Consider the following 72089-nt stretch of genomic DNA (forward strand, 5'->3'; position numbering starts at 1 on the left):
TCTGCTGCGTGGAACAAATGCAGAAAGATTAATCAAATTTAGCCGAAATGGGCGCTCAAATCGAAGTTGCCCTCTGCTACGGCGCCTGGCCATGTCCTACTATGAGACCTCTTGATAGCTTACCTGCTACAGTATTGCATATTTGACTTATGTTTTTTCACCTGTTTTTACCTTTTTTCACCTGTTAGTGTAGTTTTATCTCTTGACTTTTCCTACAGAAATTATACATTGTTTTATTAAAATGTAGTGTGTGGACATTCTCTCATTTGATTTTTGTAAAAGAAAATGGTGTACTGTTCTTGGTAACCACCCTTCTCCCACCCCCTGAGAGTTAACCCTGAGCTGCACTGCCATGTTAATCTTTACCGAGCTTGATGAAGAAGACATACCTAAAGATTCTGCCCTAAAGAAAATATCCCTAACACAATGTATGGATCTAAATACAATGCTGGTTCCCACCTTCGGGGTGCCGTTATTGCTTCTGCTATGATTCAAATTGTAACCATACAGAAAGACAGCAGTCCCCACCCTTCAAGTTATCTGTTTTCTTTCTCTCGTTGTGTTACTGTGAGCAATGGCTGGAGCGCCCCTAGCAAACGGGGAGCAGGCTATATATGGGAAATAGAGAGGGCAGGGTACAGGATATCAGCAAAAACTGGCCAACCCACATGGAACTCTGCTAAGAACATCCACTGCTCCAAGGGGCTTTCTTCCTGCTCATCCCCCGAATTAACAGTGTGAAAAACATGCACTGCCACGCATTTAATGAAACTCAAACATGCATTTTAAAGGCCTGAGTTTCAGTTAGGCAAGTACTTTTTCAAAATCTCGTGATCTCCCGTAGCATTACAAAATATGTTATCCCTGCCAATATTATGACATTACAAAATAGAGATCATTCTACGTCTGAACTCGCCCTTCTGTGTTGCTGAAGTGCAGTCCTATTTTTGGGTTTGCAAACAATGTCAAATTAAAGGCCTACCTTTATGTTGGCAGGTAGACAAAGTTTGTGATTTTTAAAATCTGACCATCCTCCATATATAGTCCTAGCTCCACCTCTCTGCACCACCATCCTAAAGTTGGCACAGCCGCTAACTCTGCATCACAGGACAAATGACTACTAAAACATAGGGATGATGTCCACACCACAGGTACAGCCCCGCCCCACTCCCACACTAAGCGCCTACTTATATCCTTATTCAAGGACACCGTCGGGAGGAATGTAGGGAGTGGTTCAGTGTGGCTCTGGCACTAAAACGGGTAAAACAGAGTCAGTGGAAGAGGAAGCAGAGAATGGGGGGCTCTGGGTGGAGAGAGACAGAGAGAGAGACAGAGAGAGAGAAAGAGAGAGAGAGAGAGAGAGAGAGAGAGAGAGAGAAAGAGAGAGAGAGAGAGAGAGAGAGAGAGAGAGACTGCTAGATGGTTGCATGATATTGGAATTCAGAAGTGGCCATGTGACTTGCTGGGCAGGCCCTAAATTGGGTCTTCAGCAGTTTTGTAGGATGACCAGGTGTGAGTGGCTGCTACTTCAGCATGCTTGCTGGCTGAGTGGAGATACCACTAAAGAAGCACATGGTAGCATGACAGATGTGAGGTACAGAGTTGACACCTGAATGCAGTGTGACAATCAGGTTGCAGATCAAAGCAAGCCAAAATTGAAGAATGGGGTTCATGCCTGCAGATTGGCACGTATGATGGATGGGACATACACCTCAATGAATGCAGCATAAGTAATTGGGTGAGGATGAAATAATGCTCTGCTACAGGTGAGCACACATCTTTATCATGGTGAGATAACCCATACAAAACTGACTTACAAGTTTCCTTTAAGTAGCTTATAAGTTCCTCTGAGAAACTGGTGGTATTTTTGGAACAACAATAAGAACTTTACCAAATCTTATATGACACTGAAATACTTATTGATTTCTTAGAAAATCTTACAAGTTTGAAATGGGTTTCATATAAGATCTTATACAATACTGATAAGATTCTCAAGAAAAGTAATAAGACAATGTTTTATGGGGCGGCTGAGTCAGAGGATCCTTTAAACATCAACTCCAAAAGGAGGATGGATGGCCAAAACGTGAGAGGATAATATGGGTACTCACTTTGCTAACTTGGTGGTTACCCTCCTTATGAGATAGCATGGAACCAACGGTTTTGTAAGTTGTCCATCTTTGAGGCCTGGCCAGAGCACTCCTTCAGTGCTGTGATCTGATTGAATGGTGCCATGTTCAACAGGTTGTATTCAGATTCCTTTGTTGCAAGTGCAGTGAACAGATGCTGCACTACAACAGACAGCTCAGATATATGCTCTTATCTACCCACAAGATGACAGGCCCTATTGAAAAGTTTCACGTCACATAGGTGTGCATACTCAGCAGCATGTGAACGCAATGGCCAGAATCTCAAAACCTGTTTTGGACTCAAGGGAGGAGATGTGCTAGGGTGTTAAAGTGCATCCGAATGAGCGCGTCTAAGAGACAGTCATTCGGATGCCCTTCCCCACCTTTGCTTTTTTGCACAAATAAGTTGGTGTTTCTGTGTATTTAAGTGTGCATCCCAAATTCACAAATAGGATGCACATTTAAATGCCCTGAAATTAGGGTCTCTCCCCCCCCACGAATTTTGAAACAGGCTCAGGGGGATGTGCTCAAACTATTGCATTCAAATACTGATTCATAGGTACATGGGGATAAGGGCTTATGAGGAGGGGCACACATGAATAACATTTTAGGAGGGACACACAGTGTATTAGGTATTGTCTGAATATTGTTCCCTCCTATTCCCTGCCCCTATCCATGCTAATGCCTAAGTCTAATCCCACCCCTTCCTGCCCATTGAGCTCTGAGCTCTTTCATGAAGGCAGCCATCTTGGATGACTCTCTCTAGGGAAGTTTTTTGGGAATAAGCCAAAACTAGCAGCCATCTTTGAATGAGAAAGATACCATGCATCTTCCAAATAAAATGATACAGTTAAGCATGTGATTGTAATCATTTGTAAAATAGCTAATGCACAATTATTTTGTTTTTCATGGTTTTATATTTCTGTTTTATTACTGGATAGGATGCATAACAGTTGCATAATCTAGATGTGTATATTGAAATCGTTTACATTGCATTAGTGACTGTTTCCAAATGTAATAACTGGATTATGATTTTGAATAATAACTAACCACGGCTTGTGTCTCAGACAAGCCAATGATAACAGCAGCATGCCTTGAAATCACAACGCATTCTTCCAAGGCTGCAGCGTCTTGTCTGGGGACAGCTTCTGCAACTAATTTGTGCAAAATGCCACGATCTGTTCTGCTGCATGGACCCTGTCCAGTCTGTGTGTGAGCTGCATCACTTATCAGAAATCTTATATGTCACTGCTGCACCCCGCCCCTCCCTGCTCTGTGTCCTGCCATTTGTAATTAAAGTCCTACCATGACACATTGGCATGCATGGATTGATTGATTGATATTTTATTTCTATTGCGCTCGTACACAAGTGTTTCAGAGTGCGACAAGGCAAGGGAGGGGAAAAGGGGAGAACAAAACAGCGATCTTACTAGGCCCAGTGACACTGAGAACACGCAAGTGCATGGGAGAGGGGGGAGGGGAAAAGTGCATGGAAGGGGGAGAGGTGGAAAGTGCGAAACAGAGGAGAAACAGATAAATAACAATGCATAAATAATAAAGGCAACAAACAGTGGTAATGCAGCCAGCAATTTTTAAGTGCTAGGTTTAAGGCAGCAGACAGGGTAGGTCCGATAAGTGCAGGAAGAAAAAGGGGGGGCTGTATGGGTACAGATACGGACCCCAGTGCAAGGGGTGGCCCGGAGGCAGTGCGGGAGGGTGACAGGATGAGCAGGTAACTGGGCCCAAAAGACAGAGGGTGGCCAGGTGCACGGTGCCAAGAGAGAACAGATCAGCAGGGGAGAGGGGGAGCGAAGGCAGAAGAAAAGGGGAAGGTCTTGAGGTGCTTTCGGAACCGGAGATGGTTCTCCTCAAGTTTTAGAGTGGCAGGGAGGCTGTTCCAGATGAAGGACCCAGCCGAAGACAGAGATCCACCCTCAGCTCGTTTCTTAGAAAAACGACTGACCCTGAGTGAGTTGGAGGTAGAGGAGCGAAGTGCTCGAGAGGGGAGGTATTTGCGGAGGGATAGCTGAAGGTATTTTGGACCCAGGCCCCAGAAAGCCTTGTGGACAATGCAGAGGGTTTTGAATTTAATCCTTGCATCCACTGGGAGCCAGTGAAGAGATTTCAGAGCTGGAGAGATAAGATCCCAGGGCTTGAAGCCAAGGACAAGTCTCGCAGTCCTGTTCTGGATTAGTTGCAGAAGGCGGAGAGTAGAGCCAGGTAAATTTAGAAAGAGGCTGTTACAATAGTCCAAGCTAGAGAGAACCAGAGCTTGAGATACCATGAGCTTCTGGGGGAAGGAGAGGAAAGGCAGAGTACCTCTGAGTTGGTGCAGTCGGAAATTTGACTTTTTAAAGACCTCAGAGATGTGGTCGGAGAAGGAAAGGGTGGATTCAAAGATGACCCCGAGGTTCTTAGCCTCGAAGGTGGGGGTAGGAGGAGGGCCAAGGGAAGCCAGCCAGACAGTGAGGGGAAAGGATGGTGAAGGTGTACCGATGAGGAGGATCTCCGTCTTGCTGGCATTCAGACAAAGATCATTGGCGGCACACCAAACTTGAATGGCAGTTAGGCAATCAGAGATGAGAGAGGGAGAGGAGGTGGCAGAGGGCAGACTGAAAAGGAGTTGAGACCAGAGTCGTTTTCTACAGCTTTCCACTGAAGGATTCATGGTGGGCTGGGAAACAAGATGTCTTATTGGGTCCGTCTGCATCAGTCGCAATGGCCTGCTGACATTTCTGGACATTCTATTTGTTTATTTGGTGTTCTGTACAGCATAGGCACGCTGCGAAAAACACCTTGAGGAACTAACCATTTGCGAAAATAAGGGAGGCTGTCAGCTGTAAATATGTCGATTCTAGCACAGTAAAAGGCACTATTTTTCATGTAGAGTGACATTCGGAGTAAGCCCTTTCTCTACATTACAAACATGGGCAGGTAACAGAACTGCGACCAGGGACGGAATCAGGTCATTTCAACTTTGTCTGGGGCACAAGGAGATGAAGCGATTGAACCCTATTACACACGTGTGTAAGTGGGGGAAAGCCTGAGATTAAAACTCAAGTCTTCCGGTCTTGCCTTTTTGTTCCACAAAGCATAAGGTCACACATATTGCAAGCAGTGTGTGCATTGCGGAAATAAGGCTGAGCTTTTGTCGTCCATGGAGGTAGGGTGGTAGACGTGTTGGCCTCTCCTTTAGCATACACAAGTAATAGAAGACTTTTGCTAAAGTCTCAAAGCTCCTGGTGGCCATACATCTAGTAAGGGGTGAAGAGATTTTCTTTAGAGATTATACGGTGTGAACTGTTTCCTTTAAGTGCCCATGGGCAAAGAGCAGCACGTTTCTTTTTTGGGCTTGCATTTGCCAGTCCTGCAGCAATCGCATGTGGAGTTGTGTGTGATAAAGACACTGCGAGAGATCCGCACAAGAGCATGTGCAAACAAGCTGATGCAGTCTCCCTCATTAATACTGATGATTAGTGAAGACAGGTTATGGAAAATCCGCACATCTATTTCCAGTTGCTGCCGAGGTCCTTTGAGGTAAAATTCTGTCTTACACAAAAGATCACCCTTTTTAGTTTGGGCTGCAAGCGACTCCCATTAGCTGAAACTATTACATGGGAGTACAGATAGGGAGGAATGGCATATGAGGAGGGAAACGTCCTACAGAAAAGCCCAAACTGTTGGCATTGCCAATACTTGTTTTTGAAGTGTTGCAGCAGTGTTTTAAACCACAGTTTTTACACTTGGTTTCCATCCCCAATTGAGAGATGGAAATGCTTTTTTTGACTGTTATTTGCCAAGACCGGCCCTTTAACGGCCCAACTTGGTGAAATGCTCTTCAAGCAATCACGTGGTTCCTGAGAGCCTGTCATACATTAGTGTCGTGATCCCCATCCCGGCACTATTCTATGCAAAGCGGATGGGTAGCACATATGTGTGCTATTATCCAGACACTCGTTGTGAAAAGGTGACGTGAGAATTTCAGCAAGGGGCGCAAATGAAATGAGCTCATTCTCTGCACTACTTTCATTTGTGTTCATTTGTCTGAATCTGGCAAAATATCATCGAGACAAATATGTGAAGTTTTCAACTGGTAAATGTTAGACCAACACATTACCACAATGCAACAAAAAATGAATATGCATGGGGTGGGTTGGTCAGAATTAGTTCGACTTTTAAATGCAAATGAGTTCTGTAACAAAGGCGCAAGACTGTTGTAACCTTGTCCCGTCGACACTCCGCTCCAATAGAGTGGAAGATTAGCGCACGCGCATGAAAGATCTCCTTAACTTCCGCCTGGGATTTGTTTCCTCTCTTTGCTCTTTTCATTGCGCCTAATTCCAGGACATCTCACTTATGAGTTGGAATAAATGCAGATCCCTGGCAGCTACTCAGTTCTGGAAATGACATGGCCTTCGATTTGCCCATTACTTTAAGTAGATTAGCGAAATGTGAAAAAGCAGCAAATTCATCGTTAGATTGATTGATGTTGTTTAACTCCCTGTTTACACATTAACCTGTCACATTTCATTGATTCCTAAAACCCACAAAGTGCACCGTGGCAGCAGCCTCTTACTTACTTCCAAAGGTCTGCATTACTCTTCCAATGTAGTGACAGAGGATCCTTCCGTGCTGCTGCATATAGCAAGCACCCACTGCAGAACTGCAAGGACAAGCACCCACTGACATTTCTGTGACAAGAAATGGCAAATTGTACTTCTGATCAAAGGTCTGTCGTTAATGAATGGACCAGTCAACGTGCTAGGGGACACTGCAGCAGACAATGGGGCGTGCAATGATGATATAATACTCACAAATACCTGTGAGAAATACCTACTTATGGGGTCACAATTAATCACTGCAATTTCTTCATAGGTTTTACCCTGATTTGGGTCAAAGGGTCCGGTGCTGACGGAACAACGGAAAATACACATTTTTACCTAAGCCTTTATTGATTAAGGGTGGGATAAACTACGGCTGGTGGAGCAAATTTGGCAAGATTCACCTCATATTTCAATGCCACCTTTATCCCAGTATTATGTGGATTCCGTAGGCCAAACCCACACCGCTGAAAAACAAAACAACCATGCAGGCTTTGTGAAGCCACATGAAAACCTCGCAAATCTTGGTATTTTGCTGGCTTTAGGTGGTGGCATTCTCTGAGACTTTCGCATGTATGGTGGGAATTCGGACCAAAAATATCCTGAAGAAGCGGAGGCTGCAAGGTGGATTTATTGCCAATTATCCCACCTGCTGTTCTTGGACTATTTCGCCCAATGTTAGCTAGCACACAATGAAGTACGTGCAGCTTTTGGGACAAGCCTTCATGTCCTGGTAGATGCTTTGCCATCCCCTCACGGGCCCTAGAGCGAACCACACTTGGAGCTCTATGCTTTCAAATCACCACAGCAAGCATGTGTCTCTGGGCCCCAGTGATCCCTGTGTAGCCCCTGTTTCCTGGCCCTGGTCTGTTGTACTCTTCCCTTCCCTAGAGCAGAGACAGTTTCCATGGACCACCACACCAATTCCCCAACCCGGTGGATAGGGAGGGGTGCTGCACCTGCTAAATAAAACTGCTTTTCACAGGAGATGGTCTATGCCATGAGTTCTTAGATGAGTACTTGACACAGACACCAGAGTGAATGTTTTATGGGGCTGCCAAAGGGGACCCCTCTTTAGTAAATAAAACACCAACTCCTTTTGTAGTTCCCCTAGGATTCCCCTGTTGTGAGTTCCACACTAAGCTGGGACTGGCAACATCAGCTCACCCTTCCTCGGAGGGGTTTCAGGGACCCCTAGGATGAGCCTGCTGCAACAATTCCCTTACTAACCTCAAACACAACCCACATGGGTGATCCCACATGGGTGATCCCATCTTTCTAGGCAGCCTCAGGCTTTTCTGCCTAGCCCCTTTTCAAAACCATGACCATCTTTAAAAACCTATCCCTCCTTACCGTTACCCTACTTAGCTTTGTTTAATTACATACACACACACACACACACACACACACACACACACACACACATATAACTACACATACATATATACATGGACTCACAACATCAAACGCTATATCACAATGGGGTGACTGCTGCAGACAGTCATCCCTGCACAGTACATTTTGGTCTATCCTTGTGGCATTGATTCTAGGTGAAGATGCAAGGCTGGAACGGGCTGGTTGCAGTCTGGGGCACCTGTCGTCGATGTTCCTGGATGACTGAATGGGACTTGCTTGGCACAGCAGATGATGCCTGGAGCCTGGCCCCTCTTTTTCTTTCAGGGTGGCCCGGTCCACCACGTGGAGCCACCACATTCACTGTGCAGCCCACGTTTCTCAAACAGCCCTGGGTTCCCTTGTACAAGTAGGGGTCCACCCACACTAAACCATTGCACCCGCAGTAATTGTATTGTTGGGCTACATACCTGCCCTCTGAGGGAACACACACAACAAAGAAAGACACTGACACCATTCTTCTCCTTTAGCACTGGCACACCCTGCACTGCCTCCCACCTTCATAATCACCCAACCCATGAAAAAAGTGTCAGTGGCTGCCTTTGCCTCCACCTACTCTCCTACTCCTACTGTTGCAGCTGACTCCAAACCCTGACACAGCCCTCTCTAACTTTCACCTTTCCATCTCCGATACTCTTGACATCCTTGCCCCTGTCATGAGGGTCTGACTGAAGCCAGCAAAAAGTGCAACTCTTGGTACGACTCCTACTTGACTGACCTTAAACACAAGTGCAGGGCAGTAGAACAGAAGTGGGAATCTTCACGTGCACCAACTGAGAAGCTGGCCTGCCGCTTTCTAGAAAGGCAATATAGACTCTGCATCCGGTCCAAGAAAAGAGTCCACATTCAAGCCTGCATCTCTGCGGCATTCAACAACATGGAAAAACTATTCAAAGTCTTCAAGGAACTGGCCAATCCTACAGCAGCCTCATCCTCTATTGCACCCACCAAGGCCCTTTGTGAGGCCCTGGCTGCACATGCCACTGCCAAAACACAGGACATCCTGTCCTCACTCTCCTCTGCACCCACTCTTGCACCATCATCTCTTGGTCCCCCCTTGGCCGTCTCCACCACACCCCCTCTTCTCTCCTCCCTCTCCCCTGTCATAACTGAGGAGGTTTCCAGACAAGTCTGGTCTATGAAAGCCTCTTCCAAACAGGTCGACCCTTACCCCTCCAAAACCATCAAGGACAACATTGACTCTCTTGCTCCAGCCTTGGCAGACCACTCGAGTTTTCCCCACTTCTCTCAAACATTCCCTTGTACACCCTATGTTAAAAAAACACTGCCGACCCTTATATTCCGGCACCTTATTGCCCAATCTCTATCATCCTTTTCTTGGGCAAACTCCTGGAAAACTTGGCTATCTCTCAGCTTACCCTCCACACTGAATCAGCCGTCTCTTTGGGTTGTTCAACTACCTCCGGTTGATGATTTAGTTTTCTGCTCAAAATATTCCTTTCATCAGTACCACAGTATGGGTTGTTATTCTTTTGATGCGTAAGAATTGGCTGTACGTTAAACTTTTCATCATTTGTCTCAGATGGAAGCTTGCATAATGTAAAACATTGTTGACATCGGTAGGTTTGTGGTAAACATTGGCCTCTAACCGAGCGTCAGATGTTCCATGTCCAAGAAATGTAAATGTGGTTCTCGTATCTCTAAGGTGATTTTAATCCTGAGGATGAATTTAATTTAGTTACTCATGGAATCTCATTAATTGTGATCTGGTGCCTCACCATATTCCCCAAATATTGTCTATGTATCTTCTCCACACTACAAGGTGTGCCTTCCAGTGTTTGTTGAGTAGGGGAGGGGGATGGGGGAAGAGGGGATAAGGGAGAGGGAAAGTTTGTAAGTATTGTTGAAACTGTTTTACCTACAACTGTAAGACTGCTCCTGTACGTCCAAGCAGTCACTTTGTGCCTACAGGGCCTGACATTTTGTTGTAAAAAAAGGGTGGGAAAAAATATATACAATTTAATAAAGTTTATATATATATATTCACATAGGCTGCAGCTATTACGGAACCAATGGCAGTGCCCGAGATATGAGCGTAGTACTTATTGTTGTACCTGAAATAGCTGTTATGTAAAATAATGTACAGTGTTATTTTTAAATTATTATTACAGTAATTCAATTATGAATTGCTTGTTACCTCTTACTGTGTCATCTCTCAATGGAAGCCATTCTACTGCTTCTAAACCATCCTGTTGAGTTATGGGTGCATGCAGACTCCCTACATCAAGTCTAAATAGTAAGTCATTTGTGGAGATAGTTTCTAAATTTTCCAGATGGTTCAGGAAATCAGTCGTGTCCCGCAAGTATGTGTAAGTAGTTTGTGCGAGGGTTGTAGTACTTTATCAACATAGATAGCCAGAGGATCAAATACACTTTCAGTGCATGCGCTATCGGTCTAAAGGATGGTACGGTCACATGTGTGTGTATTTTCAGAAGGGCGTAGAAAACTGGAGTTATAGAAAACTGATAAGTGAGGCAATCCTTTGTTTTAGAAGAGATCCACCCATTCTCTTCAGCATTATCTAATGTAGTAGTGTTGATTAGGTCTTTGATCTCTGTGATAGGGTCCCTTTCAAGTCTCATGTACACATTCTCATCAGCTAAAAAGGTTAAGACAGGTTGTATGATAAAACTCAAAATCCATATCTTCAATAGCTCCTCCCTTGTCTGTTAATGATCAAATTTCGTCTTTGGCTAGATTCTCTATAAGCCTATGGGGATGTGTTTCGATTTATAGTACTCAACTAGTGTGGATGCATGGAGCTTCTGGGAGATCTCTTATCTAATTAGTCTCTCTAATTTGTTTATTAATTTGTTAGTATCACCCGATTTATCTGTTGTATATTCAATTTGGGTAATTAATGATACGATTGTATTGGCCTCTTCAGTAGAAAAGGCTAAGGTTGTTGTGTGTTTATCAGTGAATCCCTTAATTCTTGAAAAGGACATATCTAATGTCAATCTCGTGTGTGGGTGCACTAAACTTTCTTTCATGTCACACCTACTAAGAGGGCCAAAAAAACAAGTGTCCAAATCGTATAAATGCATACCTTGACGGTTTAATAATGTTAAGTTATGGCTATATATAAAGTGTTAAGGGAAACTTGGATGCAGAGAAGGTAACACAACCCTGACACAGAATTGAAAAAAACAATAGCAAAACAGATGATGTCCAAAGGATATCTAACACTCCCGTCCCCTGCACACCTTGCTGCTGAATATCAGCCAAACCTTTGACAAAAATTAGTAGACAATTTGTAATGAAAATGTAATAGTTGTAACATTCAAGGGGCCGGTAACAAGACGGCAGCAACTCTGTGCTTAAACGCCAGAAGAAGTTCTGTTAAAGGCTCAATCCCCAGACGTTTCTCCAGCTGTTGAGGAGAGAATATCAGAAGGCCAGCTAGAAGCCACTGAAGATGTCACAATATATTATGCAGCCCAAAGTAGTCAGGGATCTCTTTTCCCTTGCAAATGAATGAGGCGCACTAAATAACTGCTTTTTATTCTTTCAATCCCAATTTCTTTTTTAAGGAGGCCTCCAACCCATCTAGCACCCCACCTCCACAAGCACCCTTTGTCACAATAGACCAGGAAACAGGACGGTGTGTTGTCAATTAATATTTTATTAAATTATGATTTTAATGGAAGATTTAATAAACAGTTACAATGGCCACCAGGGGGCGGCAACACAAACTTCAGGGTATTCTTTGTCAAGTGGCACACTAGGACAACTCAAACATGGATGGCACATGGATTTACTTTACTGATTCCACCCCTACAACCAACAGTTCAAAACACCATGAAAATGAATACAACCCACAGGAAAGTGCATTCGCACACAAAAGATTCTTGAGTCCCAGCAAACCTCACTCCCCCTAGACCTCCACTAGGCTTGTCAGATTGGGATGAAAGGCAGTGGCAAAGGCTGGAAACCCCAGGTTCAAATCAGATTTTAAATAGGGTTTTCAGAAACACTATGATGCCAGCAATGAATGGAACAATGTGTTTTTCTTGCACCCGGTAAAATGGGTTTGTATTTTATTAAGATAACTGATGTGGGACAGCACACAAGGGCACTTCGTGCTGCTTGCTTTTAGGAGAAAATAGGGCTTCAGAACAGACTAGCTAGCACACAATAGGAAACTCGATTTTCATACATGCAACACATGAAAAAATAAAAAGGGAATGACATTTTAAATCCGTTATCAGAATATAGTAGGGGAAGAGGGATAAACTAGGAAAACAGTTTTACACAGGTTAAGGGAAAGTTCTAGGAAAATGAAAAATGCAAATGACACTCGTTTTTACTAAGGCTGCAAATGACAGACAATGTCATATCTCTCAGAAGGTGCTGGTCCCTCTGGCATCGTTGGTATTGGAGGGGCATTTTGTCTGCCTTTTCTCCCAAGATGGCAGATTGCTCAGCTTGCAGCATTCTAGTCTGTCAGGCGTTGGAGGGACGTTAGGTTCTGCCCCCTTTCCAGAGCACTGCATTTCAGGCTTCCTTCCCAATGCACGGACACATTGCTACTCTCTCTACACAACGCTACATAAGTGTGATTATAGGCTTACCTCCTTGCTATCAACTTCACTTAAATATCTCTTCTAATCTACCTTCTGTTTCATTACATCAGATTGTTGCTGCTGTTCGATTACTTTTCTGGGAAACAATTCGAGTCACACCGGAAACAATCTCCCTCCTATCACAGACACACAATGTTTCCCAAGCTCCATGTCGTGATCATTCCACTCTTGCAAACTCGACTCTTTAGTACGTAATATAGGTTCAGCCCCCTTTTGTCTCTGATTCTATTTACAACTAGCTAATCTTGTCCGTTTGTTTATTCAACAAGTGCTGAGACTTTCCGGTTTCCGGCGGTCTTCGGATCCCGTTTTGCGACTCTTTCAGCGGTTTCAATCTCAGTCAGGCATTTCTAATTTCACTATCAGGTATACTTACAACCTGCCTAACATTTCATTGTTCCTTCCTTCCTTCTTTGTCTAATCTACGATTCCGTTAACAGTTACTGATTCAAGTCTCAGCTTCCCGGCAATTTAGCACCGTAACTTCTGCAGTCCTCAGAAAGGGTAAACCTCTGATGTGATAGTATTCTTTAATTCTACTGTATTCTGATATAACTTTTTTCCTACAATATCTTCACTTTATTTGCCTTACTTTTTCTGTATAGACATTGGGAGATACGTCAAGACCGAGCTCCTGCACATATTCCATCCGAAGTAACAGTCAACCAGAAGACACAGGGTTTTATTCCCCAGAGGATTTCCCTGGTTTCCATCTCTTTGCCTGGCTTATTTGACCTTAAGGGGAGAGAGAGAGAACTCAGGGGGATGTCTATTATCACATCAATCTGCTTTATCACAGAACAGAACATTCACAAGAAAAGCTACCTATTGGTGAGTCCTTTCCTGATGTGGAATGGCATGTTTTACTAGTATAAACAATCTAGTTTTTCATAGCATCACAGACACGCTTTGAGCAATGGGGAACTCACATAGGAAAATCGTTTTTCAGTTAGAATGACAGAGACACATAACGGGTATGCTCTGTGCAAAGGGATTACTCACAATAGGAAAAACGGTTTGGGTTCAAAATGACAGATACACATAGAACTTTGTTTTGTAAAACACATTTTAAACACATGGACTCATTCGTTTTTTATCTTGCAATGGATTTGATTCTTTGGGCAACACGTTATACTTCTAATGGCTCACAAGACACTAAGAAGAGAGAGTTATTTTTGAATTCTAACTCTCTCTCGATCCTGTGAACTAATGTGGGAATTAATTGATTTACTGTCAAAATATACTAGGGATCTACACAAGCAACTGGAGAGTCTTTCAATGGAAAAAGACAGAAATCCACAGGCAAACAGCGGATTTGCAATGGAAGCAATTACTACAATGCACAGACAAGTGAAATATTTTTAAATGGGAAAATGACTGAATTAAACAAACACAAAAGATTTTCACTGGGAACAATGACCACAACAGACAGACAATTGAAATCCCTTTCAATGGGAAAATGACTGAATTACACAAACAAAGGTGATTGTTTTTTTTTTTCCCATGGGGGAATCTCTTTGGCAACACTGAATAATCTAGGGCATATTCAATCTATTGATGGGGATATCTATACTTAGAAGAGAGGTTTGAATGGATGGTGCACCAAGGAGCATCAGGGCTGCACTGCTGGGACAGCCATGGGCTAGTCAAGGATTCTCTCTGTCCCAGGTCAGCTAATCCAGCTCCTGTCTTCACTCTAAGATGTAGGCCCAACTCTGCAAGGATGTTTCCAAATTTGGTCAGCTGCACACTTCAAGATATGGTAGGGAGAGTCCTGATTTAAGGCGGAGTGGCTTATATATAAGGTGAATAACATCACATATTTGTCATAGTTCTCGCAGAATTGATAGGCCAGTGGTAAAGGGTACACTCCCATCTGTGGGACGATAGGTCCAGAGAATCTGGGCGTGTTTTGGGCAGCCAAAGGAGGATACCCTATCCACCATCTAATTTAGACAAGGGGCTGGATCTGGTTTTTGCATATGAAAATCTCACTGTATTACAAATGCCCGTTCTCATCTTTTTATGACACATATGTCAGCATTATTGAATAATCAATTTTTCAGGAAATTGCATGAACCTTGTTTGATGTCTATGCGATCTATTGATGCAAAGCTACAGTATTTTCTAATTTTCTCCCATACTATATTAATGAAGAATCTGGCACTCCGTGGGCAGAATATGGACCCATTTAACATAATTCCGACAATTGTTATGGTTCTCACATTTACACAGAGATCACAATCAAGTTTTTCCTCATAACGTGGGCTATGTTGGTATCCTCAGAAGCAGCTCACAAATAGCTTTTCAGAAATCTGAACATGAATAGTGTATGATTAATATTTCCAGCATTATCCCTAAACAACATATCTCTTATTCTGTGCAATGGGTGTGAAACTACTCCGGCCTCTGCCATCACCCTTGGAAGAGATCTGGTTTTAGCTCTGACATCAAGAGGGAGGCTGTTGTTTAAATTAGCCCGTAGCTTCAAAGGCTGATGGCCAGTTTTTATGATGGCCTAATTGGTTTTAGTCATACATCTTTGGGAGCAGGAGAATTCCTCAACTCGTCCCCTTGACAACGGCGCTTGGAATCTAGTTTCACTCTTGGGGGATTCACAGCAAGGAAAGGTATCTAGGATTGTGGCCTAGCTTGGTTGCAAGCATTTTCCATTTAAATCAACTCTCAGAATTGCACACTTTCACATGTAAAACCCTCACACAGTGGTTACCTGCAAAACAGTGATTACTGAAGGGCAACATAATGTATAGACTTTAGCTATACATGTGAAAGTTCAAAATATCCCTTTAAGGCAAAACTGAAATGTCCTTTGTCCCTTTCAGCCGTGAATGGCTTCCACTCTGCTGAAACTCAAAATCTCCATGTAAATTCTGCAAATGAATGTGTCTTCTGGTGATGGGCTCATGATGGACACAACTTACAATTCCTTTATTACACTTCTGAACACATTTTGAAGAGCATGTTTTTTATATAAAGGGAAAACCACATGTTTTCATGCAAGAATGTATGCCTTAGTAAAGACCTCCATTCTGCTGTGCAGGATTGCACACAATCTGGTCATTTTTATTTACATGCTGGATGCTGCTGTTTCTGACAACAGGACTTCTGCCTGCTCAAACATTTTGCAAATGTTTTCTCATGACTTTCCCATTGGTAGGGCCATGAACATTGCTAGGCATCTCTCACGTTTGATGCTTAAATTCGCTCCTTTTCACTTTGAAATCACAAGGCCTTATTTCCATGTTATTTCACAACAGGTCTTTCATTTTGGGGACCACCCATACTGACTCCCGCCTTTACTTATGGTGTTCAGGGCTATCTCTCCCCTCAAAGATACAGAGGGTGATTAGTTTGGCATCTACCCAGACCAGAGGTTAGATCAGACACTCCTGTGGGTCCCTACACCCACAGACCAAGATCCCACTCCTAGTAAACCTGAACCCAATTCTGAGAGTATTCCTTCAGAGCTCATTCCTGATCTGGTTCCAATCGCCCCTACTATGCTGGGTGTGGTAGAAAAACCCTCAGCCGTTCCTCCACTAGAAGATAGAGTCCCCGGCTTAGTGCAATGTGCTCTGCCCAGTCTGGGAGAAAACCTAGATGAGGCCATGACCGCTCTCCGTCATACAACCAGGGAGAGCAGACCTGTTATGAAATTAGCATATGTGAGATTCGCAATGCATATTCTTTTCAGTCCTCTGTTCCTCCTTTTCTAGAGTAGGTTCAAGGGAGCTCAGGTGTACTCTGGAAGATGCCTTAGATTCAGTCTATTGGGTGGCAACCGGTGGCCTGCCCTAAATCATGGCTGGATACATATATTGACCAGGCAAACACTATTCTCGGGGCCCAGTATTGTTCAAAGGGGTTGAGCATGTAACCTGTTGGGTATTTTGTGGAGATTTGGGGCCTGACGGTATTTTATTACCGCCGAAAAATAACTTAGCAATAATCACTCTTTGTATTCAGATTTGGCCATGTGCAACAATAATACAATGGACATGCATTATTTCAGCACCCAGACCTGCATATTTGGTATACGTGGTTGGTGGTATTTTGGTGAGCATAATTCCCTTGTTTTATTTGTGGCCCCAATGTCCAGAATCCCTTATCTTCGCTTAGATTTTTCGTGTGATCACTAGAGAGACCTCAGACCTGCATTCTAGAGATACCACATTTTCCAGTGATAGTGTTGGTGCGCCACCATGGGCAAACTCACTGACTTATTTACGACAGAGAGCTATATGTGGTAGTCTTGTGGTAATTTCCACTACCTTATATACGGTAGGGAGCTATGTTCAGAGAGTCTCTCTTCCCGTTGGCTCATGTACCTCCAACAAGTTATACTACAGTCACTCACAATTATTCATACTGATTCTGACATACACACATCTGTCTTAAAATGACCATTGCACTGTTTAAAAATCTCCCCACATCATTGGCATTGTAATGGTAAATAGAAAATAAACCACCCGTCTGTTTTCAAATATTTTCTGTATTATAAAAGTTGTATTTAACACGATCTCATTCTTTACAGCAATAAAATGGAACAATCAAAGCATTTTCTATGACACACTGCAATTATAGTGGCGGAGAACAGAACTTAAATTGCAACATTAGCACTTGATTAAGACACGCACGGGACTTTCATTTTTCTACACTGACTGCATATTTCCGTGCACACACACAGCTCCCCCAGTTAGGTAATTACCTTATCTGTTCAGAGGCTTCTCTCTGTGAATGTGGCTCTCTTGGATTAACTCCAGCAAAAAGGAACGCTTGCCTTCTCAAGCCGGGGTCATTGCCTGGAATTCTCAGCTTTTTCAGATAGGACTGCCTCAGCCAGTGGACAGGTTTTTCTTTCAGCTCTCCCCAATGTCGACTGCAGCAGGACACCGGAATTTGCATTCAGTCAGGACCCCACAGCCAGGTCTTCTCCCCAGTAGTGCAGAAAGATGTCTGCCTGTCTTTTTCCCTGCTACTGCCCACTAAAACTTTCCTCTCAGCCCTCTTTATGACGTGTCCCAATGAAATCCATCATCTCTCATCCTCCTACTCTTCAACAATAGCTTCGCTTATACATTTGCAATTGTTGCAAATCTGACTTCCTCCTTCCTGCCGTTACTGTGCACAACAACACGGATAATCAGGCAGAGAAGAGAAGAAAAAAAATCTGCACACTCATTCAAATGGTTTTCAGAGTATGTCTAATTCTGCAGTAGAGAACACATTTTATTAGTGGGTTATATTAAAATAAGGTTTTATTAGTCAGGTTAATGGTTAATAGGTTAGCTGTTAATTTTCAAATGTGTCTCTAGCAATATAGGCATTTCAGGTGAAAAATAGTGTGCATTTTTAAATGAACACGTGTGCTTTTAACTGTAAAAATAGCTTTGCATCTTATATGTTAAAATCGTTTTTGACTGAATAGCCTGTCTTTCCTTGTTAATCTGCTAACCCATATAGCAATGCACCGCACCATTGTGGTGGTGGTGCTGCAAAAAAAATTGTGCTACTTGTGCAGTATTGCTGTACTGTGTACTGTAACACGCCAAATATCCTTACATATACCCTCCTTTTTTTTTAGAACTTGGCTATAATCCAAGCCAATTCCTAAAAACAACTTGTTCTTTCTTTTTCTCTTAAAATGCATGTGTATTGGGATATCTTTCTCTTCCTGACGTAGTCAGTAAAATCAGTAACATTTTCATTTTTACTGATAGCACAATCAACCATCCACCCATGATTAGCACCAGGATAGCCAAACCCACTATTGAGCGTTCCCCCCAGGTTCCCCAATTAAATCTTTCCACTTCTATTATGCCCAGATTACTAATTGTAATATTGTTTTTTCGCAAATTCATTTTCATAACATGTCTTTCTTTGTGATTCAATAAATATTCCACATCTGGATCTATTGGAAAAGTATCCCTTTGAAAAAAATCGATATTTTCCACTTGGCTTTCCCAAACATCATTTGTTACATGGAACAATGTTAATCCCCCAATTGACACAATTGCATCCTTTGGAACCTGTAAATAAAAAACATTATATTTTACCTGTTTAACCATGTATGTTCCATGGTTTAAATGTACTACCGTCATGTTCTTTAAACAGGTGCTGACCAACCATTTACCTCTGACCATCTTAGCCTGTGCCATTTCTTCACTCCCCATATTACTAATAATCACTTCACATCCCTCTGATATACTTGGGTCAGATTTCAATCCACAAATAGCATCTGTGGCATCAGGAACAAACGGTTTACCTGGACACATATAATTTTGTTCTTTAAATGTTACACATGTTTCCAGGTTTGGTATTAAATAAACTTCAGGTTCCCATGACTGAAATGCCACCACTTCTGGAGTCTTAATCTTAATGAATTTGTCCTCTTGCCAAAATCCCACGTTGTGTACCCACTTCGTTTGATAAATAAGTTCAGGGGCTACAAATGGGATGCATAGCAAAAATCCGATCTCTAGTCTTTCCAAGTCCACATATAACGGCATTGCATTCCCCATTTCGAATGCAATTTTTATCTGTATAAGGTCAATTTCCCTCCTGGTCAATCTTTCTATCATTTGACGAATGATATCCTGCGAAACAAAATACAAGGGAATATGTCCTTGAATCAATTGTGAAACTGCAGTTTGAACTTCTCTCATATAATTCGTTAATAGTCTATCAACAGGACTCATTATGTTCAATATTTCATTTAAAGTTCTGTCATGCTTAAGTATTATTTTAGTCGCCCGTTGCATCACATCCGCTTGTTCATTTAGAATGATTGCAGTTTCATTTATGAATCTTACTTGTTCATCCAGTCCCCCTCTAATTCCATCTAATGTCTTTTGTATTATTTCTAGGTCAATACTCAGTTGTTGTGCTTTAGTACTCAGTGTTCCTACCGAAATAGAATTGGCTGTTGATATTGTAGTACCTATTATTGCTCCAATTATAGACATTACCATTGATATCGCGAGCATCACCGCACCTCTCTTTCCTCTCTTCTTCTTAATGTCTGCTGAATTCACGAATGTTTTTTCCAATTGCATTAATATATCTCTTATTGACTGCTTAGTGTCCTCTTTTCTTATTTCCAGCCACTCTTTAGTCTGTTCAATCTTAATTCCGGTATTGTTCAAGTGTTTTTCAATCAAAATCTCAGGATTTAATGGAATGTATATATTTTGGAAAATCATCCTTCTATCACTCATGATGAATCCTGGTGCCTCTTCCACCGCGATACCAGATGCTGGTCCAGGTTCAATGACAACCTGTGCTTCTGAATTCTTGAAGATCCCTCCAAATATCATCATCGTTAAACATGTCATCGGTATCATCTTCAATGCTGATCGCTTTGTAGCCTTGGTCTTCACCCCTCTTTGGGGCTTTCCCGGAATCCGTCCTCGCGGGCTCCAGGACTCCATCGTCTCCCGTGGCCTCTGGTCCCAGAACCTCCGACCAAATAATGTTAATTGTCTAAATCAAAATAGAAAATAAACAGATTAAGTACATAGCACAATACTAACTTCATCCTTTTGCCAAAAATAAAACATGCTTGGTAAAAATACTTTGTTTTTTTTTTTTTTTTTTTTTTTTTTTGAAATTAAACACAAGTTAAAAGAAAACAAACACATATAAAACAGCATTCAATATTTAATACACTTTCTCTCTGCACACCAACCACGAGCTTCCGTTATATGTGCATTTATTTATTTATTTATTTATTTATTTATTTATTTATATATTTTCACATATATTACAGTGTTTATGTGCCATCATAACAATCAACTTTTTTTTTTAACTTCTTTGTCACTGCCTCCTGATCACACCCATTTATTTTCTCAAGGGACTCTATCCGTTTCCACATGCTCAAGCTGCCTGATCTCATGTCTGGGATGGCATGGTTTGATTTGATTTACATGGACAAACTGCTCTATTGCTGTTTCACCTTCATTTTTCAAAATTTTATACACTACAGGAGAGACTTTATCTATAATTCGAAATGGCCCCTGCCAGGCTGCCAGAAATTTAGAATTTTTCTGTTTACTTTTTCCAAAATGAAACTTGTACACCTGATCCCCTACATTGTATTCCTTTACTGATGTCTTTTTGTCATAATATGACTTAGCACTGTCAGCAGCTCTTTCCAGATTTCTCTGCACAAAAGCAAATGCATGTTGCAAATGCCTCCTCAGTTCATCAATATATTCATGAACTGTGGATGCACTCACTAGAGTTTGCTCATGTGTTCTGTATAGTAGGTGTTGTGGTAACACCATTTTCCTACCTGTTAAGACCTCATGGGGGCTAACACCTGTTGCTTTGGCAGGAGTCGACCTGATTGCCATCAAAACCAATGGTAAACGCAAATCCCAGCTGGAACCTGCTTCTGCCACAAATTTCTTTAAAATGTCCACAACAGACCTATTGCTTCTTTCAACTGTACCTGAAGACGCCGCCCGATATGCGATATGTAGTTTCCTTTTCACACCTAGTATTTGCCATACCTTACTCATTAGAGTACTTGTGAAATGACTTCCTCTGTCTGACTCAATTCTTTGTGGCAACCCAAACCTTGAGAACACATGGTTCACCAGCAATGTGGCTGCTGTTTGCGCACTACAATCTGGTGCGGGAATGCACTCAATCCACTTTGACATCAAACATACCACACTCAAAATATAGCGGTGTCCCCTGCTCGACCTTTTTAAAGGACCTACATAGTCTATTTGCAAATCTGACCATGGGAGAGTTAGGCCTCTTTTCATCAATGGTGCTCTATGCATTGGTGAAGCAGGTTTAAATTGGGCGCATACTAGACATCCTCTAGTATATAATTCCACATCTTGGGACATATGTGGCCAGTAAGCATAATCTTTTAGTATTTCTAATGTCTTTTGTGAACCTCTATGGCCTGCAGTTATGGCATCGTGTGCATGGTGTAGCATTAGTCCTCTGAATGAAAGGGGTACTACCCACTGTATTTGCCCTGTTATGGACTCTCTAATCATGAGTCCATCCTGTAATCTAATTCGTGTTTTGTTCTTTAATAACACCCTCAACTCTTCTTTTCCCATACAATCATTTTCTGTTAAAGGATTTTGTTCAGGATCTATCAAATGATTATAATAGATTCCTAAAATTTGATCATTCTTTTGTGCCTCAATCAAATCTTGGTCTGGCGTGTCATGACTCCACTGCACCACCGGTTGATCTACCTCCTTTGGTGCTTTAGAACGTGTGACTGCATCAATTTGTATTTCACCCATTAAATAATCAATAGGTAGCAATTCTCCCATCACAGCCCCAATCTTAGCCAGATGGTCTGCCTTATCATTTCCCTCCTTATCCTCTCCTGGTGTTTTTAAATGCCCACGAATTTTTCTCCAGTATATTGTTAAATTATTTTCTGACACCAATTTGTCTATGGCTTGTATCATTTTTCCATGTTTAAGTGGCTTTTTGTTGTATGTAACCATGCCTCTTGCTTTCCAACCAGGCAAATACTCCACAAAGCTATTCCGTGCATAGTCAGAATCAGTCACCAGGACAATTTCACTGAACTTTTTATCAACTGCAGTAGCAATTGCTTTATAGATGGCTGCCAATTCCGCCACCTGACTGCTCCTATCTCCAATCCTCATCCCTATACTAGGAACGCCTTCACATTTCAACCAGACATTTCCTATTCCTGCCACTAATTGTTTATTACTGTCATTTTCAATGTGAAAAGCACAACCATCCACATATACAGTTGGCAAATCCTTGCATGTTTTTTCATCAAAAGCTTTGTGTGGTGATTGTTCAAATTCCTGTAAACTAGCTTCCACATCCATTTCATTTGTTATTTGTTCAGCTGCACAGTCATGTAAGTCAGCTAACCCTTGAGCAATTGGGCTCTTTTTATTTTGTCCATATCTTACTTCTACGGGAAAACCTTGTAATGCCAGTGTCCATGAAGTGATTCTGGATTGCGCTAGATTGCCTGATCTAATTCTTTTACTCTCTAAAAATTGCAAAGGTTGATGATTTGTTTCAATAATCACCTTTTCTCCCTGAACAATGGGGCGGAAATGTTGTAGCGCCCACACAGTGGTTAATAGGGCCTTTTCGCATTCATTAAATTTCATTTCAACTTGGGAAAATGCCTTACTTGCATATGCAATGGTTTTGTGATTCAAATCGTGTTTTTGTGATAACACTGCTGACATACAATGTTCAGAAAAGCCTATTTCTATAAAGAAATCCCTGTCCTTTATGGGGTATGCTAAACATGGTGCCTTTACAAGACATTCCTTCAATCTAGCCACTGCATCAGACTGCTCTCTTTCCCATCTCCAGGGAGTATTTAGTTTAAGCAGTTTAGTCAATGGTTGAGTGATTTCTGCATAATTCTCAATGAACTTTCTGTTATAGCCTGTCATCCCTAATAAACTTTTTACTCCTTTCACATTTTTAGGATCTTTTAATCTTTGTATGGCCTCTATTTTCTTCCTTTGTGGATTTAGCCCATGTTCAGTCACTTCATGCCCTAGAAAGTTCACTTTTTTCTTGCACCATTGTGCTTTTTGCAAAGATACTTTGGCGCCTGCTTTCTGCAATAAAAAAAATCTGCACACTCATTCAAATGGTTTTCAGAGTATGTCTAATTCTGCAGTAGAGAACACATTTTATTAGTGGGTTATATTAAAATAAGGTTTTATTAGTCAGGTTAATGGTTAATAGGTTAGCTGTTAATTTTCAAATGTGTCTCTAGCAATATAGGCATTTCAGGTGAAAAATAGTGTGCATTTTTAAATGAACACGTGTGCTTTTAACTGTAAAAATAGCTTTGCATCTTATATGTTAAAATCGTTTTTGACTGAATAGCCTGTCTTTCCTTGTTAATCTGCTAACCCATATAGCAATGCACCGCACCATTGTGGTGGTGGTGCTGCAAAAAAAATTGTGCTACTTGTGCAGTATTGCTGTACTGTGTACTGTAACACGCCAAATATCCTTACAAACCCCTGTGTCGGGGGATTTAAAAAATGATCCCGAGCATGTGGAGCCATGCCTTGGATCCCAAAATAAAAAATAAAAAAAAATGGATACTAGGAAATAAAAAAGGCTAGAGTAAGGATCCTCACGCAAGGGTCCCTTTACTCTGAAATGAGACAAAAATGTTTTTTTCCAGCGCCGGACACAAAAGTTTCACCTTTCAAGAGGGTTGCAGGTGCTCCACTCCATGCCCTGTCACCGCCACTGCCTTGGCCCTGTAAGCACTCCCCTGACAGGCATGGGAGCACCATAGGCATTGCCACCCCCCTCGTGGCCATCAACAATCCCCACCAGCTCTGAGCACATCTAATTACAGGCACTCACCATACCTGGGGAATGCTCAAAGTTTTTAGTCCTCCTGGGGCTGAATTTGAATAAAGGGGCCACCTCCACCTTAACAGGTGGCCCACTGAGACCCGGGCCACACCTGCAGGCGTGATCCAGGTGTGAAAAACATCTGTGCCCTCCCCCATGTTGCATCTAATTGTTGAGCTGCATCTTGTCAAGCAGCCAAGCTCATGTAAAGAGTGGGGCCTCTACTCATGCTGCTGTTGCCTGCTGCTATTGTCTGTGACATGAACCACCACCTGATTGCGCAGAATAAACATTGAGGGAGAACAGCAGCCAAGACCTTGAGACAGCCATGGCCAGGTTGTCTTGCAAGTAGGTTGTTTTGCAAGTAAGGTTCTTACATGCAGCATTGCAATGTATAGACTCTTTTGCATATGTTTAATATTTAAAAGACTATTTTTATATGTATTTGTTAGATTCACAGCTGCTATAGTAATTTAATTTGTATATCGTTTATTGTGTTTGCCCCCTTTTGTACAGAAAACTCACAAAACCCTGCTGGTGTACTGGGAGAGGAAAAGTAGGATTATAACAATTAAAAGAACCATACACCAGCACTTGTTTGTCCAACTTTCCTTTAGTTTGACAATTACTCTAGCCTTGTGTTTTTCCCTCAGGGGTATTTGGGGATCCTGCTCTGCCCTGATTATTCCTACTCTTATCACTGTCCCAATGGGGATCCCCAGGGTGATTTCTCGAACACAGGAGACCGGGGTTTGGAGACAGGTCAGAGGCGGGTCAGGTTAAAAGTTAAGACATAAGCTATATGCTGCGTGACCACCTACACCTGTCTCCCAGTAAGGTGCGTTACATGAACATCCTGCTACACCTGTGCTCATAGATGGCAATTATGGACACACTGCACCAGCATTGCCATTATTGGGTTGAAGTGAGGAGCCTGAGTCATTTGTTTTTTAGCAGGGTGTGGAATAAGGTGACAAAGTTCAGTGGTGCCAAAGCATTGATGAGGTGATGCTTGAGGTGGGCTGAGCCTTGGCTCCATTGAGAGTTAAATATAGCATTGATTTGTGGGCAACGCAAACTGCTGGTGAAGACCAAGGATAGTGTCACCAACCTAGTAAAACAAGAGCCAACACATAGCACGCAGAATGAGGCAAAATTGACAACATTCTTTGAGAAAGCGCTTTGCAAAGCTCTGGTGAAGAGGTGGAAGCATATGGCAGCTCAGGGCAAGTGCGTTGAAAAAAATATAGGGCAAAATGAAGTGGCAGAAGATGGCATGTTAGGGTCAGCTCTACCTTAAAACCTCAGAGTTTTTTTTTAAATGACATCAAAAAGCTACACATTAGAAGACAGCATTCTGGTGAAAGCACAACTCCCTTTAAAGGACTGGAGTAGTGCCATCATTCTCTATCGCCAACAACGCTGTGACATCAGTTTCTGCCGAAATCCTCAACTCGGTGCCATCCCTCCAGTATTAGATTCCTGTAAACCGTGAACAAATGTCACCGAAAGGGCAGCCCACTGGAGAAATACTGTAGCACCCAAAGTGGCAGGAGCTGGTATTGCAGTGCTGGCTCTCTGGTGAACTCTCAGAGCCCTGTAAACGGCCAGTAAATAACATTGTGTATTCAGATTTCGGGTGAAGCCACGGATCCATATAATCCCCTGTAATAACAGATGCTTCTCAGTAGCATCTGATTTCGCTGAAATCTTACATCCACGTAAAAAGACAGGGGGTGGGGTCTTGTCTCGGTGCACCTGTCGCATTTTGGAAGAAGTACTCAAGTGGAGAAAAGACAATTAGCTTCCTTAAGTGGTCGAATTGAATATGCAGTGGAGTGTGAGGCCGAATTTCAATCAGCTCTTTTACCCAGGATGAAATGGCATGTATTAGACGTGTAGGTGGCTTGTCAGCGCCCTGAATAATGCACAGAAGTGTGCTGGAATAATGAGGCACTTACGCCAGCAGTGAGCGGCATAATGTGCCTTGAAGAAACACATTTATCCCATAGGAGCAGGCGGATTCAGAAGCAGGGTTGGGTTCAAGATAGTGTTGCTGCTTCAACTCGTGGAGGTCGCAAATTTAATTAGGAAATGGAAATATCCAGTTAATGAATATAACCACTGACATTTAGTGGACATGGAGTTTGTATTCATTTTAGCAACTATTAATGGGTTGTGTGATTTGCGAATACCCCAAACAGAAATGTGAATATATGTTTTTATGTATCCATGGATTTAGTTAATGGAATATCCCGTGTGTGAGCTATACAGCTATCCACATATATTCAATAAGTGAGTAAACCATCTGTCATTTCACTGCCGGAACAACGGTGATTTCTTTAGGTCATTAGGACATAACACACACAATACCTAAGTGTAGTAAAAACGGCTACATTATGTGCCAAATGCTCTTTTGACTGCTACCATGTTGTAAAATAGCACCCCTAGCCTTGCCACGGCCCTTTGCCAATATCACATTCTCCACTCTGCCCATGGCAGGAAATGGGCAGGAAGAGAGTTCTGTTGTGTCCTGGGGCCCAGAATATCCACAGATATATCCAAAAGGCGAGCTCCCAAGCACCCATATCAAAAGATTCAGTGGAAGAGACTAAATGCAGAAACAGCCAAAGTCTCACTTACTCCTTTGTAGCTGTTCAAATTGGTATATATGGCATGCACCCTGCTCCCCCTCAACCTCCTCCAGCCTACTTCTGCAGGAGTCTGTCCTGATACATTCTGGTTTCACCAGCACCGTCTTGTGGCCAATGCTGGATTTGACTTTTATGGACTTCATTCATTCATGGTGCGTCACTCTTTCTCTACTCTCATGCTGGACTTTCTTTGCATCTTGTATTAATATTGGCCCTGAATCAAGCTGTTCCCATCCTCAACTTGTATCCTGGCTTGCAACATTATGTGTTACTACTGACTTCTGCAATTATATTCGCTCTCCACTCTTGCTTCTCCACTCTTTTTGACTGCTTACTCTCTGTTCTCTCCTCCTTTCCTTTCCCTTCTCCCTTTTCCTATCTCCTCCCCTTACTTTCTTCTATGCACTTACTCTGTCAGAATTGCCCCTGGCCTAGTATGATAGCAACCTCATCTATCTCCTCCCTCCTCCCCTTAATTGTCCCCCTAGCCCCTCCAGCACTATCTGACATGTCATCAGGCCTAGTACGATAGTCGCTTGTTTTGTTCCTCCCCTCCCTTTCTGCACCCCTCTCCCTCACCTTTCGTTTTCTCCGGCTCTACCAGAAATGTCGTCAGGCCTAGTAGTTGCCTGTCTGTTTCCATTTCCTTCCCACTCTCACCCTCCCTTCCTTATCTATGTCTTAGCTCTTGCACTATCTGAAATGTCGACAGGCCAAGCGCGATAGCTAATTTTGCATCCTTACTGTTCATGGCCTGTAAGAATGTTATTGTATTTTCCCTTGTTCCCTCCCTTGCCTTGAAGCGCTTTGAAACACATTGTGGATAGGTGCTATGTAAATATATAATGCTCTTTGGGATTATGCAAATGACCAGGCTTGGGTTCTATGAAGAAATACTGTGTAGTGTGATTTGGCCTGGGGTCACGCCCCTTGCCTCCCTGGCTGTGCCCTCCCAAGGAGGAGTGGGTTCCCCCAGTAAATGGTTTCCATTTCCAGCACTGAATCTGCCCATGAAACAATCCCTTACCAAGAAACGTGGAGCCCTACCTCCCGCCAGAGCTAGTCTGAAACATGAGAAATTAGTGCACGGAAGCCACCGTGGGTGTGCATAGACCACATTACAAAAGTGCTAAATAAATGAATACATTACACAAATAAGAGCAATCAGGACTTTTTTCAGTGAACATTATGAGGTATATCAGGTGTGCTTACATGAGAACGGTGTTTCCTATTCAAGAGTTTTCTTAAACTGATTCAGTAAATGTGTCTGGTGGCAGAGTCAGCAATTGCTAAATGTTAGAGGGTAAGATAGATGGACTGTATTAGTACTGAATTTCAATGATATTGATGTGTTATTTATATAGCGCTTTAGCAAAAGCGCTCTACATAGATCATATTTACATATAATTATCACCCAACAGAAGTTGGTACTTGTTTTTCAAACTGGGAATGTTCAGGTGCTGGGGTGGCGTTTCTGGAATTTGAACCTGTGAACTTCAGACAGACACAGATCCGTAGCAGCGAGAGCTCAACCCGCTGAGCTCGCTTGCATGCTGTGTGCTGGGCGTGTCCCTTCAGCATGCCAATGCATGACTTGGAAGAAAGAAGGAAAAAAAAACTACATTCAACACAGATGCTGTGACGGCCATTCTCCCCAAGGAAGTGAGGGCGCAGAGTGTGCACGTGCAGCACAAAGAGTGAAGGTGTGCTGCAGCTGTGAAGGTGATGATCTCACATCTACCTACAGATCCAAATTGCCAGCACAATGATGGCAGAACCTGTGCACATGATGGCTACAGATGGCTAAAGCACAATGTCCAGCACATTATCATGTTCAAAAGCCACCACTAATGTTTTCCCTGTGCTGACCTTTGATCTGTGGTGTTTGGAACACCAATGCGGCACAAAGGACTTTGAAACCATGCGGTTTATGAGATCATGCTCCAGCTGTTCTGGAGAAACACTCGCGCAGGTAATGCAAGGAATCCAAAGCAACCCTGAACATAACTTTTAATAGTATGTTGTTCGTTTCTGTTTTGAACGGGATGCACCGTGACCTATAGTTAAGGTACATCTTACTTGAGGTTTTTAATGAAGTGCTTTGATGTACTTGTTACCGGCTTACAAATTCCTCAGTTTATGTATATAAGGAGAACACACACGTCTTGGAAAGACTCCCTGACAATTTGGAAAACATATATCACTTCAGCTAGGGCATGGCTCAGCAAACTTCGGCTCTCCAGATGTGCTGTACTGTTTCAGCCATCGATCCTAGCCAACAAAGACAATGTTGGTGGATCATGGAAGTCGTAGTCCCAAAAAGTCTGAAGAGCTGCAAGTTGCGGACACCTGAATTATGAGACCATGAAGTGTGCGTATCCAAGCCGGGTCACAATAATAAATGCTACTGCCACAAAGAGAAGGGGGAAGTTTGGCAATTTGTGTCGAAGTTTGGCAAATAAGTTAATATGACGAGGATTCCAAATAAGAATAATCCGATTGGGAACTTGACACAGCATCAATCACCAAAAGTTTTATGTCATGCTAGGTGAAATTAATACAGCCTTCCCAACAACCAGATTTAGTGGCGGTGAGTTTGTAATTTTGCTTCAAAAAGGGGCCTATTGCAACACGAATCTGTGCATTTCGAGGCATTCATGCTTTATGAAACAAGCATTGAAAAAGCCAATAGTTGTGGCTGTTATATTGTAAGAAAAGCATTTGCTGAGTTCATGCACACACAGAAAAGAAAGGGGGTGGGCCATCTACAGAGGCCAAAGCGAGTCAGAGAGTGGAGATAGGGCACAGGAGGTGTGGATGAATGAATATGATTTTGAAGGTGGGTGGATATTGAGGGTGAGGCTGGATGTGTGAGTGAATAATTATAAGTATAGGTGAATGTGTACGGCTATGGTGCTTGACGGATGAATGGAAGATTTTGAAGATGGATGATCAATTAACGTTTATGTGCATATGATGGTGTGAGGATTTGTGGATGGATAAATGCATGTTTCTGATATGGTTGAATTAATTATTGAATATTAGTGTTTGGATTGATTAATGAATGTGAGGATGGGCAAATCAATGAGACTATAAAGACAGGTGCATGAGTCAGTGTAAGGTAAGCAGTGTGATGGCCATGTCAGAGCTATGTACTGATTACTTTGCAGTGGTCAGGAAGGATGAGCATAGACAACTCTGTGTGCAATGGTTTGGGAGAGATGGTGTGTTTTCTATCTTACTAAAAAACTGCAATGATATTTGTGAAGTTCTTTCAGCAGCAGTCCCCCATCTCGTTGTGCTCTAGTACCTTGAAGCGTCTTTTGTGCTAGATGGAGTTACAAATAATGATGTCAGACCAAATAATCGGACATACTGTAGGAATATGGCAAAACACAAATGTATTCTTATTTAATAAAGCAAGGAGAACAGTCAGGCATCGGACAGATGCATGCACACCATTAAAGCAGCAAGGTTACACGGAGGTATTGTAAGTGAGAGACCCCCAAAAATAAAGTTAAATCTCCCAATGGAGTCAATAAAAATACATCCCAGGAGGGAATGAGACCAAGACCAAGTGCTGGTAGTATTAAAGTCTTTTGGGCCTCATTATGACCCAGGCGCTAAGTGTTTAACGGCGCCGTAAAAGGCTGCAGCGCCGATAAACACTTAGCGCCTAATTACGCGGTCCTTAGCGCCTAATTACGAGGTCCCTTTGCGGGAACCGACCTTAACGGCTGGTTTTACCAGCCGTTAAAGTAGGGTGCTGCAAAGGGACCTTGGTGCTAAGTACGGTGCCGAAATTTGCCGCATCGTACTTAGCGCCTTCCCCATTCCCATTGAGCCCTAGGGGGCAAAAATGGGAATGGGAAGGGCCCATGGTGAATGGGGAATTACCGCCCCGCCAACCTTGGAATGGGGCAGTAATTCCGCCATTCACTTTGGAGGACCCCAGCATGGACCACGGTGCTAATAGCACCATGGTTTAGCGCCAGGGTCGTAATGAGGCCCTTTATCTAAAATAGGGAAGGTAGAATCTACTCATCATCATCAGGCTGTGGGAAGGCCTAAGGGGCACATGAATAGTTGGGATTGGTCATTAAGAGTGGGCACCTATAGGTGCCATAGGGTCAGAGGCACTTGGTTGGCTTGAGGGCATGTGGTGAGATGACATCATGTCATGGGTCAATCGGTCAGCTGGGCTCATCAAATTGGTATGTAGAATCGACACTTGTAATGTTTCTTCTGTTACACTAACCATTTGACCACACACTCCCATTCATTCACTACCATAATCTGTTTGTCCGGTAAGCTCAAAGACTTTTATCTTACACTTATGAAAACATGGTTCAAAGGCAGGTTATTTATTACTCGCCATAGATTAAACTTCATCCATTAGATATTGCGCTTGACCCGTTTAGACAATTCAGGATATACTGACTATGGGGTAGAGCTCATGGGGTCATTGTATGGTCTGGGATGTCCATCTGATAACAACAAAGAGGATTCTAAATATATGGCTGAAACAACTGGGTCACAAGGGGCACATACCATCATGGGCATATTTCATTGTGGGGGGGGGGGGGTTAGTGATCAGATATCCAAACATCATTAAATCTCTGCTAATCTATTTTGACACCATGAAGGGTAGAGGAGAATTGAAACCTCTTTGCGGTATAGTTCCTCATTGCACAATGAAAACAGGGCCTTCAAACACAATTTTACATGCAGGCTTTTACACGTGGCATACTATGTTGCATTCAGGTCATACCTGTTTAAAGTATACTATATTTTCTGTCTGGCTAAACACTCTCATCATAAGAAAGAAAACAAAGAATTCATCAAAAAATGAAAAAGTGTGCTTGAATCAATATTCATCTTTCATTAAAATCAGTTCATAGCTCGGGGTCTGTGTGTGCAGCCTTAGCAGGGATTGTAGCTTGTCGAGAGTGATTATCTGTTGTATTATGTTTGCACGATATTGTACATATATTTACATTTGAATTTATGAAAATGAAGTAGCTTATTGCTGGCGTGTACAGTATTGTACTGGTTATGCATTATGCTGCTGCAATCTATTTCTATGAGCATTCTTGCGTCATATGTTAATATACATCATACTTTCATTGTTAAGGTTTAACATGAGAACTTCTAGTTACACATATATGTTATATTGTTCAATCGTATACACATTGCCCCATCATTAGGTTTATATGATCTCGAATGCAAAAGGCACGTTGGGTCTGTCCACATTAGAGCGTGAATGATCAAACAGACTCAAGGGTCCCTTTTAACTGTTGACTCTGTCCTGAGGGTTATGGGGATGATGTGTTCTTTATGGCCAGGGTCTTTGGGGTGTGGGGCAGGATTATAGAGACAGATAGCTTTTGCTCTGGCCCCTGCTCAGGGCTGTATCTGGGTCAATGAAATGAGACGGATGACAAAAGATACAGTGTGGATTTTGTTGCATTCTTGCAGCCAGTCTTCTCATGAGAACCAAACAACTGCAGGGACGGCAAAGGGGAGGAGGTGGGGGAGGAACTTGCTTGCTGTACACGCCTGGCTAGGAGAGCTGCAGGCCTGAGTTGAAACTTCACGGCTGTTTTATCATTATAAAATGGAGTCAGTGACTTACAAAATGGAGTCTTAATCTCCTCTGGTCTTACACTGTTATTAGGGTGTTACAAAGGGGGTCACAGTTCCTACGGGTATTCCCGCACAAGTGCTCTGGGGCTGGGGCCCTGAACCCAAAGCAGCCGTGACTGGGTCTACCCAGGAAGTGTAGAAATAGGGGAGTGGGGGTTCAGAATGACCCCTCCTTCCACTCATTCCCCCCTTTTGTTACTTAAGTAATGAATATTGTAACTGCCACTATCTCTTACATTCTTCCTCCTCTGCCACGGCTTCATTCCATGCAGGTGTCCCCTTCATTGGCATCCGTGCCCAGCATACCACTCGGAGGCTCTCCCCGTCCTTGCATATTCATCTGGGGTGCAGGTCATATAAATACACCCTCCCTCACCCTCCAGGTCCACCCATACTTCCTTGTACCATTGTAACTCTCTAGGTTCCTTTATAGTTGTGTGATATAAATTATCCACCCTGTGCCCTGTGTTATATATGACAGTCATCCTCTAGTTGGGCTCTGAACTGTCTCCTGTTTTCACTTCCGCCTCATGTCTAATTTGTGCCACTCCATTTGCACAACCCACCTGTCATCAACTGGCAGTCTGGGCTCTCTGTGGCTGGGATCAATGTATCTGTTGTGTTTTTCTGTGTGAATGGTGGTGCTATTTGTTTGGCTATGGCTTGTGCCGCTCTTGTTAAGTTCCTAAAATACTCATGAAATTCTTCTCCTAAGACTGCGGCACTTTGATGTGCGTCCGATTGCCTGTGCAAGGGTGAGTGGGCTGTGTGCATCCTCCTACCTGTCACAATTTCATGGGCTGACAGGTGTTGATCCTTGCTAAATTGGTTTCTCATTTCAAAAAGCACCAGGGGTAAACAATACACCCAGTTCTTCTTGAGTGTATGACACAGTTTCAACAGTCTACTCTTGTGCAATTTGTTAATTTTCTCCACAATCCCGTTCGATTGCAGATGATAAATCGTACAGAGCTTGTGGGTATGTCTAGCATTGCCGTGATATGCTTAAACTTGTCATTCACAAAGTGTGTTCCGTTGTCGGAACGTATGACATCACAGATGTCCCAGTGGGGAAACACCTCTCTCACTAACAATTTAGCGGTGGACTGTGCATCTGGGTGAGCACAGAGGCCCACTTTCACCCACCGGGAGAAGGGGCATACCACAACAATCAAGTATCGAGCCTCGTCACAACGCTCTCCCACGTCTGCATAATCTATATGCATTTCTCTGAAGGGCCCTTCAGGTTTTGGCAATGTTCCTCTGAGGGTTCTTAATGTCATGCCGGAGATGTACGTTTGGCAGGTGATGCATTCTATTATCAGCTTTGTCACGTGTTCCTGTACTCCGGGGGCAAACCAATTTTCCTGTATGTCTGCAATAATGTGCTGCTTTGCATTGTGAGCTGGGAAGTGCAATTGTTTAAATGCAACCTCTAAAAATGTTGCCGGAATCACTACCTTGCAAGTGTTATTCTGTCTCCATAGTAGATCAGTGGACGACTGGCTGCACCCCTTTTTTACCCACGTCGCCTTCTTCTCGCTGGGTGCATCTTGTTGAAGCTTAATTATTTGAGAGACTGGTAATGAATTAAAGCCTTCTGGTTGTCTTTCCTCCACTATCTTCTGTAGTATGTACTCACCTGTTGGGGATTTTGGTAAATAGGAGGCTTCTTTTGCGGCAGCGTCCGCTGCCGCATTTCCCAATGAGATGACATCATCACCTTGCGTATTGCCTTGGCATTTCATGACTGCTACAAGCGTAGTTTCTTTTATTGCATCACTTAATTCCGCTAGTAGTACTGCATGCTGAACTGGGGACCCATCTGCCCTTCGGAACTGTAACGCTCACCTGATTCCCACGGAGGCGCTGATCCCGGCTGGGCTGCTATCGTTTCTTAAATTGAGAAGCGTAGAGCTCGGACAACTCTCAGGACTGGGCTTCCTCTTATCGAATGTCTGACGTGCAGGGTAAGTTTTCTGCAGGTGGAAGAAAAAGGGTTAATCACCGTTTGATGGGATTCCTTCTCCCACCAATCGGCAGTTTCTCCCACAGCCTAGCTTTCTACTTGTCTCGGCGAGCTCTCACCTTAGGCGTATAAATGCTGAGCTCTCCATCCTGCGTCTGGTGCAGGGGTGCGTGGATTCCAGTTACGTCACTGGATGAGTTCAGTGTTGAGGCTCAAGTCTTTTGCGGCCTTAGTTGTGGCACTGGTGCTGGGATGCCGAAGAGCGATGCCGCCGTTACTGCACGAGCAGATGCCTGTAAGTATACTGTAGTCTTTAGGCTTTAAAAGATGGGCACCTCAATAATGTCCCTTTTCCTTTGTTTCAGGCCTCGGGATGCTGTGGGCGTAGTTTTCCGTTGCCGCTGCACGTGCCGATGCACGTAAGTATAATGTTTGTTGGCCGCTTTTAATGGCACCTCTAATAATGTCCTTTTTCTAGTTTTCAGGTGCTGGGATGCTGCGGGCTTTATATCCGTTGCCACTGCACGTGCCGATGCACGTAAGTATAATGATCGTTGGCCGCTTTTAATGGCACCTCAAATAATGTCTTTTTCCTGTTTTTCAGGTGCCGGGATGCTGAGGTTGATGCGGCCGCTACTGCGCGTGCAAAAACTGGTAAGTTAAGATGAATGCGACTGCCTTCACCCGAACCCCTTTTTAATTATGTCCTTTGCCTTTCAGGTGCAGAGAAGCTGCCGAAGAGAAGGCCGCGGTTAGCTCTGTTGCAATCACGGATGGATCAGGTAAGCGGGCGCGGCTGCGAGCGAGTTGCACTTTTCTAACCTTATGTTTATTCTTTGCAGGTTTTGCCGGTGACTGGATTCCGGGATCTGGTAAGTATTGTTCTGTGTCTTTCTTCATCCACAGGTTGCTGCACGGAATCTGAAATTGACTCTGGACCTGGAATGCAGGAGCCGACTCGGTGAGCGTCCTGCTGCTGCTGCAGAATAACGTGAAGCACGTGTTTTCCATCGGGCGTGGTTTAAATAGCAGAGAAGTGCTTCCAGTGTGTGTTCTCCCACCGGTTCCACCCAGGTAAGAAAAGAGTTCCTGAATGGAGGGAATAGTTCCTCCCAGCCCTGATGGCTGGGGACTTCAACCAGACTGGTTTGTTCTGGGTAAATATGCAGCATGGTCTGCCTCAGGTAAGTCCACCCAAGCATTATTACACTGTTTATCAATATGAGCCCGGCGCCTATGGCGCCGGGACTGAAACCCTTCATGAGCCTACGGTCCAAAGGGCCCCTGTAGGGGTCTGCTGGGTCCCGAGTAGTGGAAGACGGGTCTGCTTCCGAGGGCGCTGGGCCAGTCCTGGCCCCTCGGGAGTAGCGCCCATGACAGCACCCCCCTCAAGGCCCCTCCTAAACTTGTCCTCCCCGGGGGTTTTGATTTATCGGGAAAGGTTTGGTGAAATTTCTGGACTAGACGAGGAGCATGGACGTGGTCATAGGGTTCCCATGACCTTTCCTGAGGTCCGTAGCCTTTCCAGTCGATTAGGTAGAATAGCTTCGATCTGATGATTTTAGAGTCCAAAATGTCTTTTACTTCAAATTCGGGCTCCCCATTCACTTGAATGGGCTCTGGAGGATTGGTCAATCTGGTTCCAGGTTGCATGGGTTTCAAAAGAGAAACGTGAAATACAGGATGTATTCTCATATGGGTAGGCAATTCTAATTTAACGGCCACTGGATTAATTATGGCCGTAATTGGATATGGTCCCAGGTATTTGGGGTTGAAGGTGCGAGGCCCTTTAAGCGATAAATGTTTGGTGGACAGCCAGACTTGATCCCCAACCTGGTATTGAGGGGCATTGCTTCGGTGTTGATCTGCTCCTTTTTTGTACCTCTCTTTAGCTTGTTGTAGATGTGCAGTCGCTTCCTTAAAAGCTTGGGTAATAACTGTGTGCAATTGATCCACGGCGGGTGTTCCAAGATCTTGAGGTGGATCAAGGTTGGAGGTTCGAGGATGAATCCCATACAAGATGTAGAAGGGACTCTTCCCGGTACCCGAATGAACTGAATTGTTGTAAGCATATTCAGCTATCCAAAGGATGTCCTTCCAGTTACTCTCCGACTGTTGTAGCATGCATCGTAAATATTGCTCGAGAGTCTGGTTTGTTCTCTCTGTTTGCCCGTCGGTCTGGGGATGATGGCTGGTCGAAAGTCTTACATCGATTTGAGCTAATCGACAACAGCTACGCCAAAAGTGGGAAATAAATTGGCTCCCCCTATCTGAGATTAGTACTGACAAGAAGCCGTGTAGCCGGACGATGTTTTCAAGAAATACTTTGGCTAGGACTGATGCTGAAGGTAAGCCTTTTAGCGGAATGAAGTGGGCCATTTTAGAAAACAGGTCCACAATAACAAGAATGGTGTTGTACCCGGAACAGGAGGGTAAGTCTGTGATGAAGTCCAAGGAAAGGGTATGCCAGGGACACGGTGGGATGTCTAATGGTTGCAGAAGACCAGCCGGCCTCTTCTTCTGACCCTTGTTTTGAGCGCACACACCGCAGGACATCACAAATTCCTTTATGTCTTTTCTCCACGAAGGCCACCAGAAGTGTCTCTTCACCTTTTCTGCGGTTTTGGCAATGCCAGGGTGACCCTCAATTAAAGAATCATGATAGCAGGAGATTACCTGTCTTTGTAAATCGGCGTGTGGTAGGAACAATCGGCCTTGGAAATAAGGCAAGTCATTGCTTACGGTGAAATCTTTTCCTTTTTGTAACCAGTTCAGTAAGTCTGGTGAGGTTACAAGTTGTTTAGTTTTTTCTTCAATATCCTCAATGGATTGTGAAGAAATCAGACCCACGATCCTTTGTTCAGGAATTATTGGTATAGGTTCTGGATTGGCAATGTTATCTCCCATTCCAATTCGGGAAAGAGCATCCGCTTTGCCGTTCTTGTTGCCGGGGCGATAAGTGATCACGAAGTCAAATTCAGCAAAGAATAGAGCCCAGCGAAGCTGTCTGGAGGATTGAGCCTTGGCGGTTTTCAGATACTGCAGATTTCGATGATCGGTGATCACTGTGACGGTGTGTCTGGCCCCGAGGAGATAAAGCCGCCATGCCTTAAAGGCTGATTTAATCGCTAGAAGCTCTTTGTCTGTGATGGTGTAGTTGATCTCAGGCGCCGAGAACTTCCGAGACCAGAATGCCACAGGATGCAGTTGGTTAGTCTCTGGATCTCTTTGTGATAGGACTGCTCCCATTGCTAAGCTGGAGGCGTCGGTTTCAACGATGTAAGGGAGGTCCGGGCGTGGGTGTTTCAGTATTGGCGCCGAGGTGAATTTAGCCTTTAGCTCTTGGAAGGCTTGTTCTGCTTCTGCGGACCATTCAAAGCGTTTATTTTTTCTTAAGAGGGCAGTGATGGGTTGTACCACTCGTGAAAACTCTGGAATAAATCTACGGTAAAAATTGGCAAAGCCTAGCATGCTTTGAACGCCTTTCACGGAAGTAGGAGACGGCCATTTGAGGATAGCGTCTACTTTTCTCGAGTCCATGTGGACTCCTTTGGGTGTCAGAATAAATCCCAACAATTCGACCTCAGTGACATGAAAAACACATTTTTCGAGCCTGGCAAAAAGTTTATGTTGGCGAAGTTTTTCAAGGACCGCCCTAACATGATTTCGATGGTCAGCTTCTGAAGATGAGTACACAAGAATGTCATCTATGTAGACAACAACGCATACATCAATGAGCTCTCTGAGGACATCATTCATAAAATATTGGAAGGCGGCCGGTGCATTGCATAGTCCAAAGGGCATCACTTGGTATTCAAATAGCCCATACTTAGTGCGAAAGGCCGTCTTCCATTCATCTTCTTCCTTGACCCGTACCAAGTGATAAGCTCCCCGGAGATCAAGCTTAGTATAAATACAGGCGTTTTTTACCTGGTCAAGGAGTTCCGGGATCAGAGGTAAGGGGTACCAGTTTTTTACTGTTATCTGGTTCAGAGTACGATAATCTATACAGGTTCTGAGGTCACCTACTTTTTTGGTACGAAGAACAGAGCCGAGGATGCAGGGGACTTCGGCGGACGGATAAAGCCATTGGCCAGGTACTGGTCTAAATACTGTCGCAGATGAAGGTTCTCAGGCTTGGTAAGGGCGTAAATCCTACTGCAAGGGGGAGTTGCACTGGGTAGCAAATCTATCTGACAATCGTATGATCTGTGGGGTGGCAAGGTGTTAGCCTGTTCCTTTTGAAAAACATCTTGGAACTCTCGATACTCTAGAGGTAATTGTGGACCGTCAGCCGTTACTGACGCTAGGCCAATGTTGGGTCGTGGATAACAAGTTGGTGTGCACTCTGGGAACTTTATCGTCTTTGCTCGCCAATCAATCTGAGGATTGTGTTTCTCCAACCAAGGAATCCCTAGAATTACTTGGAATTGAGGAACCTTGATCACGTCGAACACAATTACCTCCTGATGCCGGTCTTGGCCTAGTATCGTCACTTCAGTAGTGGTATGGGTCACTGGTCCGGAGGCGATTTCCGTCCCATCCACCGTGGTAATGACGTCTTTAACCACCTTTGGACAAAGAGGTAAGTTCATCCTGGAAGCCAATTCGCGGTCCACATAATTTCCAACTGCTCCGCTATCAATGTATGCCTTAATTGCATGCAAACGATCCGGTTGCTCTGGGTTTACGAGGACCATTGGCATTATGAAGTGCGAGGTCAAAGAACTGGTTTTTACGCTCGGCAAGCGGACCTCTACACTTGTATGGCGAGGTCGTTTCCCGGCTCAGGCTTTTCAGAACTCTTATCAGAAGCTCCCACTGTCTTCTTAGGTGGTTTCACCGGGCAATCTCGAAGAAAATGTCCTGAATTTCCACAATAGAGACATAGTTGCATTTGTCGTCTCCTGTCGCGTTCTTTCTGGGTTAGGGGACTCTTTACAACCCCAATTTGCATGGGTTTGACGGCTTCAACTCCTTTGGTGTGACTTCGAGGCTTAGGGAACACTCGTGTTTCAAACCTGGATCGATCCGCCTTTCTGTTTTGTAGTCTGTGATCCAATTGGACCACCAAATCAATGTACTCTGAACAATCCTGAGGAGGATTCACTACATGGGCAAGGACGTCTTTGAGTTCGCCACGCAAACCCCGGTGAAAAAGCGTGATTCTTTTGTCCTCAGGCCATCTGGTTTCCGCGATTAGCCTATTGAATGATGCAATGTAGGCCAAAAGATCTTGATTGCCCTGTCGTAGGGAAAGGAGTTTGTTGTCCAGGGCCTGCCCCTGGGAATGCCTTGCAAAAAGTCTTTCCATATTTGCCTGGAAGGTCGGGAAATCACGAAGGATCGGGTCATCCTGTGTAACCAGAGGGATCGACCAATCAGCGGCACTGCCTCTAAGATACGAAAGCACAAAGGCTACCTTAGTCTGGTCAGTCGGAAAGGCTGCAGGTCTACAAAGAAAGTGCAATCGGCATTGATTTATTAACACCGCAAACCTTTTAGGGTCACCAGAGAAGCGTTCAGGCGGTGTCAATGGCACATTTCCGGGTAGGTTGATTTGAACAGGATTGGCTGAAGCCGCTGGGATATAGCTCCCTCCTGAATTAGGTAGCGGGGTTTGCCCCGCTTGTGTCTGTAATAACTGTCTGGCGAGATCATCAGTTCGTTCTTTTGATATTATCAATTCCCTCCTAAGGGCATTCGTTTCCTGGCGGGCAGCATGAACTTCAGCTCTTAATTCCCCTAATAACTGGGCCAGTTGGTCTGTGTCTGAAGTTTCCATAGCGCCTGGGTAGGAGGTTATTGGTGGGCTTTGCGTTCTGTAACGCTCACCTGATTCCCACGGAGGCGCTGATCCCGGCTGGGCTGCTATCGTTTCTTCAATTGAGAAGCGTAGAGCTCGGACGACTCTCAGGACTGGGCTTCCTCTTATCGAATGTCTGACGTGCAGGGTAAGTTTTCTGCAGGTGGAAGAAAAAGGGTTAATCACCGTTTGATGGGATTCCTTCTCCCACCAATCGCCAGTTTCTCCCACAGCCTAGCTTTCTACTTGTCTCGGCGAGCTCTCACCTTAGGCGTATAAATGCTGAGCTCTCCATCCTGCGTCTGGTGCAGGGGTGCGTGGATTCCAGTTACGTCACTGGATGAGTTCAGTGTTGAGGCTCAAGTCTTTTGCGGCCTTAGTTGTGGCACTGGTGCTGGGATGCCGAAGAGCGATGCCGCCGTTACTGCACGAGCGGATGCCTGTAAGTATACTGTAGTCTTTAGGCTTTAAAAGATGAGCACCTCAATAATGTCCCTTTTCCTTTGTTTCAGGCCTCGGGATGCTGTGGGCGTAGTTTTCCGTTGCCGCTGCACGTGCCGTTGCACGTAAGTATAATGTTCGTTGGCCGCTTTTAATGGCACCTCTAATAATGTCCTTTTTCTAGTTTTCAGGTGCCGGGATGCTGCAGGCTTTATATCCGTTGCCACTGCACGTGCCGATGCACGTAAGTATAATGATCGTTGGCCGCTTTTAATGGCACCTCAAATAATGTCTTTTTCTTGTTTTTCAGGTGCCGGGATGCTGAGGTTGATGCGGCCGCTACTGCGCGTGCAAAAACTGGTAAGTTAAGATGAATGCGACTGCCTTCACCCGAACCCCTTTTTAATTATGTCCTTTGCCTTTCAGGTGCAGAGAAGCTGCCGAAGAGAAGGGCGCGGTTAGCTCTGTTGCAATCACGGATGGATCAGGTAAGCGGGCGCGGCTGCGAGCGAGTTGCACTTTTCTAACCTTATGTTTATTCTTTGCAGGTTTTGCCGGTGACTGGATTCCGGCATCTGGTAAGTATTGTTCTGTGTCTTTCTTCATCCACAGGTTGCTGCGCGGAAGCTGAAGATGACTCTGGACCTGGAATGCCGGAGTCGACTCGGTGAGCGTCCTGCTGCTGCTGCAGAATAACGCGAAGCACGTGTTTTCCATCGGGCGTGGTTTAAATAGCAGAGAAGTGCTTCCAGTGTGTGTTCTTCCACTGGTTCCACCCAGGTAAGTAAAGAGTTCCTGAATGGAGGGAATAGTTCCTCCCAGCCCTGATGGCTGGGGACTTCAACCAGACTGGTTTGTTCTGGGTAAATATGCAGCATGGTCTGCCTCAGGTAAGTCCACCCAAGCATTATTACACTGTTTATCAATATGAGCCCGGCGCCTATGGCGCCGGGACTGAAACCCTTCATGAGCCTACGGTCCAAAGGGCCCCTGTAGGGGTCTGCTGGGTCCCGAGTAGTGGAAGACGGGTCTGCTTCCGAGGGCGCTGGGCCAGTCCTGGCCCCTCGGGAGTAGCGCCCATGACAGGAACCCTCTCCTCCCACTTCTTGCTAACCCGCCATGTACTGTTGTTGCCATATAGGCAGAATCTTTATAGATGGTGACTATGCATAGCTTCTATGAACGCTACCAGTTCTGCTGCTTGGGCTGAGAAATGCAGTGGTAATCTTTTATGCACAACTACTTCAAATTCCCCATCCTCCACCCGAACTACTGCTGCTCCTACGTGCTTTTCTCCAGTTTCATAATCTATGGAGGCAGACCCATCTACAAAGTAGATTTCCCCTTCTGACAGTGCATTTTCACGTTCTTTGGGCGTGTCATCATCATCTCCTGTGTATGTGGCACAGTCGTGCTGTTGCATGTCTTCTACTGTGCACGCTTCTGTGATAAATGTGGCTGGGTTTATGCTCTTACACCGCAACCATCTGCTAGGAGTATGTCAGTCAGGGTTCAGACCGCAACATGGAACGGAAACTGCACTGATTGACCTTAAAGTACAAATAGACACCTTGAGAGACAATGGCAACACAGCACTATTTCTGTTGCTTGACCTCCCAGCAGCGTTTGATTTGATTGACCACAGAACTCTCTGCCACCACCTAGACTCGGCCACCCACTTTTCACAAGAAGCCATAGGCTGGATCCAATCCTTCTTAGATAATAGAACTATGCGGGTCTTCGCACCTTCAGCAGCCGCAGACCCTATTCCCATCACCTGTGGTGTGCCTCAGGGCTCATGTGTTTCACCCACTTTGTACAACATTTTCACAAAGCCCCTTTTTGATGATCTAGATGGCCTGGGTATCACCTACACTAACTATGCAGATGATACACAGATCCTCATCCCGTTGACGGGAGATTATGACAAGGATTTGGCCTTTGTGAACAGAGTATATCTCATCATCCGGGCATGGATGGCCTCTCATGGACTATGCCTGAATGATGACAAAACGGAACTCCTCATCTTGGGCACCACGGCTAATCTCAACAAATTAGGCCATCTATACTCTAACTTCACCATAGACAACAACAACATCCCAGTAGCCAAGGAAGTGAAAACTCTTGGCTTCTACTTAGACTCTACTCACACCTTCAAAAAACAAGTTAACTCCATGGCCTCGGCCACCGCTTACACGTGCAAGTTAATAAGGGCAGCTAAGCCTTTCCTTACACCTAATAATTGTCTCACCCTAGCAAGAGCCTTGGTATTATCTAAACTGGACTATTGTAACGCACTATACATAGGCTGCAACAAATACATTAACAATAAGATCCAGATCCTACAAAACAACTCTTTTAAGAGCAGCCCTCAACATTTCCAAGGGAGCCCATATATCCGACTTTAGAAGATCTAACAACTGGCTCTCCACTAAAGATAAAATTCTCCTCAAATCAGCCTCCCTTACTCTTAAATGCTTACGTATGGCCGCCCCTCAATACTTTACCTCTAGATTCCGGAGACAATCCACCAACAGCCCCTCCAGAATAGCTAATACTAACCTACTTCAAGTGCCTAGATTCAAACGCATAAAGTCTGGTGGCAGCAGCTTCCCGGTTAAAGCCGCCCAAAACTGGAACTCACTCCCAACCTCCTTAAGATAAGACATGCCCTTCCCATGCTTCAGATCTAATCTCATCCAATGGATTAAGGAGCATGACATTTAACCCTCAATCACATTGCCCACTACTGCGTATATTGTACATATTGTATATAACTGTTGTTTTATGTTTTAATATTTGTGATTATCTGTATGATATAAGTCTGTAATGTTTACTAATATTTTGTATTATAATGCACAGCAATGTAAACTAAGCTGAACAAACCTCTTCTCCCTCTTCTGCGCCCTAATACCCTCGGGTCTGGTGCACATTATAAATAAATAAACAAACAAACAAACAATATGACTGTTAGCACTAGAAATAATCAACTCATATGCTGTGGCCCTTTGAGTAGTCAATGTGCTTTTTGATTGTTCAAGAATGGCAAACAGAGAGTGTTCTACGTATAACATGACAGAGCATCCCATCACGATCGTAGAGCTTTTTTCTATTGTGAATGCAGCAGCATCGAGAGCCTGTTCGCAAGTGAAATGTCCCTGCATTACTGCATCTAGTGTTCCACTGTAGAATGCAGGGGTTTATGACCCAGGGATGTGTTTTGTGTCAGTACAGCTGTCATAAGTGTGCCATTGCAATGTGAGAATAAATAAAACTCCTGCTCATAGTTATGGGTCGCAAGAACTGGGGCACTAGATATTAGTTCCTTGAGTGTGTCAAAAGCTGTGTGCATTTCCTGTGTCCATGTTACGCTCACCTGGTATCCACAGGGACGCCACCCAGCCGGTTACTCGCTGGTATGCTTCTCAGCTTTGCCCAGATGTGGTCTGCAGGGAAGGTTCTGCCTTGTGGTAGAATTAGGCGTGCTCTCCGTCCTGCCTTCTTTGCAGGGGCGCGTTGTCTTTCATGGGCGAGTGCGTTTCAGTTACTTCACTGACGCCGGCCTGTTTGATAGTGTTCATGTAGGTCTTATTGCTGTTCTTTAGTTTTGTTGCTATCCTGCAAGCCTTTCTTTGTTTAAAATGTCTCTTTTTTCTCTCTTAGGTATGCAGAGCATCAGCGCGGCGAACTGGCTTGGTTGAGCCCCGCTGGTTAATGATGGTGCATTTAAGAGCGCTATGATGCAGTAAGTAAGCGCTATGCGCAGCGCTGCAAAGTCTTGCCTTTTCTAACCTGTGCTTTCCTTCCTTGTAGGTTGCGGTGTTCTTCAGCATGAGTGGAATGTCCGGAGTGGTGCCAGCCGAGAGGCGACCAGCCAGGTAAGCCTTTTGAGCAGTTTGTAATTTATAAATGTCTCTACTGCTTTCTTTAATGTTGCCTCTATCTTCCTCTTTCAGGTTGTGCTGTCCGGGAGGCGTGCAGATTCGAGGAAGCTGTTGTCAGTAGCTGCAAGTGTTTAAAGATGAAGACTGCAGGTAAGATGCTGCTGCTAATGATGTTCCTTTTGTCTCCTTTCAGGTTCTGCTTCTCCGCGGTTCGAGGGAATAGCTGGTCACGGTGAGCGTCAGGTTGCAAGCTGCAAAGTAACGCGAAGCGTGTTGTCTTGCTCGGGTGTGGTTTAAATAGCCCCAACAAAATAGTCTGGGTAAAGTAGTCCCTAGGCTACCACACCCAAAACACTAGAAGGCATAGCTTGGTTATTAGGTACCAAGCTATGTGTATGCCTCCATGTTGGCTGACAATACAATAAAGTAGTTCCCAAGCACATTGTTTTTCATGGTGTATGAGCCTGGCGCCATAGGCGCCAGGACTGGCCCCATGAGGGCTTTTGCAGAGGATGCCAGGCTTTAGAGGCCTGAGTCCTGACTCCACCTGGCCAATGGGTTTGCCAGAGGGGGTTTTGGGTGAGGGTCGTGACAGCACTCCCCCCTAAGGCCCCTCCCATGGTGTCCTTCTGTCTGGCCCAGGTTTGGTTGGGAAGTTCCGATGGTATTCCCTGATTAGACGTGGTGCGTGGATATTCTCACTGGGCTCCCAGGATCTATCTTGTGGTCCAAATCCTTTCCAATCGACGAGATAATATAGCTTGGTCCTAGAGTATTTAGAGTCCAAGATATCTTTGACTTTGAATTCTGGTTCTCCGTCAACAAGTATGGGCTTAGGTGGTGTCCCAATCCGTGTGGCGGGTTGCATTGGTTTAATGAGGGACACATGGAATACCGGGTGGATTTGTTGATTAGGTGGTAAATCCAGTTTCACGGCTGCTGGGTTGATAATTGCCTTAATGGTATAGGGTCCTAAGAATCTGGGATAAAAGGTCTGGGTTCCCTTGATGGGTACGAATTTAGCAGCTAACCAAACTTTGTCTGCTACTAGATAATCATGGGCCTTTTTCCGGTTGTTGGTCAGCAAATCTCTTTTGTTTTTCTTTGGCATGAATAAGGTGTTCCTTTGCCCTTTTGAAAGCCTGAGTAATGGTTGTGTGTAGAGTCTTTACCGCTGGCATTTCCAAGCTGGCTTGAAGGTCTAGTTCAGAGGTACGTGGATGTCTGCCACAAAGGGTATAGAAGGGCGTCTGTCCCGTGCTTGAATGCAAAGAATTGTTATATGTATATTAGGATATCCATAGTAGGTCTTTCCAATTCCTTTGTTTGTGGTGCAGCATGCACCGTAAATATTGCTCGAGTGTCTGATTGGTTCTCTCAGTTTGGCCGTCCGTTTGGGGATGGTGACTGGTAGATAGCCGAATGTCAATCTGCGCCATTGCACAACATTTTTTCCAGAAGTTGGAAACAAACTGGCTGCCTCGATCAGAGACCGGAACCGAAGGGAAGCCATGTAGCTTAACCACGCCCTCCAGGAACATTTTTGCTAAAGTGGCTGCGTCTGGGAGGCCTTTGAGAGGAATAAAATGGGCCATCTTCGAGAATAAGTCCACAACAACAAGGATGGTGTTGAACCCTTGGTTTGGAGTTAGATCAGTGATGAAGTCAAGGGAAAGAGTGTGCCATGGAACTGGAGGAATATCCAATGGTTGTAGGAGACCAAATGGTTTTTGTTGCTGTGATTTATTTTGTGCGCAGACGCCGCAGGACTGAATATACTGAATGATGTCCTTACGCCAGGTAGGCCAGCAAAAGTTCTCTTTCACCTTAGCTAGGGTTTTGGTGATCCCAGGATGCCCTTTGATCAGTGAATCATGATAGTTTGAAATAACATGCTGTTGTAATTCCTTCTTGGGTACATATAGGCGATCCCTAAGAAAGGGTAGATGGTCCTTGATGGTATATTGTTCTCCTTGAATTTGCCATGCGAGGTAGGCATCAGGATTCATTGTCCGTTGGATTTTTTTTTGTATTTCTGCTTGTGTTAAGGCTGTCATGATACCCAAGAGTTTGTCTTCAGGTGTAATGGGTACTGGGTCTGGAGTTGTATATACTATTTCATCTATGCCCATGCGAGATAAGGCATCCGCCTTTCCGTTCCTGACTCCTGGTCGAAATGTGATTACATAATCATATTCGGCGAAGAAAAGGGCCCACCGTAATTGGCGCGAGGACTGGGCCTTGGCTGTTTTGAGATATTGCAGGTTTCAGTGGTCTGTGATGACTGTAATGGTGTGTCTGGCCCCCAGAAGGAAGTGCCTCCAGGCTTCAAAGGCGGATTTGATAGCCAGGAGTTCCTTGTCCGTGATAGCATAATTAATCTCTGGAGGTGAGAACTTTTTCGACCAGAAGGCCACAGGATGTAGCTGTCCGATTTCTGGGTCTCTCTGTGAAAGGACAGCCCCCATTGCGAGACTGGACGCATCAGTTTCAACGACATAAGGAAGGTCTGGACGAGGATGTTGCAGGATTGGAGTGGAAGTAAACCTTTGTTTAAGTTCCTGGAAGGCTTCTTCTGCTTCTTCGGTCCAAGCAAACTTTTTATTGTTTTTTCGTGATAGTACTGTGATTGGGTGCACAACCTGAGAGAAGTCTGGGATGAACCGGCGGTAGAAGTTTGCAAGGCCCAACATGCTTTGTACCCCTTTCAGAGACGTCGGTGAAGGCCATTTCAGAATGGCATCTACCTTGTGCACGTCCATTCTGATGCCTCCTGGAGTAAGGATAAAACCAAGAAATTATACTTCGGTGACGTAAAGAAAGCATTTTTCAATCTTTGCAAACAAGCGATGTTGACGGAGTTTGGTGAGGACTGAACGAACGTGCCTGACATGATCTTGTTCCGAGGCTGAGTATACTAAGATGTCGTCTATGTACACTAAGGCGCACACATCAATTAACTCCCTTAAGTCGTCATTCATGAAATACTGGAAAGCCGCAGGAGCGTTGCATAACACAAAGGGCATGACTTGATATTCAAACAAGCCGTACTTAGTACGGAAGGTGGTTTTCCATTCATCTCCTTTTCTGACTCGGACCAGGTGGTACTCTCTTCGAAGATCATATTTGAAATAAATCTGTGCATCTTTAACTTGGTCTAGCATCTCAGGGATAAGTGGCAAGGGGTAGCGGCTCTTCACGGTGATCTGGTTCAATGCACGGTAGTCAATACAGGTTCTCAAGTCTCCTTCCTTTTTCGGTATGAAGAACAAAGGACTGGCTGTGGGGGACTTCGAAGGACGGATAAATCTGTTTGCAAGGTACTGGTCTAAATAGTATTTCAAATGAAGGTTTTCTGGTTCTGTGAGAGCGTAGATCCTGCCGCAAGGGATTTGTGCACAAGGAACAAGGTCGATCTGACAGTCATAGGGCCTGTGAGGCGGCAATGTATTGGCTTGGTCCTTTCGGAAAACATCCTGGAAATCATGGTATTCACTTGGCAAGGTATTAGTTGCTCCCAGGGTTGATACTGTCGCTCCGGGAGTCATGGGGATACAGACGTCGGGTTTCTCCTCTTGGTAATAGCAGACAGGGGAGCAGTCACCGGGGAAGGTTAATTTTCGTGACCGCCAGTCTATCAAAGTGTTGTGAGTAACCAACCATGGCATCCCTAGTATTAGCCTGAACTGAGGTGCCTTGATGAGATCAAATGAAATAGACTCCCGATGTCCGTCCTGGCACAGCAAGGTTACCCTGGCTGTGCACTGGGTTACTGGCCCGGAAGTGATTTCTGTCCCACCCACGGTGGTTACCTTGTCCATAGTTGGCTTAAAACACAAAGGAAGCCCTATCTCTGCTGCCAGTTCTTGATCAATATAATTTCCAGCTGCTCCGCTATCGATGTATGCTTCAACGGCATGCATTCTTGATGACTGTTGGTGGTTAATTAAGATCACTGGTATTGCAAAGTGCGAGGTCAGCAACTCTTTCTTCTCACTCGACAAACTGACCTCTACATTTGTCGAGCTTGGTAGTTTTCCGATTCATTAGCTTCATCCTTCTCTGTGGCCCCGATTGTTCTTCTTGGGGGTTTTACTGGACAGTCCTTCAGGAAACGTCCTGGTTTCCCACAATACAAACAAAGCTGTTGTTTTCTTCTTTAGTCCTGCTCTTATTTTGTTAATGGAGGCCGTATCCCTCCAATCTGCATGGGTTCTACAGCATTTTCAGGTACACAGGGTGTGTTTTCCCTTGGTCAAACAAACACGGTCCGAGGGTCCATCTTAGACCGGTCTGTCTTTCGGTCCTGCAACCGGTGGTCTAGCTGCACGACCAGATTAATGAATTCTGCACAGTGTCTGGGTGGATCAACCACCTGGGCTGAGACGTCCTTTAATTTGCCTCGTAAGCCTTGATGGAATAACATGGTTCTTTTGTTTTCTGCCCACCTAGCTTTGGCAACCAGTGTGTTGAAGCAATGTACTTTAACAAGTCCTGATTCCCCTGTCGGTGGGGCAAGAGTTCATTGTCTACTGCTTGTTCCTGGGTATGGCGAGCAAAAAGTTTTTCCATTTCTCTCTGGAACCCCCCAAAGTCATGTAATAGAGGATCATCATGGGTTACCAACGGCACCGACCAATCTGCTGCACTACCACTCAGGTATGATAAGAAAAAGCTACTCGAGCTTGGTCATTTGGAAATGCTCCAGGACTACAAAGAAAATGAAGGCGGCACTGATTGATGAATGCCGCATACTTCCGTGGGTCACCTGAGAACCTTTCTGGTGGTGCCAGGGGCACTGTTCCAGGTAACGTGATCTGTACTGGAGTGGGTGGTATGGCAGGGTTTTGCATTATTGGATTGCTTCCAGGTAGAGGCGTCTGCCCTGCCTGTGATTGCAAGTATTGCCTGCTAATCTCTTCAATGCGTTCTTTGGTCACTATTAGGTCTCTCTGGAGGGCATTAGTCTCTTGTTGGGCAGAATGAACCTCAGCACGAAGCTTTCCTAGTAAGTGGGCCAATTGGTCCATTTCTGATGTCTCCATGGCGCCCAGGTGTATTTGTTATGGTAGGCATCACGTTCTGTTACGCTCACCTGGTATGCACAGGGACTGTACCCAGCCGGTTTAGTCGCTGGTATGCTTCTCAGCTTTGCCCCGATGTGGTCTGTGTGTGAAGGTTCTGCCTTGTGGTAGAATTAGGCGTGCTCTCCGTCCTGCCTTGTTTGCAGGGGAGCGTTGTCTTTCATGGGCGAGTGCGGTCCAGTTACTTCACTGACGCCGGCCCGTTTGGTATTGTTCAGGTAGGTCTTATTGCTGTTCTTTAGTTTTGTTGCTATCCTGCATGTCTTTCTTTGTTTAAAATGTCTCTTTTTTTATCTCTTAGGTATGCCGAGCTTCAGCGCGGCGAACTGGCTTGGTTGAGCCCCACTGGTTAATGATGGCGTATTTAAGAGCGCTATGATGCGGTAAGTAAGCGCTATGCGCAGCGCTGCAAAGTCTTGCCTTTGATAACCTGTGTTTTCCTTCCTTGTAGGTCGCGGTGTTCTTCAGCGCGAGTGGAATGTCCGGAGTGGTGCCAGCCGAGAGGCGACCAGACAGATAAGCCTTTTGAGCAATTCGTAATTTGTAAATGTCTCTACTGCTTTCTTTAATGTTGCTTCTATCTTCCTTTTCAGGTTGTGCTGTCTGGGAGGCGTGCAGATTCGAGGAAGCTGTTCTCAGTAGCAGCAAGTGTTTAAAGATGAAGACTGCAGGTAAGATGCTGCTGCTAATGATGTTTCATTTGTCTCCTTGCAGGTTCTGCTTCTCCGAGGTTCGAGGGAATAGCTGGTCACGGTGAGCGTCACGTTGCAAGCTGCAAAGTAACGCGAAGCGTGTTGTCTTGCTCGGGTGTGGTTTAAATAGCCCCAACAAAATAGTCCAGGTAAAGTAGTCCTTAGGCTACCACACCCAAAACACTAGACCGCATAGCTTGGTTCTTCGGAACCAAGCTATGTGGATGCCTCCATGTTTGCTGACAATACAATAAAGTAGTTCCCAAGCACATTGTTTTTCATGGTGTATGAGCCTGGCGCCATAGGCGCCAGGACTGGCCCCATGAAGGCTTTTGAAGAGGATGCCAGGCTTTAGAGGCCCGAGGCCCGAGTCCTGACTCCTCCTGGCCAATGGGTTTGCCAGAGGGGGTTTTGGGTGAGGGTCGTGACCGTCTTTGGTAAATTGGTGTTCTCCCGCTGTACTTCCTTGAGTGCCTGTAACAGGGGTTTTGTGTACGCTGAATAATCCAATATCCAAGCTCGGCAGTAGTTACACATGCAGAGAAACTTTTGCATCTCCTTTACTGTGTTGGGCTCTTTTACTGCTTTTATTCTTGCTGCTCTGTCAGGTATGATTCTCTTACAGTCTTTAGATATCAACTACCTAAGTATAGCACTTCTGTCAAGCAGTATTGCAGTTTTTATCTGCCTACCTTGTACCTTTTCTGTGCAAGATGCGTTAACAGGGTAATGGTATCCTCTCTGCACTCTTTTTCATCTTTCCCGCAGACTAACAAATCATCTACGTACTGAATTATTGGGCTTGTTGCGTGTATGTTTCCAAGGTCCTCATGCAATATTCTGTTGAAAATACTGGGGCTCTCACAGTACCCTTGGGGCAGTCTGCAGCGTTCATATCTTTCCCCCCCAGTGTAAATGCTGTCAGGTACCACGAACCTTGATCAAGTGGAATTGAGAAGAAGGTGTTTTTTAGGTCCACTACTCTGAAATGAGTGGCCTCTGTTGGGATACTACACAGGATTGAGGCAGGATTTGGGACGAGAGGGAACTCCTTATGTACTACGTCATTGAGGCGGCGTAGGCCCTGGATCATCCTCCACGCCCCTCCTTTTGCTTTCTTGATCAGGTAAATGCACGTGTTGCAGGGCGAGTTAGATGGCACTAATGCATAAATTAATGCATAAATTGTGTCTTTTATTCCTTCCCCAGCTTCCCTAGATAGGGGGTATTGCTTTACCCAGGGTAAAATGGCTGTGGGTTTGAGCTTGATCTTTACTGGTGTCACTTTGTGTAGTAATTCTACATCATGTGGGCCTGTGGTCCACCACTGCTGTGGTATTTGGGACATGTCTTCCTCAAAGTATGCTGGTGTAGCTTTGATCGGTGCTACGAGGGGTAGTGGCACCTCTCTTCTTTGGATCATGACATCACCGGGGATTGCGATTTCCATCACTATTTCCCCATCGTCTTCTATGTCACAAAAGATTTCCTCATCTGTCAGGTCTCGCATGGCCTTATTGGTGTCAATGCACAGCACTGTTCTCCACTGGCATCCCTGCATATCCATTGAGATTACTGCTATTCTGTGAGATGACACTTGTACTGCATGTATGTCTAGGGATACTATGGACCCTGGCACGATTTCTGGGTCTGCGATTGGGCAGAAAATGAATTCTGAAGGCACCCTCCATTTTTCACTTTTCAAATCTGGCACTACCCTCGCTAGTATCCTCAATCCTTGTAGGTACATGACTGGATTTATATGTATGCTGCGTGTTTGTGGGAAATTTGCTTGAGTGTGTATGACTAGCATGGCTCAGATCGCACATATGCCTGGTGTAGAGCACACTATTCCTCTGTCAGTGAAGGATATGGTCATGTTGAGCTTGCTGAGAAGATCCCTACCCAGAAAACTGATGGGTGACTCTTCGTAATACAGCAGGGGTGCATGTACAGTTTCCCCCCACACCGTTATGAACCTCGAGCAGTGCCCCAGAGAACCCCTGCATTTCCAAAGTCTGATTAGAAAGTGGGAACCTGCCTTCCTTGAGGCAGGATTTTTCCGCTCTCGAATCCACCATGAAAATAAACTGTTTGTTTCCTGTCGCCGCCCCCACCAGTGGTTCCTCTGCTGCGTTAAGGGTCATTGACAGTACTGGACATGCAAGTCTTCCCTGTGTGCTGTCCTATGCTGAATGCCATGGGAGTTCATCAACATCAAAAACATTTCCTGTCACCATCGCCGTCCCTCTACATGGTGTAGGTGCACCATTTGCAGAGGTAGCATAAGCGTTACTGCGCATGGGGGTAGTACTGCCATGACACTGGGGGTGTGGAGATGTATTTTGCGGGGGCATTGGATCCTCATTCATGTATCTTGGGTGGGCTGGCTGTCTCGTCTATTCCCGCCCATTGGTAGCCCATAGGGTCTCCCCGGGTGGGGGTGTCCGATCTGGTGTTCATTTGAATATGAGTTATTGGGCCTGCTTCGACATTCTCTCATAAAATGTCCCTCGGGGCTCTCCATACCCCTTACCCCCTCCTCTTAATCCCCTGAATCCTCCTCTATAGCCCCGCCCCCCTCTCAATGACCACTTTGGTCCCTCATACTGATTTGTCCCCTGAGCATTGATCATGGCCGTTACCTGTCCAATTTGCCACCATCTGTATTGGTATTCCCATCTGTCCGTCTTCCTCCTCCCGCTCCCTTCCTGCCGCGCTGGTTGCTGCTACTGCGATGACCTTCAGCAGTTTGCTTTGTAATAATTTAGCCTCGTCTGCCAACTGCCGCTGAGCTATCTCCTTTTCCTTCTCTTTGATCCTTTTACAGTGGTGCACTATGATGCTTTGAATGTCAGGGCACCCCTTGGCTTCTATCACAGCTCTTTTATCAAGGGCCTTCTGTGCTTCCTTTGGGAGTCCCCTTTTTTATAATGAAATAGACCAGGGACGTTGATTAGTCCCAGGCCATATCCGTTTCCGCTCTCCACATGTCCTGCACCCGGAGAATGAAAGACATTGCATCTTCCTCATCACTCATTGTACACTGCATTACTGAATGTAAATCTGGAGTGTCTGGAAATGTTTCTCTCAATGTGTCCCACACGCGTGCTCGCACTGTGTTGAATGAGGCCCCATCATGGCGGTCACAATCTAATGTTATTCCAGGGAACCCTGCCTTCGCCCAGACCCTGTTTGCCTGGTCTCCCACTGCAGATACCAGCAGGCTTTTAACATCCCCCTCCGCCAAGGGCACTCCTGATGTGTGTTTCTCAAATGCATATTTCCATTTGTTGGTGCCTCCTGACAGTGGGGGTAGCTGTTTCAGCAAGTTGGCCTTGTCCATTTGAGCCCATGGTATGTTATTTTGCCTCTCCGACCCCCTGTGTATTAGTGCCAGCTGTACATTCCACCCCCCCCCTTTTGGTACTCACCTTCTTCCCTTTCTTTCTGATCACAGCCATGCACCCTGTTCTGTTCCTTGGCCTCTCCCTCCATTCTTCCATGGGAGACAACCTCTCACCAAATGAAGCCCCACCTGTGGCAGTACCCAGCCTCCTTTCTTCTTCTTCTTGTTCCTCTAAGTCACACCAATATTCTTCCTCCCTGTCTGATGTCACCCCTCCCTCTTCTATCTTGCGTTCACAGTCAGCTGTGTTTATGATTCCCGTGGTGGTGTCATTTATTCAAAATAGTATCTCTCCCTTCTTCCATCCATCTTCCCCTGTCCCTACACTCGGCTGGGGCGTCTCAGCATGTTCTACCTGCGGGGTGAGTTACCCCCCTTGTTCTCCCATGGCCCTTAGGCGGGACAGCTAAATTGTTAGTTGTGAATCTAACTCCTGTGTAAGCTTTTCAATATCGTTACTCCTTGGCTCTCATAAGCGGGTGGTGCTGTGGCAGACGGCTTAAGGTCAGGAGGCGCTGTGGGTTGTGCTACAATTACAGGGTCACTATATCCTTCTGCAGGCACTGGCTTTGACAAAAAGGGATATACGCGTGTAACCTCTATCATCTTCTCATTCTGTGTGATTGGCCCTTCACTGCCAGTTGTCAGGGGAGATGTATTATACTCACTGCTTTTCTCCGGGGGAACTTCCTCAAACAGCCGCCACAAGTCCAATATTTCTCTCCTGTTTTGCAACTGTTTGCCTTTGTATTTAATGGACAGGCAGGTGGCAAACATATCTAGTTACGCTTTATCAAAAGACCCTCCCTGCAGCCAAACTTGGGGCAATCCTTCTCCCTTCAACTCCATGACCCACTGGTCGTGGTATTTATTAATCTTTTCTGCATACCCTGGCAGAGTCTTACAAATATGGGCAAGGGGCGTCTCTGCACCCATTGTACTTTACTACCAGTGTAATTCAACAGCAAATTCTTATCCAGACTCGTACACTTCTAGTATGACCAACTCAATGTGCTATGCAATCCTTCTCAAACAAAATTAACTGTTCACTTACTTGTCAATATTTTCAAACTGCATCAACATAAGTACAACACTTTCCATGCAATGTCAGATCTATGTATTGGTGTTCATGTACAAAAAGAATATCAGCCTCATTACGAGTCACACGGTATGGAAATAACGGTGGCGTTAAACCTGCCGCCACAGTTGTTTCCATACCAGGTGATCTCGAGTCCTGCAGGCGGAGGTGTCATACCTGCCAGGTCTGACCTGGAGGGCTTAACACCACCTGTCTGCAGGCGGACGTGGAGACACCGGCACCATCGCGAGATGGTGCTGGTGTTTCCATGGACCCCATTCCCATTGAGTCCATCATCTCTCATCAGTCAGCCATAATCCAAAGTCGTCCATCTGTAGTTGACGTTGTAGCCTGCTCATTGTCCTGTAACATTCAGGGGAGTGTGAGCACACCACTATCTCCATCTGAGGCTCTAATGGATAGCCTTTGTCTTCAACTTCTGAGTCACATGTGAAGAGACCACACATGTTTCCATTTCAATTATTTACTGCTATTTGATTAAATTATGCAAAGTGCTGCTGCTCCTTTTGGCCTCTAGAAACCTGCCCATTCTACTTGCATGGTCTTCATACACTTTTAATTGTCCAATACTTTGGCCGTTGCAGATATTTTCTTATTCTTTAATCTAAGAGAATTGTGCCCTTCATTCATAGTTTATCCTGGTTAGCTCCCCCTGTGCATTGCAATTATTCCCTAAAAAAGCATCCTTGATCCTTGGCCAACATAGCCTTGCTGTTGTTTTGCACACAGAGCTGTTCTCCCGTGTCTTCTGATCTGCAACCATGGTCTGGTTTCTGAAGTAGATTGGTTGAATTCAACGTGAACCAGCGTCCATTATCCTATCATGGCCGTCTGTGCCACGTTGAATATTCCTCTATAGCAAGCCGCTATATATTTCTTTTCGACCTTGCATTACTGCTTATTTTCAGTTATTGACTAATACGTTACTCATCTTCTTTTTATTCACAATTACTTTAGCTTTAGGTACATGTTTCTCTTGGTGCTTCAGTTACATCATCACTCTTAAGTATTTTCAAATCGTTTCAGCATAGATTTATCTATCCTCTTTATGACATGATACTGCCTTTAGCAGAGTTCTCCTTAACGTTCCATAATGTCCACAGGTGCATACTGACATCTTTCCATGCAGTATCCATCCACATCTTCAGAGGGTACATTCTGTATGGCTGTCTGAGTGCATAACATCTCTCATATACTCAATGCGGTATAGGAATGATACAGGTGGTACAAGTTACTGCTCTTCTTCTTAGGTTCCAGTTTGTCGGCGGTGAGGGGGCAGGAGCTAGGGTCAATGCATCCACCAGCTCATCTACATTCCCCCTTCTGGTTGAATATTCAACCAAATTCTCTTCTTCTATTGTCTTCCTCGTTTCTTCATCATTTGTCTTAATTTCTCTTCATATTCATTTCCATTATTCTTTATCATTTCTTCATATAGATGTTTCTTGGGAATCCATATCTTAGTGACACCCCTCCGGTGGCTTGCATTCTTTATAAGTTCTTCCACACTCCAGATCATGTGACAGTGCCCTCCAGAAGGTGGATTGAATATGCAATGACATACATATTTTTTTATGATGCTTGGGGTAGTAAAATCTTGTTCCCGGAGGTGCAAGAGAAGATTTATTGATAGTCTCATGGGTACTTTCCCCATATTGCATCTGTTCACCAACTCCACAGTCTATATCAGTCATGATCTTCATTCCAATAGCTTTCTTGCCTGTCTTCTGGCATTTTCCCAAGATGATCCTTATGAGACAGAATCCTAGCAACACCAACACTAGTATTGCTCCAAGTATTTTAAAAGCATTAGCCAGCCAGGTTGGTATCCACAACAATAAAGATGAAAACCAATCATCTCAAGCTGTCTCATCGGCTTCATCTTCCATTTTCTCATTCAGGATCATCAGCATAGTTGTTGCCTCTGTCCGGGTTCCATTTCCTCCATCATGAGATGGAATGAACGTACAGCAATAAGGCCCAATCTTGGCGCAGTCTCCTCCTTTCATTGTTGTAATCAGGTCTAGGACATATCTGTTTGGGAGTGTCATCAGCCTGACGCCTCTCAATTCTTCTCCGATAGCACTAAATCATGTTATTGTTGCATTGATCGTTTGCCGTGCCTCCCATCTTGTAATCTGCAGCCACTTGGTGTTTACTGCAGCTTGAAGCCCTGGCAAAAGTATAGCCATTATTATCATGTGTGTCTTGCTGACCAGTTTATGCTCATCTGGAATATTGTCATAGGCCTCCATTGATTTTGCTGAAAAATAATTATCTCTCCTCAATCGGTGGAGATTAAGTGATCTCTTCATCCTCTGGTGTTCATTCATTGTTGGACATTCATCAATATGGAGATCACTTTGGGGAATCACTAATGTTGGAACATGTATCATTACTATAGAATATATTCCTCCCTAACACTTAGGCAACTGCATGTAAGCTCTGGATCCACAGGCCCAATATCGATCCATTAATAATGCATTCCCTTCATTAATTTTTGGGACTTCAATCATCTGTCCACTCCTTTGTTTCTTCCAACCAGGATCAGGCCATCATTCCTGAAGAGTGTTGTTACATTCTTTAGTGGTATTATAGATACTGGTCCTGCTTCGTTGTTGACCCTTGTAAGTAACTACTAGTACTTGGCTCATGATTCCAGGCATTTGTCACTTGCTATTTGGACTGTGCTTGCCGATTCTTTCTTCAATAAACATAGTCCATCGTCCCATCCGGTACTGGTTTAAATATGTCCATATATCATTAGCTGATGACTCTCGCCGCATCTTTGCTCTCCTGGTTTTTTTATTATGTTTGAGCAATTCAGCCTCTTCATCTGGACAACCATTATTCATTCTCCAATCTGTGATGGGTACATATACTTCTTGCTTCTCCATCATAGTCCATTTTCCATCCTTCTTGTTTTCACATATGTGTCTTTATATGGGCATGCTACTTTTAATCCCCATCTTAAAATAGCCAATTAACCTTCGACTTGTCCTCTGGTTGTGCATGCTAATAAATGACTGAGGCATTTTACATCATGTGTAGACATTTCTCTTGCAATAAATATTCTTGCTTCATTCATGGAATACAGTATTCTGGAACAAACATAACAGCTTTCATCTGACATTATTTCTCCCATGAGATGATACCATAAATTATTCTTTAAATGAATTGAATTATCTATGTACGTATTTATATATTCATGGTGCTCCTCAACATCTTGTTTAAATCGAAATAGACTCCAATTTATATTGTAAAACAGGCTTCCTGTACCATTAGTGGGGATAATAATAGATATTTCATTGACACCCCACATATCTGTATCACTTTTTATAACAGGTCAAAATGCCATAATAATAAGGAGAATACCACACATCATAATAGCACATGATGTCATCATTAATATTCCATGAAAACCCATAGACTTTCTGGATAATAGTGAATCTCTGAAATTTTGAAGCCTCTCCATTTTGTGTTTTCTAATATGCACATTTGTTATCTCTTTTTCAATCATTTTTATATCAGAAACGGTGATATGATTTTTTTTATCACTCTCCAAATGATACAATTATTGTTGGGATCCCCAAAAAACGCAATTATGTTGACTCATCTTCGTATCAGGGATGGATAAGACTGTAAAATGTACGAAGAAATAGCATACAAGATTGTGTGTATTGTCATTATGATAGAAAGCATACACAATGAATCATATTCTTCTTCAAGTCTATTTTCTTCTTATCGAATTTGAAAAATGTCAATCCCTAATCTAAAAAATGCTATCCTTGCTGCTGACCATTGAACAGGTCTGCATGTTTGGAACTACTTCTCTTGCTTCACTGTGGGTAGTTGAGGAGGGGTCAGTGTTTTGCCTTTATAGGGTTCGATGTTGTATAGATGTAGCCAAACTTTTTGTCCCTTTAATTTTACAACAGTGGGGTGCAAGCACTTCATATGGCCCCTCAAAGCTAGGCGTTCTCCATGAATTTGTGCACCAGCACCTGGTCGCCTGGATACTAACTTGGGAGCTTTAGCAAGTCTTCTGTTTCAAGTGGTTAGTTATCTTTGTTGCTTCTTTTTGACCCCTCCCTTCGGTTCTTGATAAATTGAGCCAAAAAAGAAATACTTGCATTCATTGTTGTTAGGTAATCATGCAGTTGCTGTCATGACCACTGTGAGGGGGCACAAGCTGTGCCACAAGCAGGCTCCCACCAGAACCCTGAGGGCCTTAAAACCCCTGCAAAATGGCTTCTGGAACCAGTCCTGGCACCTTTGACACCAGGCTCATATGTACGAAGGAAGGGCTGTTGAAACTAGGTCCCATTTATCTGCATGGGCCTTTAAATCCAACATGGAAGCACCAACACAGTGTAGTTCTAAGAACCAAGCCATGCGATCTAGTGTTTTGGGTGTGGCAGGCCTGGAACTACTATCCCTGGTACTACTTTAACTGGGCTATATAAACCACACCCTGAATGCAGAACATGCTTTGTGTTATTCTGCAACCAGCAGTGTGACGCTCACGGTGTCCAGCTCCTGGTCTTCAGCATCTTCCTGTAATCCTGCAAGAACAAGAACAAGATTATTCTGTCTTACCTGAGAAAACACCATCCAGCACTCAGTATCTCAACTGGGCTGCAATCTGTGGAAACCGAGAGAAGAAGAAACATCACTCACCTGTGAGTACTAGCTTAAGGACTTCCTGCGAACCGCTACCACAGCTGCTGTTCGAACATTGCGACCTGCTATAACGAGAAAGGGAAAAACAATATTAGAATGCGTGCTTCCAAAACATCGAATTCCATCAGTCTTATCTGAATTCCATCGCGCCACGCCACGCTTCCATCCGGAGCACCACAGCAACATCTGCAAAGGAAAAGAGACATATTCAGGTTCGCTTTCAATATTAAACAACCGCACATCGCTGTACTACCTTAACGGATTCCTGGGGCCTGTTTTTCATCGCACTCTCATCCACTCACAGCACCACAGCGGCCTGTGAGGAGAAGAAGAAGGAAACACAGGTTAGCTTCAAAAGACAATAAAGGCGCTGCGCTTCACGCTTTCTATTACCTAGAAAGTGCCTCTCCATCCGGCACGCCAGCATCAAGACCTTCGCACCCGAAAAGAAGGAGATAAAGACATTAACGAATTCCACCATAAACAGAACAAAGATATACAATTAACAAACCTACCTGCCTACCAGCAGATTCGATGTCACAGCAGGCCATGCCCCAAGGAACGCGTACTGAACCAGTGAAGCAACTTGGGCAGCTCGCCAACAAACGTCAAGCGCCCCTGCACAAGAAACGCAGGATGGATAGCTCACCCTACAAATAACTAAAATTAATTATTCAGCACTGGGCAACTACGCATCCAGGATTCCAGATCTCAGAGCCTTCCAGACGCCATCGGGGATATCAGGTGAGCTAAACAGAACGCAAAGCCTTTAAACCTTATCAACCTGGTTGTCATGGAGACATCTGAAACTGATCAGTTAGCCCAGCTTTTGGGAAAATTATGTTCAGAGGTACACGCAGCCCGGCAGGAAACCAATGGCTTAAGACGAGACTTAATAGTCACAAAAGACTGTACTGATGAACGAAGCAAATAGCTACTACAAACACAGGTGGGGCAGGCTCCATTGCCCAGATTCGCCCCATCCGTCACTACACCATAATCAGTCAATCCAGTACAGATAACGTTGCCGGGCGCAGTACCCCTGGCACCACCAGAGCAGTTTAATGAAGTCCCCAGAAGGTATGCAACATTCATGAACCAAGGGTGGCCTTCGTGTTATCATATTTGAGTGGAAGTGCCGCAGACTGAAAAGGTAACTGCTGTTGACGGTACAGAAATTGCTTTGTGACCAGTAACCCAATGCACAACAGAATTAACCCTTCTGTGTCAGAATGGACATCAAGAAGCAATCATGTTTGACCTCATCAAAGCTCCTCAGTTCTGGTTGATCTTAGGGATGCCATGGTTAGTAACTCACAATCCCCACATAGACTGGCGTGCAAAGAGATGGACCTTTTCCGATGAATGCGCCCACGCTTTCTACCCAAAATCTATACCACAGCCAAACCTGAAATCTGTTCAAGCAATAGCATCGGGGATCGCGGAACCAATGGACACCTTACCAAAAGAATATCAGGATTATCAAGATGTTTTGCAGAAGGAACAGGCTAACGCATTACCACAATACAGGCCCTATGACTGTCAGATCGACCTAATACCTGGCACGCAGGATCCTGGTGGTCAAATGTATGCACTTACGGCAACCAAACATCTCCACTTGAAGTCCTATTTGGATCAATACGTGCCTGGTTTATCCGCCCGTCAAAGTCACCGGCAGCCTCTCCCTTATTCTTCGTAACCGAGAAGGAAGGAGATTTGAGGACTTGCATTGATTACCATGCACTTAATGAAATCACAGTAAAAATATGCTACCCTTTGCTCCTTATCCCGGAACTGTTGGACCAAGTCAAGGATTCCCGAATGTACACCAAACTAGACTTAAGAGGAGCATACCACCTTGTACGTGTTAAGAAAGGCGATGAATGGAAAACCACGTTCCGCACCAAGTATGGCCTGTACGAATATCAGGTAATGCCTTTTGGGCTGTGCAATGCTCCCGCAGCATTCCAATCCTGCATGAATGATGTATTGCGGGAATTAATCAATGTCTGTGCCCTGGTCTATATTGACAACATCCTGGTGTATTCCCCCTCTGAAAGAGAGCATGTGTAACATGTTCGCTCAGTCCTTGCAAAAGTTTGCCAGAACACACTGTACGCTAAACTCGAGAAATGCTCCTTCCATGTCACTGAAGTTGAGTTCCTCAGTTTTGATCTCTCGCCTAAGGGAGTCAAGATGGATTTACACAAAGTAGAAGCCATCCTTAATTGTCCATCACCTTCTTCACTTAAAGGAACCCAAAGCATGCTCGGCTTTGCAAATTTTTATTGCCGATTTATTCCAGATTTCGCACGCATAGTCCACCCAGTCACATCATTTCTGAGAAAAAACAACAGAAAATTCCAATGGACTGAAGAGGCGGAACAGGCTTTTCAAGAACTCAAGAAAAGATTCACCTCTGCGTCAATTTTACGACATCCTCGCCCTGATCTCCCCTATGTAGTGGAAATTGATGCTTCCTCTCTCAAGGAGATCCAGAGACAGGCCAATTACACCCTGTGGCCTTTTGGTCACGTAAATTCTCACCACCAGAACTTAACTTTGCAATTACAGACAAAGAACTGTTGGCAATAAAATCAGCCTTCAAAGCCTGGCGGCAGTATCTATTAGGTGCCAGACATACCATCACAGTAATCACAGATCACTGAAACGTTCAATGCCTAAAGTCAGCAAAAGTCCAATCGTCACGACAGTTGCGGTGGGCTCTATTCTTTGCAGAATACAATGACGTAATAACATACCGACCGGGAGTTCGGAATGGGAAGGCCAATGCCTTGTCTCGTATGGGTGTTGAAGAGAAAATGAACAGTACCCTGGAGCCCGTTGCCATCATCCCAAGTGATAAACTCATGGAACTCACCACCACATTGACTCTGAGTGAACTTCAAGATAAGATTTGAACCTTAATGAACCCTGAAATCTTGCAGAAATGGAATTCCCAAAATGAACATCACACGGTTCTGGCTGGATTACCCTACTTCAGGGAATGACTATATGTACCAAGTAAAGATCTGCAAGAATTGGTCATGTCTGGCTATCACGATTCCCTGATCGAAGGCCATCCTGGAATTGCTAAGACTCTAGCCAAAGTTAAACGGAATTATTGGTGGCCAACCTGGCGTAAGGACATTGCTCGATTCGTTCTATCCAGTGGGATATGTGCACGGAATAAATCACAAAAACAGAAACCAGCTGGCCTCCTACAACCACTGGATATTCCACCGGCTCCCTGGCATACTCTTTCTCTTGATTTTGTTATGGATTTACCTCCGCTTCAAGGTTTTAATACTATTCTGGCGGTTGTAGACATGTTCTCTAAAATGGCACATTTCATTCCAATCAAAGGAATTCCTAATGCTACCGGTCTGGCAAAAGCATTTCTTGAACAGATTTTAAACTGCATGGTTTCCCCTCAGTCCCAATCTCAGATCGTGGAAGTCAATTTGTATCCAACAAATGGAGGAAATGTTGTACCATGGCACAAATCAATGTTCGATTATCCACTAGGCATCGCCCCCAAACGAATGGACAAACAGAAAGAATAAACCAGACATTAGAACAGTATCTACGTTGCATGCTGCATCAAGTGGAAGAGAATTGGAAAGACTTGTTATGGATAGCGGAATACGCATACAATAACTCTATACACACCAGCACTGGACAAAGCCCGTTGTACACAATATACGGAAGACATCCATGTACCTCTGAACTAGACTCCCCCAAGACCTTGGAAATGCCAGCGGTAAAGACTCTACACACAAGCATAACCCAAACCTTCAAAAGGGCAAATGAACATTTACTCCAAGCCAAAGACAGACAAAAACAATTCTCAGACCGGCATCGAAAGAAAGCTCCCGATTACCAAGTTGGAGACGAAGTCTGGTTGGCATCAAAACATGTGCCCAAAAAAAGGTACCCAGAGCTTTCGTCCAAGATATCTAGGAACCTATACCATCGAATTAGTGATAAATCCAGCAGCCGTCAAGTTAGCTTTACCACCAAGCATGCTAATTCATCCGGCATTCCATGTGTCATTTGTAAAACCTGTTCAACCAGGAACCTGAGTCTTAACACCACCAAAACCTGTTCTAGTTGATGGAGAGCTTGAATTTGAAGTTAAAAACATCGTGGATTTGAAACATACTTGATCTAAGATATACTATTTAGTGGACTGGAAAGGGTACGGGCCTCAAGACAGAACTGGGGAACCAAGTGAACATATTCACGCACCACGTCTGATTAAGAGGTTTCACCTGGATAACCCCACTAAACCCGGACCGGACAGGAAGGATACCATGAGAGGGGTCTTGGGGGGACTGCTGTCATGACCACTGTGAGGGGGCACAAGTTGTGCCACAAGTGGGCTCCCGCCAGAACCCTGAGGGCCCTAAAACCACTGCAAAAGGGCTCCTTGAGCCAGTCCTGGCACCTTTGGCACCAGGCTCATGTATAGGAAGGAAGGGCTGTTCAAAGTATCTGCCATTTATGTACATGGGCCTTTAAATCCAACATGGACGCACCCACAGAGTCTAGTTCTAAAAACCAAGCTATGCGGTTTAGGGGCCGATTCATGGAACAAACGTGCGCCAAATAACCCAGTGCAAGCAGGCGCAAGTGTGAGAAAGCATGCGCACGCGCACGCTGGGGTATACACATGGTGAATGTTCCCATGTGATGTGTAGACGACACTGATGGTCACTTGATTTCACTTGCATATGTTGAGTTCATGTCCCTACTGACCCACATGCTCGCACTATGATCCACTACATGAACAACCACCCTTCCATGTCCACGTGTACACTCTGTTTGCCTTCTGGTGCCCACTGTGTCCCTGCAGCACATGTTCTCTGACCATTTGTGGATCCTGTAAATGCCTAATTTGTTTTTTTATGTAGTTTGTCACTTAGATGTCATGCTCAGGGTGTGCATCACACACAATGGCTGTTCACTGTGCTGTGCGCTGAGCAGTGTGTTGCAGTAGGTGGACACGGCACACAGTAGCTGCAGTGTTGATTTTGCAATGCACATTGTGCATGTAGACAGGCATTCATTGTTATGTTTCAACTACAACTTTTGGAATGCATTATTGTATGACTTATTTTGGGTGGGAGGTTGTTGGTCAGTCATTTCATCTGATTCCATGTCAGGCATCATTGTCTGATGCCAATTTACATTTTTCACATGGCAATGTGTACCTTATTGTTACTGTGTTGGTGTATGGCTATTGCTTGCCATGTCATGTTGTGGTTTTGGAGGGTATGAGTGACATACCAGTGATAGTCATGGCCTGTTTGGCAGGTCTGTGTGATTCACACCTTGCATGTGTGCCTTTTGGTCACACAGGATTGCTTGTGTTTAATTAGCTAGGGATGCACACAATGTGGCAATTCCATGGCAACAATCACAGGATGGTAAGGTTGTGACAGTTGACTGTCTCTTTGTCATCATCGATTGTCACCTGATATGTGCCAGGCCTGTGTGGACTCCGCAGGGTGGGGAGTTTAGGTGAAAAATCTGTCCACAAGCTGGGTCCGTGCTTCCTCGCCACGTGCCCTATCCCCTCCCATGGGCAGCGCCTGTGCCTGTGGTTGGGGATGTGGGGGCACCACCACGTCCACCCGTACGCCCTGCCGTGTTGCAACATTGTGCAGTACACATGCTACCACAATGATCCTGCACACTACTGGGGGTGCATAGAGTAGCTGCCCGCCAGAGCGGTCAAGGGAGCGGAAGCATGACTTGGGCACTCTGAATGTGCGCTCCACTATGGCCCTGGTTGCAATATGGGCCGCGTTGTATCTCACCTGGGGTTGTGTGGAGGGGTTCCGGATTGGCGTCATCATGTGGTTGCTCAGAAGGTAGGCACTGTCCCCTGTAGAGGTGATAATGGTTGTGATTATTGGGGTTTGTGTATTTGTGTGTGTGTGTGACATGCATGCATGTGCACAGGCATTTGTACTCACCTAGGAGCCATGTGTCGCCATGCTGGCCAGCTTCCAGGGCCCGGCTCAGGGCGGACATTCTGTATATGAAACTGTCATGGGTGGAGCAAGGGTAGTTTGCAAAGACAGAGGTGATGATTCCCTTTGCATCGCATACCACCTGTACATGTGTGTGTACAGGCGCAGGAGTGGCACAAAACAACCACCCCCACTGTGGTCTGGGTGCCTGCAAGGTCTAACTCACACAGGCCTCTGAGACCCTGGAGTGGAAGGAGGGTCAGGGATATGCAGTCGGCACAGGCATTGGCATACTGGATAACGGGAATGAGGGGCAGGAGAGGGGAGTAGGATTGACACGGGAAAGTAGGGAATGCACCAAAATGTAGTACACACATTAACACATACACAAATCGACAAAACTTCTTCACATGCACATAGCAGCAAATTACTCAAATGGAAGTCAAAGAGAAACTTATCTCTGGGGTGAGTGCTGGCCTCCTGCTTGCGCACTCTCTGGTCCGGTAACAGGAGCAGTTCAATGCTGCAAAGAGAGCCACAGTTAACAATCTGTGTGTGCCCAAAACACACAAACACACTACCAAATATGCCCCAAAGTAACAAAATACACTACAAACAGACAAACTTGTGTGGATGCTTCATACCCATGCGTAACATTACCCCTCTGATGGTTCATACACAGTCAATGCAGTAAGTCAGGCACCGGTGGGTGTGTCGCAAATGGAACACCAATGTGTCACGATTCACACAACATGCAATGTTCCCTGTGTAAGCAGACAGACTCATATAGCAAGGTCTGACTTCAGAACAAGTCCTGTACCACCATGACCAAAATAAAGTAGCCAGTGCATGTATCAATTTCTACTTGGAAATGAAATGCACTGCACCTGAGTCTGTCCCTTGCTGTCTGTCCCTGTGACCTGCTTCATTCCATGTCTCGGAATGCTACATGGCTAATACAGGTGCCTCAATGGACCATGGTGGACCGGAGGGTATGTGCCACTGCCCATGTAGGTGCCACAGACAACTTTCACATCAACTAGCCATCAGTCCATTAACACATCTGAGCTGTATTGTGCACTTCTACACCAATATTTGTCCAAGTTCACCGTCAGTGCTGCTACTAAGCATGCATGTTCAACTGGCCAGGTGGAAGGTTTGCTGTGTTGTGACTCCCCTGTGCTGCTCACCTTGCCTTGAGTCCCTTGAAACACGTCATCGATTTTCGGATGAATGATCGCAATCCCTGTGCCTCTGCCTGCACACACATGCGCATGTCAGCAGCAACAAATGTGTCCTGATTCCAAACATCCAATGGCCCATGTCTGCTGGCAAAGGTGGTCTTGAGGCTCAGCCCCCTGCAGAAAGTGCATGAAACACATGATTAATGCTTAATATTCATCTGTGTGTGTCTCTTCAGGAATTACATGATTGGACCATGTCAGAGACGTACATCAGAAATCACACCATCAGTCCGTCTTTCACAGCAACAGTGTGGAACACACTATCTACGGCATGATTTGCAACAAGCACATGTTCATTAAAGATAAGAAACATACTACACAATGCATAGCAATGAATGTACACATGAATCATTAAACACCCCATTTAGCAAAAGAAGAACAGTGGACAATTGCACCCCAATCATCCCCACTAGGGGTGTTAACACAAGTTCCACAGCAGCAGACATGCCACAGATATGACAGTCCATTGCCCTTGTGTAATAGGCTGTTACACCGAACCATCCTTGCGAGCCCATGTATAAGGGAAGCAGGAGTGGCATATGTGAGTCAAGGACCCCATGCAGCAAACACATACACAAAACAAGCTTGAAGGGCCCAGCTGGAACAGACAGTGGATGCTTTCAAAAGCCACAAAGCACCACACCATCACATGAAAGCACAATAGACTAGCAATTTTAAACTATATTAACTAATTACACTAACTATGAAAAACCTACTTTACCTATTTAAACTAACTATCAAACAGAAACTTAACTAACTAAACTAAAAGAAAAATCAAAAATGGACACATACAACCCGCGGGGGCACCCAGGAGGCGGGAGGTACAGGGTGCTGCTCAACACCCACATGCGATGATGCTGAGAAAAAAAAAAAACCTCCATGGGCTCAACGCCTGCACAGCCCGACCTATGTGGGAGATACATTTTCGTCCGAGTCTGGCTCTTCCTGGAAAGGAGGACGTGGCACAGGAGCATGACTACGCCTAGCCGCAGCTTGCCCCTCGTCGGCAGCAGGTCTGCCAGACGGGTGAGCCTGGTTCTGTGTGGTGATGACATGTACCTCTGCATGCAGAACCTCCCGTGATACACGTGCTTCCTCTTGCAAGGTAGCACGTGTAACACGGAGTTCCTCCTGCAAGGTCTGGCTTGACAACTGCTGCACCTCCCGGCAAGCATGTAGCTCAGCTGAGATGGTACGCTCAAGCTGTGAAAACCTCTCCTCTGCCTGCTCCCTCTCGGACGTCAGAAGGACACCCAGAGTTGATCTGAGGGAAGCATGCTCCTCCCTCAGGGCCTTCATGTGTGCCTCTGCGTGAGCAGCAATTGCTTGATGCAGAGACGACATTTCAGCCTGGCGTGCCCTGCTGAGGCCGCCATGCCCAGCCTGAGCGAGCGGGCCGTGGACTGTGCCGCCCGCTGCTGGAGAAGCACCTGCCTAGCAGGGGGGAGCACAGATTGGGCCTTCCGCTCCATGCTCTTAGCGATGTTCTCCATTGCTGCCCCCTGCCGTTCAGAATGGGCAGTCATGTCTTGATCCCACTCAGTATACTGTGGTTGTGCGCGGCAACCACGTTGCTGGGCTTGACCACTGCGGGACCCAAGGACCATGTGTCCTCGTTGTGTTGGCACCGCTCGCGGCTGCACGACTACATGTCCCTGTCGACGTGATGTCCCAGGCACATCAGTGACTGGTGTGGAGGGTGACCCTGCGTCCCAATCCACCACGGGCGGAGGTACCAAGACTGTCTGACCCCTCAGTGCAGGTGTTGCGGACAGAGGAGTGTCCACATCAGAATCACTGGACTCATAGGCAGCCAGAGACAAGATGGACTGTAGCACTTGGGAGTTTTCGTGGCCTATCACCCCACGACCCCCACTTGTGCCGGGTTGTTGTAGTGAGAACAACCCTGTGCCTGGCATGACAACGCCTTCCTCCGGCTCCATTGCGTCATCATCTGAAAAATAGAGAGAAAAATGGTCACTACACATGTTAGAAGCACACAACACACACACACACCGACAACAAACACAACAGGCAGACATGTGACACATAAAATAGAACCTGGCATGCATGCTGGGTCAACTTGAATTTGCTTCTGTGATTAGACCTCTTGAAAGGTGGCAGTTTGCACTGAAGTGGGTCTATGCAGTGCAGCGAATATGTATGTTACTCACTACCTACATGTACAAGAACTCCATGGTGTGTATCAGAAAATGTGAAGGCAGTGCAAGATCAACTTCAGGCATCACGTGCAATGTGCATTCAATGGGTATCATATCTACAAGCAAAGCACCCCTCCACCCAAGTGCAAAAGCAGGGATGCCTAGCATGGTCTCAAAAGGCTGAGCATAGACCTGTGTATTGACAGACAGTGTTGACTAGCATCAACAGCTTCATGTGAGTCAAGTGACAACACTGCAAATGATGATTGGACAGTAAGCAGGACACATGATGAAACCTCTGGAGTCCACCCACGTGTGAAGAAGACACTACACCAGTTGGACAGAGTCATTGGCCTTTAAACAGACTGAGGCCGTGACCCTCACAGATTGTCAGACCCTAAACATGTGTGCAATGCAGTACTGAGCCACAGTTGACATGGGAAGGCAGATGAAATGCCATGCAATATAGGGCATCCTGGACTTGTATTACAGTCATCATCCAGTCATGAACACATATGGACATGCGTGGAATGCACATGGAACATGAATGGGCACTCATGTCCCTGCGGGGCATCTGAGATCTGCACAGTCCAAGTGAGATACCCTGCATCAAGTACTAAGGATGTACCACAATGGATATGTCTGGCAGATTGGCCGCTGGATGTTAGCATGTACACAGGAGGCATGAACAGGGAAGTACCCAACGGCAATATTGTAGCAGACCAGTGCTAAGGTGGAATTGGGGTGCAGAGCAGGAGGTTGAGGGGCAAGGGAGCATGCCTACATTCGGTACCCCCTTGCAGGCAGAGTATACATGCACGTCAGTCATGCTATACATAGTTCCTGGGCTGAGAGGAAGCTCACCCCACGCTACATGCAGAAGTGCCAGTGAGCTGGAACATGGACCGGAGGGGCAAACTGGTAACCAGGATGTGAGTAGGATGCAAAAATGGTGATGTGGACAGTCCCCGTCTGCTCCACATGTCCACCATCCAGCAGAGTAGACATGCATCAGGGAAGCATTGCATTACTCACACATCATAACCATGTACATGTGACATGTAGTGGCAGTCATGCACATCACACAAGTAAAACACACACGTCCTCCACAAACACGCATCAACACTCACTGGACTGTGCATCAAAGTCCGGCATCTCTACCACTCCTTCGACCAATTCTGATGGTATGAACTCCGCAACGAGTGTCTCATGTGGAGTGAGGTCTTCCTCCTCCGATGCAGGCCCATCGCCAGTCACCAGAGTCAAGATGTAATTTGAGGCACGCTTAGCCTTTGCGCTGCATTTGAGGCCATTCCAACGCTTTTTGCACTCTTGCGCTGTGCGCACCTCATGGCCGAATGCACTCACATGTTCCACAACTTGCTTCCAGTGTGTATCACGGTGGGCAGCCGTAGTCTGACAATTGGCACCCACTAGCATGTCACGGCTGTGGTCCCGCACGTAGTCCACGAGGTAGTCCAGTTCCTGGTTGCAGAAAGGCTTCTTCCTCGATGTGCAGGAGGTCGTGGCTGTGTGTGGGGTCCCAGCCTGTGCCGCAGGTGCAACCTTCCTCCTCTTGGATTGTGGCGCAGACCCTGGCTGGCTGATACTGCCCTGATCAGCATGGCCAGTGGGACCGGTGGATGAGCCAAGGGAGTGGCAGGTGGAGGGACGCCCAAAGGCCTGACTTGCATCAGTGGCAGCTGGGTGCCCTCAAATGGACCCTGCGCAGCAACATCCGCTGTGGCAGGGTCATTGACCGCAACTGTCCTGGTTGGCGGACTCACAACCGCGGTGGTGTTGGGTGCATCTGCCCCTGCACTTGCCAACACCCAGCTGTTCGGGGCAGCAGATGACATTACTGCCCCAGGGACACGTGTCTTGGTCAGGGCAGCCCTGCGTGCCCCTATGGTTTCCCTCCGGGCCTGTTGGAAATCTTCCAAGGGCTCTTTAATTGCCAACGCAGCCTGCGCTGGCAGACCCTGAGCTTGGGTGGTGGTGTCCACAGCTGCACCTGCAGCTACCACTACCCTTGGGCCCGTGGCAGTCGATGAAACGGACTGCAAGGTCACACGGGGCCAATGCCAGATGCAGAAGCTGCATCTCCCAGAACCACAGGGGGTGGTGGAATGACTGCACCGACACATGGCACAACATCGTGCTCAAGTGGCGCACCCCTGCCTCTTCCCCCTCTGCGGCCACCATGGACACCCTGGAGTCCCCCTACTCCCTGGTCACCCCAGCCACTTCCCTGACCATGCCCGCCATGAGGAGTATGCCCAGCTGAGGCACCCCTCACCTTTGGTGGCCTCCCAACCATGGCACAGATGGAGTAGTGCCGGCACAGATGGAATAGTGCCAATGGGAGGTGCACACCACAATTAACCTGGGCAATTGGGGTGAAGGGAGTGGGATGCAAGATGTTAACAGCCCCCCTGTACCTGCAATGATGTATGTGACCCCGGTGATGTAGTGACGGGTCACGCTACGCTCAGGCACCCTGCAGTAAAACCGTGCACGTAACCCTGCAGCCTACGTGCGTGGAATGAACCTCCCGCAGTACGTGGTGGCACCCAGTAACATGAAAAAAGCGTACGCGTGGGACACGCAGGCTACTATGACCAAGAAAACGGGTGTGATACACAGGGGCACCCGCAGTGGGAAAAATAGCGTGCGCTACTCACTGTCTGACCAGCGCGATGCAGAAAAACACGTGTAGCCAATACCCCCGCCAAAAGAAGAGATACGTCCTCGATCGCTGTGAAGATGTGATGGCACACGAAACAACACGAAGCAGCTACACACGTCGGTCTACACGAAAGGCACGTACAGCGAACTGTTGGCCCCGCTCACCTTTAATCTGTGCTGATGGAAACGCCTGCGTGACGCGCATAGGCCCTTTCCTCGGATTACACGCATTCACACGCAGACGTGCAGTTTTTTCACGCGCGCTGAACCACTATGCCCACGTCACAAGAGAAACGCCCATGCGTGTACGCGCTTACGCTCTAAGGGCCTTTGGTCCAATGAAAACGCGTACGTGTGCTGACGAGCTTACGCGCTAAAGGCCTTTCCTCAAATTACACGCTGACGTGCAATTTTTTCACGTGCCAAATCACTCCGTATCAAGCTGGCCATGCGAAAACACACGGAAGACCACGCTCCTGCCCAGAAGGCCGAATTACTGCCCCCCAGAGCCCCGAGC

This window comes from Ambystoma mexicanum, chromosome 10, assembly GCF_040938575.1.
Source record: "Ambystoma mexicanum isolate Mex_15411 chromosome 10, UKY_AmexF1_1, whole genome shotgun sequence".
NCBI classification, from domain to species: Eukaryota; Metazoa; Chordata; class Amphibia; order Caudata; family Ambystomatidae; genus Ambystoma; species Ambystoma mexicanum.